General features: G+C 38.8%; 15 protein-coding genes and 1 non-coding gene across 16 annotated transcripts in view; 9 read left to right on the top strand and 7 right to left on the bottom strand.

The window, feature by feature from the left end:
• Positions 1 to 14,971: 14,971 nt before the first annotated feature.
• Aspvir_009294 (putative endoglycoceramidase) lies at positions 14,972 to 16,530 on the top strand (the record flags this gene model as incomplete). The annotated part of the gene is made up of 2 exons (XM_043272442.1): positions 14,972 to 15,448; positions 15,502 to 16,530. 2 exons carry the CDS (start codon positions 14,972 to 14,974, stop codon positions 16,528 to 16,530), a joined length of 1,506 nt encoding a protein of 501 aa, XP_043128377.1.
• A 557-nt stretch (positions 16,531 to 17,087) lies between these two features.
• Aspvir_009293 (ceramidase) lies at positions 17,088 to 19,509 on the bottom strand (the record flags this gene model as incomplete). The annotated part of the gene is made up of 6 exons (XM_043272441.1): positions 17,088 to 17,250; positions 17,332 to 17,449; positions 17,514 to 17,795; positions 17,863 to 18,006; positions 19,031 to 19,134; positions 19,205 to 19,509. 6 exons carry the CDS (start codon positions 19,507 to 19,509, stop codon positions 17,088 to 17,090), a joined length of 1,116 nt encoding a protein of 371 aa, XP_043128376.1.
• Positions 19,510 to 19,816: 307 nt separating this feature from the next.
• Positions 19,817 to 19,936, top strand: Aspvir_r0018. The gene has a single exon (XR_006253208.1). It is a non-coding gene; the product is annotated as a 5S ribosomal RNA (ribosomal RNA).
• Positions 19,937 to 20,510: 574 nt separating this feature from the next.
• On the bottom strand, positions 20,511 to 25,301 carry Aspvir_009292 (uncharacterized protein; the record flags this gene model as incomplete). Its single annotated transcript, XM_043272440.1, has 6 exons — positions 20,511 to 23,160; positions 23,216 to 23,821; positions 23,875 to 23,899; positions 23,960 to 24,133; positions 24,189 to 24,254; positions 24,314 to 25,301. 6 exons carry the CDS (start codon positions 25,299 to 25,301, stop codon positions 20,511 to 20,513), a joined length of 4,509 nt encoding a protein of 1,502 aa, XP_043128375.1.
• Positions 25,302 to 27,468: 2,167 nt separating this feature from the next.
• On the top strand, positions 27,469 to 28,701 carry Aspvir_009291 (uncharacterized protein; the record flags this gene model as incomplete). The annotated part of the gene is made up of 6 exons (XM_043272439.1): positions 27,469 to 27,541; positions 27,592 to 28,046; positions 28,099 to 28,225; positions 28,283 to 28,357; positions 28,415 to 28,519; positions 28,568 to 28,701. The coding sequence occupies 6 exons, from the start codon at positions 27,469 to 27,471 to the stop codon at positions 28,699 to 28,701; spliced, it is 969 nt and encodes a 322-aa protein (XP_043128374.1).
• A 60-nt stretch (positions 28,702 to 28,761) lies between these two features.
• On the bottom strand, positions 28,762 to 29,598 carry Aspvir_009290 (bZIP transcription factor; the record flags this gene model as incomplete). Its single annotated transcript, XM_043272438.1, has 2 exons — positions 28,762 to 29,483; positions 29,541 to 29,598. The coding sequence occupies 2 exons, from the start codon at positions 29,596 to 29,598 to the stop codon at positions 28,762 to 28,764; spliced, it is 780 nt and encodes a 259-aa protein (XP_043128373.1).
• A 1,572-nt stretch (positions 29,599 to 31,170) lies between these two features.
• Positions 31,171 to 33,059, top strand: Aspvir_009289 (GMC family oxidoreductase; the record flags this gene model as incomplete). The annotated part of the gene is made up of 2 exons (XM_043272437.1): positions 31,171 to 32,743; positions 32,803 to 33,059. 2 exons carry the CDS (start codon positions 31,171 to 31,173, stop codon positions 33,057 to 33,059), a joined length of 1,830 nt encoding a protein of 609 aa, XP_043128372.1.
• Positions 33,060 to 33,696: 637 nt separating this feature from the next.
• Positions 33,697 to 34,578, bottom strand: Aspvir_009288 (uncharacterized protein; the record flags this gene model as incomplete). Its single annotated transcript, XM_043272436.1, has 4 exons — positions 33,697 to 33,862; positions 33,912 to 33,989; positions 34,043 to 34,342; positions 34,403 to 34,578. The coding sequence occupies 4 exons, from the start codon at positions 34,576 to 34,578 to the stop codon at positions 33,697 to 33,699; spliced, it is 720 nt and encodes a 239-aa protein (XP_043128371.1).
• Positions 34,579 to 36,420: 1,842 nt separating this feature from the next.
• Aspvir_009287 (uncharacterized protein) lies at positions 36,421 to 36,766 on the top strand (the record flags this gene model as incomplete). The annotated part of the gene is made up of 3 exons (XM_043272435.1): positions 36,421 to 36,582; positions 36,638 to 36,692; positions 36,747 to 36,766. The coding sequence occupies 3 exons, from the start codon at positions 36,421 to 36,423 to the stop codon at positions 36,764 to 36,766; spliced, it is 237 nt and encodes a 78-aa protein (XP_043128370.1).
• Positions 36,767 to 37,114: 348 nt separating this feature from the next.
• Aspvir_009286 (tautomerase family protein) lies at positions 37,115 to 37,537 on the bottom strand (the record flags this gene model as incomplete). The annotated part of the gene is made up of 1 exon (XM_043272434.1): positions 37,115 to 37,537. One exon carries the CDS (start codon positions 37,535 to 37,537, stop codon positions 37,115 to 37,117), a length of 423 nt encoding a protein of 140 aa, XP_043128369.1.
• A 1,137-nt stretch (positions 37,538 to 38,674) lies between these two features.
• On the bottom strand, positions 38,675 to 40,261 carry Aspvir_009285 (bZIP transcription factor; the record flags this gene model as incomplete). Its single annotated transcript, XM_043272433.1, has 3 exons — positions 38,675 to 38,808; positions 38,867 to 39,935; positions 39,992 to 40,261. The coding sequence occupies 3 exons, from the start codon at positions 40,259 to 40,261 to the stop codon at positions 38,675 to 38,677; spliced, it is 1,473 nt and encodes a 490-aa protein (XP_043128368.1).
• Positions 40,262 to 41,275: 1,014 nt separating this feature from the next.
• On the bottom strand, positions 41,276 to 42,766 carry Aspvir_009284 (aldehyde dehydrogenase; the record flags this gene model as incomplete). The annotated part of the gene is made up of 1 exon (XM_043272432.1): positions 41,276 to 42,766. One exon carries the CDS (start codon positions 42,764 to 42,766, stop codon positions 41,276 to 41,278), a length of 1,491 nt encoding a protein of 496 aa, XP_043128367.1.
• A 1,467-nt stretch (positions 42,767 to 44,233) lies between these two features.
• Positions 44,234 to 45,069, top strand: Aspvir_009283 (putative isochorismatase family hydrolase; the record flags this gene model as incomplete). The annotated part of the gene is made up of 4 exons (XM_043272431.1): positions 44,234 to 44,323; positions 44,378 to 44,690; positions 44,749 to 44,969; positions 45,019 to 45,069. 4 exons carry the CDS (start codon positions 44,234 to 44,236, stop codon positions 45,067 to 45,069), a joined length of 675 nt encoding a protein of 224 aa, XP_043128366.1.
• Positions 45,070 to 45,867: 798 nt separating this feature from the next.
• Positions 45,868 to 47,196, top strand: Aspvir_009282 (uncharacterized protein; the record flags this gene model as incomplete). Its single annotated transcript, XM_043272430.1, has 1 exon — positions 45,868 to 47,196. The coding sequence occupies one exon, from the start codon at positions 45,868 to 45,870 to the stop codon at positions 47,194 to 47,196; it is 1,329 nt and encodes a 442-aa protein (XP_043128365.1).
• A 19,074-nt stretch (positions 47,197 to 66,270) lies between these two features.
• Positions 66,271 to 66,517, top strand: Aspvir_009281 (uncharacterized protein; the record flags this gene model as incomplete). The annotated part of the gene is made up of 1 exon (XM_043272429.1): positions 66,271 to 66,517. A coding segment is annotated over one exon (247 nt), but the record flags the coding sequence as incomplete, so codon positions are not given.
• A 427-nt stretch (positions 66,518 to 66,944) lies between these two features.
• The window catches only part of Aspvir_009280 (uncharacterized protein), a gene marked incomplete at both ends in the record, with an annotated part of 495 nt that continues 290 nt past the window's right edge, over positions 66,945 to 67,149 (top strand). Inside the window, one exon of the mRNA XM_043272428.1 lies at positions 66,945 to 67,149. This exon is cut by the window's right edge and continues 290 nt beyond it. Coding sequence (XP_043128363.1) covers positions 66,945 to 67,149 — 205 coding nt within the window.

The raw sequence follows: 67,149 nt of genomic DNA, 5'->3' as shown, positions 1-67,149 counted from the left end.
TAGTTTCTTATACTAAAAAGTACTTTATCTTATTAGCTTATTAATATAGCTCTTAAACTAAATATAGTCTTATATTAAGATATAAATTTACCTCTAAATATAGATAAGTTTTTAGAGGACTTTATAAATATAGTAATAATATCTATAATTAATCTCTTCTCTAGATATAATAGAATACTATTAGTACTATAATTATATAATCTTATAGACTTTATAATATTATTAGATTTACTTTAAATAACTACTCTACCCTAAGGGTAGATAAATTTAGTACTAATCTTTTAGTATATAATAGAAAAAGTACTAGAAGATAATACTCTAAAATATTATAGCCCTTTCTTAGATAATATAGGAGTAAAAGAACTAAAAATAAAATATAATAAGAAGAAGATACTTTCTAGAGTTTATTAATTTATTTTTAAATATTTACTTAATCTAGATTAAATACTCTATAATATTAAACTCTTAGGGTTTATTATTTCTAGAGTAAAGTCTTAATTTTTAGTATCTACTCTTAAGATTATAGATTTTATTTATAATTATAATAGAAGGTATCTAGAGAAAATAAAGATTATTAAGATTATAGATTAGCCACCCTATTAGAATATATATAAAGCTAGATTATTTATTAGTATTATAGTATATTATTAGATATAGATTAAAGATTTTATCCTTATTATAGAACCTATCTATACTCTCTTCTAAAAAGATATAATCTTTATCTAGAGAAGAACTAAGTAACTAACTATAAATTAGCTTAAGATAGCTCTTATATTAGCTCTAGCTCTTAAGTCTTTAGAATATCTAAAGAAGGTTAAGGATAGATTAATAATAGAGATAAAAGAAGTTATTCTTACCTATAATACTAGTAAAGAAGATTAGGAAGGGAATTTAATATAATATAAGACTAGAACTAATAAGAGATATCTAATCTATTTTAAAAGTAGTATCTAGATAGATATAAAGATAAATTATAATATTAGAAAAAAGAAGTACTATATAGTACTTAAGTCTCTTAAGAAGTTTTATACCTAGCTTTATAGATATTATTTTATATTAGAAGTAGATGCTATAACTCTAGTTATATAATTAAATTAGATAGTAACTAACCTTCTAGGAGCTATAATAGTATAGTAGATTATATAGATTTAATTCTTTAACTTTACTATTTATTATATTCTAGATTTAAAGAATACTATAGCTAATAGTTTATCTTAAAGACTGCCTATATATATAGATATTTAAGAAGTAGAAAATAATAATACTAAAGAGTTTTTAGATATATAGTTTAGTATAATATTCTATATTTTATTACTAGACTCTTAAGAAGAGGATATATTATTCTTAGTTAAATTAGAAATATAGATAAAGGAGTTATACTAAATTATAAAATAGTTATTAATCTTAGAAAGGCCTAATAGGATAGATACTAGTAAATTCTAAAGATTTAAGAAAAGAGCTATAAAGTTTCTTATCTAAGATTATATTCTATTTAGGAGATCTAGGAAGTCTAAATTAGTTTATAGAGTAGTAGATAATAAGTAATAATAGTAAAGAATTTTATCTATTATATATAATAAATTAGGGTATTAAGGTAGAGAAGATACTTACTATAAAATTATTATCTAATATTAGTAGTCTAGCTTATAGAAAGATATTTTAGATTAGTATAAATCTTATAATAAATACTAAAGAGTAGTAGGATTATAGCTTAAGAAGAAGATAACTCCTACTAAATCTAGTAGATTACTTTAAAAATAATATATAGATATTATTTATATTATCTATAGGAGTATAATCCTATATTACTTAGCTATAGCTAGGGAATCCTTATTAAGATAGATAGAAGCCTAAGTAATAATAGCTCTAATAGTAGTAGCTATAACTAAATTTATTTTTAAAGATATCTTTATAAGATAGGGTTATATTAAGATTCTAGTTTTAGATAATAGTCTAGAAATAAAAGATATTATTATAGTTCTCTATAAGAGATATAAAGCCTACTATATTTAGATATTATTATATAATTACTAAGCTAATAGGTTTATTAAAGTTAGGTATAAGCTAATTATTAAAGCCCTAAGGATGTTAACTACTAGAATTAATATCTAGTAATAGTAATACCTCCCTATAGTCCTCTAGGCTAATTATAATACTATAAAAGATATAATAGGAATAACACTCTTTAGGATGCTTATAGGATAGGAGGCTATTCTGCTAGTAGAATTAGAAGTTCTAATATAGTAGATACTACCCTAGAATAAGATTTAAGATACTAGAGATCTAGTTATAATAAGAGTAAGATAGATTAAATAGAGAGATAAGGATACTACTAAAGCTATTATAAGAGTCTAGTAAAAAAAAGAAGAAGGAGGTAAAGTATTTAATAATTAGAATTATCTCTAAAGAGAAGTATTATAAAAAGATAATCTTATTCTACTTTATAATAGTAAGCTAGAAACTTTATATTCTAATAAGATAGTATTTAGATAGTTAGGACTATATTATATTTATTAGATTYTTATAAATAGTTTATAYTTAYTAAAARAACTTAATAGTRCTATATTCTAGATAATARTTTATARTAATTAGTTAAAGYAGTTCTTTACCTTAAATTAACCTAGTAAGGTAAWCTTAAGGATAGCTAAAGTTTTARATAAGRTAGATTCTAYCTTTATACCTCTATATATAGATATAGCTTAAAGAGATTTAACTTAGCTAATAATCTATAATAAAGACCTTATCTCTAATAATTTATTATTTATAGTAATTATCCCTCTACTATAATTAAACTAACTTTATTAGTTATTTTATATTTCTTTACTATAATCTATAAGTATAGAATGCTTTATTTAAGGCATCTAAAGTTAGATAAAGAGGTTTTATTATATCTTTATTAATCTTTAATCTTTCTATTAGTTTATAAGTAGCTTATATAATCTTACTTTCCTTTTATTCTTTCTTATTTTTTACTTTCTATTTCTTTTACCTTTCTCTTATATTAAGTTTAATTAATTTATAATTTATACTTATAATAATAAGGGTATTAACTATAAATTAGAGGGGGAGAGGTATTTTAAACTTATATTTCTATCTTCCCTAACCTAGATCTAACTAATTAATATCTAGCTAATTATATTAATTTCTATAGACTAAAGGATTATATAATTCTCTATTATTTATCTATAAGTAATATAATAAAATAACTACTATCTTATAAATTTCTTATTTTCTAGTTTTATCTAAAGTTCTTAATTTTATTAATTCTTTTTCTTAAAATTATTCTATTCTTAATAAAGTTATTTAGCTACTATCTATTATAGATAAAATCTTAAAGAATCCCTATAAGCAGAGAGCAGCCCTAGCTATAAAGAAAGTAAAGAGAAATAAGTAGAATTTAGATAATAYTATAGATATAGATATAGAAGTATCTATTATCTCTATAAAGATAAAAGCTTAGTTAGCCCTAGGAGATATTATAATAGTAAGCTAGGTATATATTAAAACTTAGATAAGAGAAGCTAATAATATATTAGAAGAATTTAATTAAAAACTATAGCTATATAAGATAGATAAAGAGAAGTATATAATTTATAAAGAGATTAGAGAAGAGATACTATTATAATAAGAAGTCTAGAATATCTAGATATATATTATTTAGGAAGCTATTAGAAAGATTAATAGATTTAATAAATAGAAAAAGAAAGATAAAGTACTATAGAAAGAAGTAAAGGATATTATAAAAATAGTARTAGAAACTATAGAAAGAATAATAGGGTATTAGGCTTAAATCTAAAAAAAATAAGATAATAATATTATAGATTATCTATTAAGAATTAGCTATAGTTATTACTATATAAGGGACTTAGTAATAATAATAAAGATAATTAGTTTTAAAATAATAGCTAAGAGAGTAAATTATTATACTCTAAATTAGATAATAAATAAGAGAAGAGGGCTAAAAAGCTATATATATATAACTCTATAAGATATTTAATTTATAAAAATAAAATCTTAGAAAGAGAGTAAGCTTACTAAAAATAAACTTAATAAAATTAGAGAGAAGCTTAACTAGTTTAGTCTTTTAATATCTTTAGATAAGAATAAAGAGTTAAAGCTATAGCCTCTAACTAGATTAATAGTACTTAGATAGTTTAATAAAGTCCTTATATTAATTAAAGAAGCTCTACAGGTCCTAAATAATAAAGAGTTAATAGATATATTAATAGAATTAAAAGTAAAGAAAAAGATATACTTAGGAAAATTATATAGTAAAGCTATATCTAATATAGATAAAGATTTAATATCTAGTAGAGATAAGAACTTAGGAAGAGAAGCTTTATAATAATAATTAAAGGAAGCTAAAGACTAGATTACTAAAAAAACTTAAAAAAAGTAAGATAAATATACTTATAAAATCTCTTTAGATCTATTAATAATAATAATTCTTTATATATCTCCTTATAAATTAATATAGAATTTAGTAATTATATTCTTAGTAAAAATAAGAGCTATAAAAGAGCTTAAGATATATATAAAATATCTTTAAGTTATTAGAATAGATTTAAAGTTAAAGATAAACCTRCTACTAGATATACTTAARGAGTATATATAATAATATATTAAGCTTAGTAATAAGTATATAATACTATAAGATAAAGCTAGTTTATATACTTAGTTTATAGATATTAAAGCTCTAAAAATAATTAATTTAGGTGCTAATAAGTATAAAGAAGTCTTTTAGATATCTATAGTATAAAGTATTACTTTTAATTTAAGTATTATTACTTATAAATAAATTAAAGAGCTTCTATCTAACTTAAATATAGGTTTTCTAGAGAATTTTAATAAAAATAGTTATATTACTATAAATAATTTATTTTCTTACTAGAATACTAAAGATAGAGATCTTAAAAAGATTACTCTTAATAAGATTAGAGTATATAACTTTTATATATCTCTTAAGAGAGGATCTATAGATAGTTAGCTTAGAAATATATAGTTCTCTATAATATAATAAGCTCTCTAACTTAATCTTTATACCTATCTTATTATAATTATATTATATAATAATAGAGAGTAGAGACTCACCTCTTATCCTATACTAGTAAGATTTATAATAGAATAAATAAAGCTAAATTATTTAGAAATATATAGGTATCCTAATAAGTAGTATTACTATAGGATACTAATATACTTAGTAGTGATAACCTAGTATAATTAGAGTTAGTTCCTTAGTTAAGGCTTTATATCAGACTTTATAGCTATAAGAAAGTAGTAGAATAAAGGTATTAATAATAGAGTTATTAGATAGGCTTTACTAAATTCTAGCCCTTTTATAGAGATAGTTAATAGTATAGGAGTTATTCTAGATAATTTTAAAAGTATTAGATAATATCCTCTATAGCTTATTACTAAAATAGTAATAATACTAGAAATCTATATTAAGAAATTAGAACTTGCACTAGACTTTTCTATTATTTTTATAATAGTAAATAAAAGCTAAAGAGATCTAGAGGTCCTAAAGATAGGGACTATTATAAAGTTATAAAAGTATTTAAAAAATTTAATATTATCTAACATCTAGCTAGATAGATTAATACTATAGTTTTAATTTATTAGTCCTTAGGGACCCTCTATTTTTCTTATACCTTAAATATATATTAGAGTAGTACTTATTAGTTAACTTAGGTAGGATAATCTAGGGGTTATAAATAAATTAAATATCTTATTTTATAGGCCTATTAATATTATATAAGAATTTCTATAGAAGGCTGTAAATAATATTATTATTTTAGTAGAAGAAATAATAAAGAGATTTAAATCTACTAAGTAGGAGATTTATAGCTTTAACTCTACTTTTACTTATCTTAAAGAAGGAGTAATAAAGCAGGAATATAATAAAGAGATTTAATAGAGGGATATATCTTTAATAGCTACCCTAAGTAGGGTAAGGAGATTATTAATATAAATATTTATAATTATATCTAAGACTCTAGTAAATAAACTTATATCTACCTTAGATAAAAGAAATAATAATATTCCTTTACTAGATCTTACTAGGGGTACTAGTAATATAGATCTTAATAATAATAAGAAAGATAAAGATAATACTACTAGTATAGCTAATAATAGTAAGAAGAAGTCTAATAAAGGTAATAGTAGTAATAGAAAAGGAGATAATAATAAGAATAATAATAGAAAAGAAGATAATAATAAGGATAATAAAGATAATACTAAGTCTTATAATAAAGATAGAACTCCTTAATTTAGGAGATCTATTAAGGGTGACTAAATAGTAAGGGGGGGAGGTAATATAGTAGAGAAATATAGTATTAGTTCTAGCTAATTACTTATATCTATTTTAGGGCTTAACCCTTAAGGTAGATAACTAGGATAATAATAATATTATTACTAAAGATAGAGGGATCTCCTTCCTACTATATTATATTTTACTAAAGATAATAACTACTATTTAAGAAATAAATAAATTACTTTCTATTATAATATCTCTCCTATCTAGTTAAACTTATATCTAACCTAGACATGACCTAGCTTATGACTCCTAATTATAATAAAGCTTAACCTACTCTTCAGAGTGCTATGTGATATCCCTTGTACAGTAGATAAATCTATAGTTATTTAGATATTTATTAAAATTAAAATTATAAAGAAGGTAATAAATTAGCTAGATATTTTAAAATAAATATATAACTAGAGCTATAGTCTAATAGTGCTTAGAGGTGGACTACTATCTAAGAAGCTTTAAGTATAGTAGGAAAATAGAGAATATTAGATCTAAGAGTATTTAAATAAGTATTAATATTATTATAGTCTTCTAGTTCTAAATCTATTTCTATTATATTAGATAGTCCTTCTTATAGTAGCTAATTTTCCTTATTACTATCTTTATTAGAATTATTATAATCCTTTAATAGTTTAAGATTATTAAATACTTTATATTCCTTAACTTTAGAAGCCTATAATAGTTAACTAACTAGTACTTCTATATCTAGTAGTCTATTACTTTTCCTAACTACTTCTTATAATTAGATTATAGCTAGTTTAGTATAGTATAAGCTTAAATATTATAGCCTTTCTATCTATAGTTAAAATAAGCTTAATTAGTTTAATACTATACTTTCTATTTATATATTCCCTTCTTAGGTTGATTAGAGGACATAGTAATAGTATTTAGATTAATATCTATTAGATCTATTTAATAATTATTAATTTCTCTAAAGGATTAAAGCTAGACCTAAATATATAGGACTACTCCCTACTTATATTTAATAAAATAATAAACTATATTATTAAAAGTAGTTAGTTTATTATAATCTTCTACCTAGTAAGTATATAGAACTAGCTTTAAATTAATAATAAACTTCTAGATTAATATATTATTAGGAATTCTAGATTTAATATATTCTATAGCTTTAATTAGGGAAGTAGTATAAGATTATATAGTTTAATTTTCTTAGCTATATCTCTTATACTCTTCCTACTATTTATTCTCTCTCTTAATTTCTCTAAAATTATCTTAGATCCACTATTTAAAAATATTAAGGGTAATTATAGTAGCTATTAAATTATATTTAGTCTTCTATTTATAAGTATCCTATTACTCTTTAGCCTAGCCTATAAGATAATACTTAACTATTATAACTTTTTTAAGTTTAGTTACTTCCTTCTAAGTAAGAGTTTACTTATTATAAAAGTATTTATTAATCTACTATAGCTACTTTATTATAGCATCCTTACTATACTTACTATTATATATAGGGATTAGTTTAAGGTTAGAAATCTTCTAATATAACTTAAGTATATTAGGGATAATAGTAGGGAGAGGATTAGGATTAGAAATAGTAGTTATAGCTTCTATAGCTCTATCTAGATAGATATAACTTAGATAGTTATATTAATCTTAGAGAAGTTTAATTAACTACTTATATAGCTAGATTAGTTTAGCCTAGGTATCTTTATTTATACCCTAGATAGTAAGAATAAATTATTATTAGAGTTAAAGATATTCTATCTTAAAGCTATTATTATAATTAATAGCCTAGGTTTAAGGGGTCTCTATACTAGAAGATATAGATTTAATATTATCTATTTTATTAAGTAAAGAATAATATCTAATTAAAAGTAGAAGTTAGATTTAATAATTATTAATATTAGTTTAAACTTATTAAAATAACTTTAATAACTCCTAATTTATCTTTCTTTAAGGTTAAATTATTAATCCTATATCTATTACTATTTAAAAGACTCTAATAGCCTATAATATCTATAACTTATAATATTACTATAGGGAAGAGTTAATAAGGATATCTCTATAGTAAATTATTACTATTATAGATATCTAGATTAGTCTAAGAAGGTTGAAAATATATTAATCTAAGATATTTTCTATTAAGTTAGAGATAATTAATATAAGGGATTTTATTAAAGTTAAATTATTAATAGTATTCCTAAGGGTTAGTAGACTAAAGCTATTATAATTTAGATTAATCCTTTATAAGGGGTTTTAAACCTTCCTAGGAATTAAGTATTATATATTTATTTAATCTAGATATACTACTAGATAGGATATTTATAGTTATTAAGGATATAGAGTCTTTAAAGAGTATAAGGGTAGAGGGTAGGCTAGTAGCTACCCTATATATATCTCCTTCACTTTAAAGGATTCTAGCTATTTTTTATATTTAACCTAAGCTAAGAATAAATATAAGGTCTAACTAATTATATAAATAGTGATATTAGTTACTAGATATTATTGCACACCTGATATGGCTTCCTTGAAGCTATATGCCTGCTGTTGATATCACAATACTATATAAGTGGACCCTATGACCTAAATAGCCTAGCAGCTATAGGAGATTATAGATTAAATAACTTAAATTAAAGTATAAAGGGCTACTACTACCCCCCTAATAGATACTATTTCTATAGAAATAGTGCCCACCTCTTAGGTAATGCCTGCAGCACCTACCCCTGCTACCACCCCTATAGATAAATTAGTAAGAAGGCCTAAACTAACTTAATTCTGTGCTTTGATAAGTCATACTAAGCCTTATTAACTACCTGCTTTCCGTTACAACCTCGATCGGACGCCTAAACTTACTGGTATAATGGCCGAGATCTCTGGTAAACTTAAGGGGAAAAAGTCACTTCGACAGAAAAGAGACCGGCGCAAGATGAGCCTAGAGAGCAAGTCGCACGAGTTTAGCAAGATTTGTGGGGCAGATGTTTGTTTGGGCATACGAATTCGAGAATATGGGCAAGTCTTTATCTTCACCGCGGGTCCATCCGGGTTTTGGTCGTTCCTTAGCTCTCAGCTAGTATGTTATTGCAAAAGATCTCCTGCGTCCTCAACCTTCTGACCTTTCTAGGGCTCCTACTACCCAACGCCAGTCCAAAGAACTGAAGAAGATCTCTAGCGCGCAAAGCGTCCCTCTGTCCGTTTTATATAGATTTTCCACCCCGAGGTGCCGGTTGCCAGACCGAGGACACGCTGCCTAGAGCGCCATTTGTTGTGACGATCGAGTGGTGCAAGAGGTCGATGAGTCAACTGGTCGATGAGTCGATGGATGTTTGGTGGAAGGTTCCGTTGATCCTTAACAAAAGGACTTTGGCAAGGCAGATAGAACTTCTTCTCTTTCTCTCCCCTAGATTTAGTTCTTTTGCAAAACAGCACCAATTTGAATTCTTCATTTCTGACTGGCTGTAACATTTGTGATAATCAGAAACATCACCGCGGGCGGGGTCTGTGGGTCATTAAGTGAACAAAAACAGTGTTGCAGGTTTGCTACCACAGCCGTTACACAGTTCGCCCAAACTAAGGGCTATTGTGCTGTCGCCATGATACTTAGGGTTATTTTGCCTATTGGAATATGTAGTACATGTTCATCGTGAGGTAAAAGATTATTCAGGAGAACAGGCTATGTATATTTCTGGTCATGATACTCTATCGCCTGTAACCACTTCATGATGTGCCTGGCTTTCATCATAACGCGTAAACTACTCTATAAGTTTCTCTGCCATCTACACCTCTTCGGAACTGGCTGCCTTGCCTTTCTTGTGAGGATTCTCAACATCGGAAATTACTTGTATACCTGAGACCTCAGGGTGAGCTTGAGTATGGTCTTCAGGGACAAGTTCCGGTTCCATCTGCCATTTTCTTTTTCAATTCACGCAGTTAGACTGCATTTCTTCAATGGAATGTGCGTCAAAGAAGTAGAAATGAAGATTTATAATGTCTGCATAGTCCTTTATCTAATAATAAGGATGTGGACAGAAGAAAGCTATTAAGGTTTTCAAAACATAGAAATATTAGTTAATATAATTAAGAAGTGTAACCTTAGCTAGCCACTATTAAAATCTCTTATCCAGCTTCTTCTCTTCATCACCTAGGCAAAATAGACAAAATCCAGGGGTAATAAGTATATAACAGAATGTTAACATCTTATATTAAGGTTAAAGATTATTAATGTAACTTTAACAGTGGCTAACCCAGGCTTACTTATTATAGTATATTTTAGCACATAGATAGCAGAACTGCATAAAGTTCTACTAAATATATCTATAGGCATGCTTCTTATTCCTATATTATTATTAGTATTATAGGCCACCTATAGACTATCTTCAACACTATAAGATATATTTTACTCTTATTTAAAATAGAATCCTACTTTAGTCAGTCCTAACATCTATAACAAGAGATGGAGTATACTTACTCTGACATAGGCTTAGAATATATTAGATATTAACCTTCCTTAGGTGAAAGCTCTGGATAGTAAATACTAAATAATGTGTTCTACAGATATGTAAAGCAAAACCATATCCTCTAGGTATTATTAGCTAATAATACTATCCAGTAGCATCTCCATGAACAGGAATTCTCTCTAAGATGAGCTTGTTCCGGTAGATACTTCTTATATATATTAAATAAAGAGGTTCTATCGCGTTCTGTGAATTCATTCCTAGAGATATATTCATTATATACAGAATGCCACTAATTTTATATAAAGTCCTTCTTCTAAGCTTCTAGGTGTCTAGCTTTTCTATTATAGAGTTATGCGTGTTCAGTAGCTAGCTGCTTATAGAGCTAAGGCTTTCCAGTAATCTCTAAGGTCAGATAAGCAATTCTCTAATTCATAACCTTGATCTCATCTCTTTCTTTAAATACTGTGATAGCAGAAGCATCTAATTTCTAGAGAGTATTAGGATCCCTATAGTAAGCCATGCTCTGCTCTATATTCTAACATTCATAATCAGGTTCCAGGTCAAAGAATAAGGCCTGAATATCCAAAGACTTAAGCATAGATTAGTATTTAATGTATGTGTTATAACTTTGATGGTCAAGAGCCTGGCTATAAGTTACTTCCAATGCCTTAGCTAAATTAGGTTAGCATAGATTATCTAAAGAGAATCTAAATAACTTACCATTAATATAATTTATAACACTGCTATAAATTCCATGCATGCATAGTTAGTCCTTAAAGCACTTATACTAAGCTAGGCTTGTAAAGTTATAATATATAGAGGAGAAGGATAATACTTTAGTTTACTAGGGTCCTTCTAGACTCACTATCCTAAAGAAAGGAAGCTTCTTTTTATTCTTATTCTATTTAAGTATATATAATTCTCTCCCCTTTAGAGGTCTTATAGTAAGAATATTAGTTACTATATTAAGCCCCTTAAAAGCACTGTGTTAGGGGCATCCAGTAAGCCTTAAAGATATATATATGGAAGCCAGGCATGTTTGACCATAGGGGTCAAACATAGTAGGTCTTTTGCCTCAGTTAGGAACTCACGCAGCCTGGCGCGGCTTCTTACAGTATGTTTGACCCCTATGGGTGAGGCGGTGTCGGGGGTTCAATCCCTAGGGGGGTCACCCAATAGACTAACCCTTGCTCATAACCATCCCCTAGGGCCGATTCCCTATTGTGATTGGTTAGGGGCCCACATATATATATGAAAAAAGCATGGATTTGCCTAGGCTAAAGAGCCTGCGTCACCGGCTTCCCTTAGAACCTTAGCAGTGAGGCTGAGGGCCTGGGGCGTGCCCTAGAAAGGGGGAGATAACTGTTAGGGGCATCCAGTAAGCCTTAAAGATATATATATGGAAGCCAGGCATGTTTGACCATAGGGGTCAAATATAGTAGGTCTTTTGCCTCAGTTGGGAACTCACGCAGCCTGGCGCGGCTTCTCACACACTGTCAGCTATGCCATACACTATTACCTAAAAAATAAAGCTTATTCTAAGAATTAGATGTTCTCTAAACCAGTTCTTTAGTCTTTAATCCTCTGAGTTAGCATTTAAACTCTGTAGTAGCTAAACTATAGACTTATAAGTCTTTATCATTATAGTAGCACCATCCTTTCAAAAATTCAGGATTAATTATTACCTAATATTTCAGCTGACTATTAGTACTCTATTTTATATTAAAAGTAAGATGCTGTTAAACTCTAATTAGCTTAACAGACCCTAAGGCGCAGAAGAGGGGAGGCTTAAGATAAGAACTAACCCTATAATATAGATATTTATTAGATTTGCAGTAAGTATTTAACTCTACTATAGCACCTACCCTTGCACCCAAGCTAGAAAATAATATAAGGGCACTTCTAGTTTGTACTCATACTCTCTCATGCTTATAATCATGTGAATCATTGCTAAAAAGGCCATAAAGAAGGTAATTAATATCCTTTACTATAACTATAAGTCTATAAAGCATTCTTATAGCTTTATTAGCAGTTAGTAACTTAGTATTTTTTAGTTAACTCCTGCCTAATATACTTCAATATATTAGAAGAAATAATACTAAGGAGATCCAAGCAGTCTTATATTTAGAATATCTTTTTTAAGCTACTTTAGTAGAGATTAAGAAGTCTTACACTGCTATCTTAAAGTAAAGCTAATAAGATTCTAATACACAGACTTCTGCAAGGGTAGATTTTTTCTTATTATAATATAGAATTCTGTAAAAGATTTTAGAAGTTATAGGGTTAGATTAGGTTTATCTTTAAAAAAATTAGCACTGGGTGCTTTATTATAAGGAAAGTCTCTATCTACTAAGATAAGTATCTTAGTCTATATCTATTAATAATATAACTTATAACACCTAATTTAATGCTATGTCCTTATACTTCTTGAGCATCGCCAGGGCTAGCTCCTTGAGGCATATAGAGTTTTCTTCTTATTCCTGCTCATTCTGGTATTCAAGGATGAAACCACATGACGCAGCACATGCAATCCTTTTATCTAGTTTCCTTTAGAAGTCCTTTGGGAGCATCTTCTATTCAATGGCAAGGTAACAAAAGATTAAGAATAACAAACCAGAGAGGCGCCCTGGGGCTTATATTTATGGTCCAGGTTCAAGTGAAAGTGGGAGAGTGGGTGATCTGGGTAAGAATACCCACCCTATTCTCACCCACTCTCACCCTATTCTCACCTCTATCACCCCAGTCTCCAGACTTCTCACCCATATCACCCACACTCACCCTAAGATCAAATCCGACGCTGTTTTAAAGCTCAGGGCGCATTGAGAATTAGCCGTGCACTATATGTGGCTTAAGTACGGCTGAGCGGACGGGAAGCCCTGTTTTCCATACCCTATGGTCGTATGTGTTAGAACTAAGGGAAGAGCAGAATATATAGTCATTTGAGATCTAGTTCTCATACTGAGGTTGGCCCTGGTCTCTGCTATATGCTTTGCAGAGATCGTACGGCTTGAACTTCGAGCTCGGTGTCCATTCCACGGAGAAAGTCCTCTGCTTTCCCTCGTATTCAGGTGTGACGCTCATCAAGATTGGCTTCTGGTTTTGATGGCGTTGGTGCTGGTCTCGACTTCAATCCTAGTGATGGCCACCATCTCGTCCTTGACCACTTGGATGCCTTCATCGAATTCATTGCGGATTCTGTCCAGTGTGTCCTTCAGGGTGTCGACCGTGCTCTTCAACTTATTGTATTGCACCTTTTTGTTTTCATAGTCAAACCAGGCTACCCGCTTGTCACCTTTATCTTTCAGCCTGGAGATGTTATTTTATAGACTGTAATTCGTGATTCTGTTTTGAGCCGCAGACATCTCAGCAGCTCAGCGAAGCATAAAGTACCCCATCCTTCTTCCCTTTAGAATTAGTTTTTATAAGTATCCTCGTGTAGTAGTATCCTACTTGTGATTATAGATCTTTTCATCTGCAACCCAACCTACCAGGTCTGTATCTGCACAGCCCACCACTGCCAGTATGTAGTCTCTCTAAAGTCCAGTAATGTTGTCACTTGGTCGAGGCTAATACTACCTACCCCGCTGGAAATTGAAGATCTTGGTAGATGCCACCGCGGGGACACGAGCCTGTCTATTTGGGGTTGACACATGTTTCAGTTGCGTTATCCGGAACCCTTGCCGAGGTCTAGCTATTCGTCAGGCTACCTTCTTAATATAACCATAAGATCGATCGTAGGGCCCGACTGATAGTGAACCTAAGATACGAGACGACGATCAGTAAAAAGGCCTGATCTCCTAAACTACACATATTTTGCCAACCTATACTTTTGTAGAAGCTCGGTTGAGCTGCTGAATAATCGCCACACTGATCATTTCTGAATATGTCGAATATCACACATAATCTTCCGAATAGATGTAATTTACATCAACAGATGCTTTCATCTCTTCTTCCCTCAAGCGGCGTATCAATAAAATCATCAGTTAACTTGCCGAGCCCAGCCGCCTTGTCTCCAGCGCCTAATCCTGGTTCTGCGGTAGTTTTGCGGGGCATGTTACAATCAGTTATTCAGGGAATTAAGCGAGCATGGTGGAAGAGGTGTATTCCTACTTTATGTACAGAGGAGGACTGGGCATTTATATCTCTCTGTGGTCCCTTAATTCTTATATTATCTGAACACTTCATCCCTCCGTCTCCATTCCCACTTCTGTTTTCTTACTGAAATTGACTTGCCCCTTTTATTGAGATGCTGTTCACTCCCATTGCTGCTACATCACTACTAGCTGTGCTTGGCACACAGCCAGCGGGTGCGCTGGCCCAGGATGCCGAAGGCTGGTACAAGGCTCATCCAGGCATGGCGCGTATCAGCCAGGTGAACCAAGACACGCACCAGATTATCGATGAATTCGGCCGTACGCGGTTCTTCCACGGAACCAATGTCGTTATGAAGCAGCCGCCATGGCATCGGCCGTTGGAGTGGGTGCCTGGTGTCTCCTCGTTTGGCGAGCAAGATATCCAAAATCTGCACGACTTAGGTCTGAACATTGTGCGGTTAGGCCACAGCTGGGCCGGCGCAGAACCTGTGCGTGGGCAGTACAACCAGACATTTCTGGATATCATGAAGAAGCAGACCAAGATGGCTGAGGACCATGGCCTCTATGTTTTGGTGGACGTGCATCAGGACTGCCTGGCGCGGCAGCTTTGTGGCCACGGCGTACCTGACGTAAGTGGATGCAGGGCCATGTTGGCACAGCTGATACTGACACGGCTTCGTAGTGGTTTGTTAAGAAGGACTGGGTACCAAGCTGGAAGATGTATCCCTTTCCTCTCAAGCTGACGCCGTTCCCTGTGGATGAAAGCGGGTTCCCCTCGCCGCAGTCGCTTTGCGGCACCGTCGACTGGGCTCTGAGCTACACGTCGGTGGCGATATGCAATGCGTTTGGGCGGCTATACAACAACTACGACAGGCTGGGCGATGCGTTCGCGGCGTACTGGAAAAGGCTGGCGTCCGAGTATGTCGAGACGACCAATGTGGTCGGGTATAACCTGCTGAATGAGCCGTGGGTGGGCGACTCGGTGGCTGATCCGACCCTGCTAGTGCCAGGTGTTGCCGACCACAAGGTCCTAGAAGGGCTCTGGAACCGCGCCACGAAGCAGATCCGTACCGTCGACAATGACACGCTCATCTGGTTCGAAGGCGCCACCATCGACATCTTGTCGGGTTTCAACAACGTCCCTCTTGGGGACGGCTCGAAGTCGGTGCACTCATTCCACTACTACAACCCGCCGCAGCTGTCGTCTATTTCCACCACGCTCAGCAACCGCCGCAAGGACAACGAGCGCCTTAGGACCGCCGGTGTGCTGACTGAACTCACGTTCTGGATGGGCGATGATAAGCAGATGCAGGGCCTAGCAGATGCCATGTCGGCGACGGACGCAAATATGGTTTCCTGGATCGGCTGGGCGTACGAGAATCTGTACAACGGCACATCTGGCCAGCCTCACCCTGAACTGGCAAAGCACTACAGCCGTGCATACCCCGCGGCCGTCGCTGGCACTCCCAACAGCTTCAGCCTTGATGAGAGCTCGGCCACCTTCAAGCTGCAGTTCAGGTCTGATCCAAATATTAAAGCACCCACTGAAATTATCCTGCCCCCCTCCACGTTCCCCAACGGCTATAAAGTCCAGGTTTCGCCTGACGGCAGCTTGCTGCAGTACGTACTCGACAAGCGTACCCTGGCCTTGTTCACATCTACTAGCATCAAGAACGCCATCGACATCTCTGTCACAGTCTCTCGTAAATAATCTCATCTATAGTTTACATCTAAAATTACTACGTACTCATACTAGTTGAGTTATTCCGCTACACTTTATTCTAATCAAGTTGCTGATCATGAATCATATTGGCCCTATCAAATATGTCAACACCTCACGTCCTTTGTTCTCTCTATCCGTTTTCCTAGATGCACTTGATGATCGTATTATTCAAGCGGCCACTTCTTAGAAAGAGGTGTGAGGACTTGCGAAATAAATTGCAGTTGTCTAATTTCACCTTTTCTTGGGCTAAGCAGAGGACCTCTAAATGTATGAAGGCAGGCTATCGAACCTTTCATCCAGAAACCTGCCTCTCTGCTAAAGAAAAGATCTCCCAAGCAAGGGGCCATTGTATTTTTTCGTAACTGGCTGAACTTTGAGTATCATGTATCATATTTCCGATTCCTGTCATGAGGAAGTATGGATTCGAAGGTCGTGGCTTAGTCCTTGACGAAAATATGAGTAATGTTCGCTCTGGGAGCGAGTGCTATGGCATAGCACATGGAGCTTAAATCAGCAGCAACTACTCATCCATCAAACGTCTGTTGTCAACTCAATTTCTTGGTCCCTGGTGCTCCCCCTATAAATCTTGCCACATCGGCAATGGGCCAGGCAAACTGATCCGTGGGATCCTCGTGAACCTCACCCGATGTGATCATGTCCACAACCTCCACCGCGATATAGCCACCAATTGCGGTGAAGACATGCCACCTGGATTGATTTGTCACATCAGCGTCTCATGCTTCTAGATCTAGAATCCCACGGAGAAAGGATATTAGGGACGAAACCTACCATCCATGCAGTTCGAACACAAACGCCAAGGGCAAGCCGACCGAGTGTCTGATGCGAATCAGGGGATTGCAAGCCCACTCATCAATCAGCCAGACCATGTAACCGAAAACGAAGCTACCTGGATCATTGTCAGATTTGTTGATCGGGGGTTGCTTCCGATGCAGGAGGAAGTAAAAACATACAGACGCCAAAGAGGCCGATGTTCCGAAGCTTCTTCCGAGTGAAAGGATGCGGGACCCGCTGGGAGACCAGTTTGATTGTCTGTGTCGCGATCAAAAGGACCCCCAACCCGAAGGTCACGGCATGGAGAAGGAACTCATTCATGACCATGTGAACCACCATCACAACAGTGAACTCAGTGAGGAAGAGGATGCCTATGAGCCTGGTGTGCTGGAGGCTAGTCTGGAAAGTAAAGATCCGGTAGAGAAGAGGCGTGACAAGTAGATGCATTGATAGTTCATCCGCTGGAAACAGACGGAATTCTGCGTAAGCTCAACCGTGCCGGCAGCGATGTCAGGCAGGGGTGCATACACATTTGGGTGTGATATTTCAGGGTCATATGGTAGCCGGCCGAGCAGGCGCCCACGCCCATCAGACCAAAGTAGGGAACTGAGCGGCTAAGGGTGGCATGTCGCTTTTGGTAGAGCTTCACCAGACCGTAGACTCCGTAGATGACTTGGCGAGGTTATTAGTGGGACATGATACAATGTTTACGGATTCTCCGGATGCTTCTTGAACGTACTGTATATCAAGCTGCTGAATGTGTTTATAAATTCAGCAATGTATCGAGTTATTACATAGTCCTTTATTTGGGAACAGGTCAAGGGTTAGTGTTTGGATGTGGAGCTAAGCAAGGCAGACGCGGGATGCTCCGGGCGTACCTCTTCACAAAAGCTAAAGCATGTCAGTTCAGAGAATGCAGGAATTCAATACCGATAAAAACGTACTTGAGATAGGATGTCTGGGGCCCCCAAAATGGGCCATCTGCGGAGGAATCCATCGAAGTGAAGGATCTGACAGTTTTGAGGAATGAAGGAATCAAGGCAGGTTGTTTTGGGAAAACATCCTGCGGATGATAGATGCGGGAACACGTGCACGCCAGTGGTTCTGCAGCATGCAAGATCCCTTTCTGATAAGATATGCTCATTGCACACATCATCTATTTATCTTATTACAGGCTATGTTGCCAGATAACTGGGCGTTATTTATAGCTACTAATTACTTTTCAAGAAATTGCGTATATAGATACCCACTGGCTCATAGCGCCTCAATTCCCCAGATCGCTTTAGGTGCTACAGCAGACACATGAGCCGGAGATTAATGTCAACATCTTAGCAAGTCAAGGAGAGGAGGAGTGAAATATAATACAAGATCCTGTTATTGGGATTCTGGGGTTTAGCGAGTTCAAGGAGAGCTCCCAGTAATTTGTCGACTATAGACCACTCAACTAAACAGGTGTCTCTAGACTGCCATTTCTAGCGTAGTAGAATGATATGCAGTCTACCTTTCTAATTTTTTAATTCTTCAGCGCTCTTTAATCGTTCGCACCCATGAACCCTCTGGTCCACAAGTGCATTTACTCGCCAACGATCCTGAGTTCCCTTTCTCTTCTGGCAACACCTTGGCACTGCTAAGACTTTCTTCCCGATAAAATCTGCCGGATCGACTGCAAATAAAAGCCACGTAGTTGCATAAACACCATTGTCATCCTCAATCTCAATAATGTTAATCTGTAACACCTCGGGGTTGGTATCATCAGGTGGAACAAGATGGTCAAATGTTACACCGTAATAGTCAATCAACCTAGTCAGTGATTAGCCACAGGGGTATCGGAACCGGCTGCCTCCATGGGTGGAGATTAATATATACTTACTCCTGCGGACGCTTCTCTGGCATCCAGCCCAAGTACTCATCCCGCACCACCAGATCGCCTGGGACTTCTGGAGAAATATCGCGTCCGTATACTTTTTGATACGTCAACCGTGCTAGCTCTGGGCCTGCTGGTTGTGGGAATGTTCGGTCTAGAGGATCCAGACGCCATGGGATATGTGGCAGAAGCCTTTGTATGGCGATCAAGGGACCTTCAATTTGGATTCTGAGCGGCTTGTCAGGCGGTGGGAGGTGACACTGGCTGGCGGGAGTGTGAATGCAACGCGGAATATACAGTGGGAGCGCCATTGGTACAGATGAAGCGGCTGATTGTCTGCTGGAATTGATTGAGGAGTCACAGTGACTAGGCTCAATTGCCCGCATAGAGATTGAAGAGACTTTTCATATGCCCAGGGAAGAGAATTGCAAGGTCCAAGTTATACAAAGTTACCATCAGACAATGCTATGATTACCATTTACCAAATATGGTAAACCGTCAGCACAGAAGCCTGGACCAGAAAGATGACTATCTCCACTGTGCGGGGGACAGACAATTTATACACAAAAAATCCTTGTTTTTCACACCATATCTCCCATATTTTATCTACTGTCTAGCACATACGACCATAGGGTGTGGAAAACAGGGCTTCCCGTCCGCTCAGCCGTACTTAAGCCACACGCCGGCCGGTTAGTAGTTGGGTGGGTGACCACCAGCGAATCCCGGCTGTCGTATGTTTTTTTCCCTTTTCTTTTGTCTCTTATGTCTCTGATTGAGTGGTTGTTCACTCAGTTGCCCTGCTATGAGTCTGCCACGAAGACCGCCTCAATTACACGGCCTCAGTCATTTCTCAAAACCTGGATACATAACTCGCAAACCACGAGCTGCTTATTCTCGGATTCTGAGGACGCTGGTGAGAGTTATATTGCTTTCTTCAGAAATGACATGGTTTTTGTTTCCCTGGCCCATCCGGGACTTAGAGACATTCGCCTCTCGTAGGAGGATGTAACAGGGTAAGACTAGAATGGGACTGTGTGTAAGTAGTCTATCCACTGCGCTACTTGCGCTACTTATGGGTCTGGTTCGCGTGTTGCGGTAGCGATCGGCCTTTGGCCTGCGTTGTAGTTTGACAATGATCTGGTTGAGTCTGGTTAGCTTTCTCCCAGCGATCGCGACCTCCACGGATGCGACTAGCAGTCGATTTCCCTCACCTCGGTACTCCGTACTCCGTACATGCTGCACGGCTGCCCGTTAGGCGGCAGACACCTTGGGGTCATAATCTTTAGTAAAGTCTGGGAATGTCTTCCATCGTTCACTCGCGTTCACCTTCAAGTAGCAGAGCTCGCATTTTCGTGGCACCAGACCTTGAGTGTGGTGTCTGGCCAGACTTGTCGGAAGCCCAAATGTTTGCGCCCCTGTCAACCAATGCGCGGACCACCCGCCTGTGCCGGTTCTCAACCGCCCAAGCTAATGGTGTAAGGCCAAACTTATCCTTGGATTCGAAATCTGCACCTATGTTGAGCAAAAGTACCACGAGCGTGTCATGCCCGTTTCGTGCAGCCCACCATAGTGGTGTCTCCCCGTAAACAGTTCTCGCGTGGATATTAGCACCCTGGTCAACCAGCAGCTGGGCGATCTTGATATTCCCTTCCCGTGCGGCCCGCAGAAGTGCTGTATAACCAAGGGAATCGTTGGCATCGATATCTGCGCCATTTTCGAGTAGCAGCTTGGCCGCATACGCATGACCATGCTTTGCAGCCCATAGGAGGGACCGGTATGACTGATGCCTGGGTTGCGGGTCTTTGCTCGTTTCGGCCAGCAGGTCAAGTAGGGCGGCCGGGTCGGTGGATTGGACATCTTCACTCTTTCCAAGGAGCAGCTGCAGTAAGAGCTCTTGTCCATGCCCTGTGGACCACATGATAGCTCCCTGTCTGAAAAGGTCTTCCCGATCGACAGCGGTGTCGCGCTCTATGAAGAGCTGAGCTAGCCCCACGTAGCTTTTCTTGACAGCCCACAGTAACGACGTCGGTGTTGGTGGAGCCACATCCTTGGGGTCTCCATCTTTGCCTAGGAATAAATTGACCGTATTACCAGTCGGTGTTCGTGCGGCCCATGAGAGAATACTGTCGATGAACTTTTCCTTTCGCACATGGTCTCCACTCCAGTCTAGCAGTAACTTGACCATTTCTTCGTGGCTATTCTCCACGGCCCAGAAAAACGCTGTTCTTTCGTACTTATCTTTGGAATCAATAACCGCACCTTTCGCGACCAGTGATCTAGTCAGTTCCTCGTGCCTATTCCTTGCTGCCCACAGTAGAGGCGTCTGGCCCTCAGCATCTCGGACCTCCCGAATTGCCCCTCGCTGGAGAAGAATCTCCGCGGTCAAGAAGTGTTGATTCCGGACAGTCCACAATAACGGCGTTAGTCCCTCGGAGTCGGTAGCGTTGAGGTTCGTCAGGGGATTTGCAGCCAGCAAGCCTGTGATCACATCATGTCCAGCCTGCGCCGCCCATAACAACAATTTTTCCTTGCTTGTATCTTTACAATCAGGGTTAGCGCCTTTCTCAAGTAACAGCCCGACCGTGTGGAGATGGCCATTTGTGACGGCCCAGGATAACGGCGTTCGACCCTCAGCGTCCCTTGACTCTAGCTTCGCTCCCATGTTCACGAGAAGGTCGACTACATCATAATGGCCGTTACTAGCAGCCTGTGAGAGCGGCGTCTGTCGTGTTAAATTACCTCTGGCCTCGAGGTTCGCTTGCTTCTCTGCCAGGATGCGCAGGACGTGTCCATGGCCATGACTGGCAGCCAGCCAGAGTGGTGTAACCTGGAACTTGGAGGGAAGATCCACTTCCGTGCTGCCTGAGGTTAGAAGGACGGCAACAACATCTCCATGCCCCTTACCGGCTGCATGGTGTAAAGCAGTATACCCCTCTTCGTCCTGCAAGTTCAATTGGCATATGGGCAGTAGGAGCTTTACGACATCGGCGAGCCCAAATTTGGATGCGACATGAAGCGCAGGAAGGTGCTCATCGATCAATGGGAGGTTACAGACCTCCCGTATGTGTCGGTCGGAAGTGAGCGCCATCTCCAACAGCGGAATGTGTCCTTCCTTGACGGCCCAGCCGAAGAGGCCATGTAGGCGCGAGAATTGTGAGCGACCACCGACCACCCAAGGGTGGAAATTCCATGTTTCGTTGAAACATAACGGGAGGTGCTTGAATCTCTCCCAGACTGTAGATCGGGAAGTGATCTCCTTGGTTTGCAAGGTCCAGTGGGTGGCTGCATAGTCCAGGAATTTGTATTGTGAACGATCTGGAAGAGTGGCTGATCGGATCTGTCGAAATTGTAATTGTGTGCGACGTTTGGGATCTGCTCCCCATCCCAGGAATAATCTAGCCAACGGAGACGTCAATGCACCACCGGCGAGCAGCTTGGGATCCGGGACTTTTGCCACCACTGTCTCGTCGGCTGGCTTCGCCAGTTGGAGGTTGAAGTTGGAGAAGGCCAGATACGCAATACAGAATTCTCCGCACTGAAGCTCGCCTTGCCTATCCGATTTCGGGTACCCTGGGATAAAGCTTGCCAAATCCTTCTGCAGGTACGCCTTGACGGAAGAATGCGCAAAACGAACACAGTAATCAGAAGGATCGAAGGCTACGAGATTTGCACAGCACCCGATCACCACATCCGCTTGGGGGATCTTTCCGGCGTCCCATACCACGTCCTGCAGCTCAAAGGCCACGGCCTCTTTTAACTCGTCGATACAGAGTGGTCTCGCGGCAAAGCTCACCCACTGGAGGACTCGCAACGCATAGGGATTCGTAAAGTGGATTCTTCGAACGCAGCGACGGTATGTCTCCTCCAGATCTGTCGGAAGATCTCGCAACGCTGATAGGATATGATTGTCCGTGAAACAGTCTTGCCACAGAATCTCCAACTGCAGATAGACCCAAAGAAACCTGATCCATTAGCCTTCAGTTATATAGAGGAAGCAGAGGAAGGTTTGCTTCATACATTCCTGATGATTCTTCCAGGAGGACCCGCTTGACCTCATCCAACAAGGCCAAATTGTCCGTGAGCTTCCGGCTCATCAATTTATCGGTGACACTCGTATCGATGTAGGTGTGAAGATCCGGCATCACGTTAGATGTAGTCGAAATTTGATGAACGCCAGCCATGAACAGGGGGATGCCTGTGTAGCCAGGCAGTTGTTCTCGGCTGAAAACGAGTATTCGTGACTCCGGTGGGGATCCAGAACCGCAGAACAGGGACCTGAACAACTCAAACAGGCCTTTACTTTGGTCTGGGTTCAATGCATCGAGGCCGTCAATGATATACACCGTGTCTGGGATGAGGTGGAATAACCGGATGAAAACGTCCTTCAAATCATCGAAGTCCGGAACCACTCGCTTCTTCCCGAAAAAGCGGTTCAGTGCATCTGCCACATCGCCGGGGCAGCCTCTGTTCTTCGCACGGAGATACTCGCATAGTTGTTTTATCAGACTGGAGAGGATGTAGGACCCATTGAGCTCGTCCGGTCGGTCGCTCTCACAATAGAAAAATACCGTGGAAGCAGAGTGTTCCGACGATCGATATTTGGCTGCATCGATGGCCGCCGTCCTATGATACGATTAGTCTATTTATCACAAGAGAAAGAGCGAAGGGATGCTGACGCTATCATCGTTTTACCAGAGCCAACTAAACAAGAGTAATGATTAGTGTTGATCGCCGTCAAGGAGCTCCCAGGGGCACGCTCACTTTTCCCGGAGCACCACAGTCTCGAGAATTTCCTCTCCACCAGCCATGCCTTGAAATCTGTATGATCCAGGAACCACTGCGCTGTCCCCATGACTCGTTTGTGAGCAAGTCGCCGGTGGACCTTTTCATGTTCGTAGGCTGAAATGCGCCTGAATAACGTCTCGTCGAGGTCACCTGCAATGAATGAGTATCTGTGACATGCAGAAAGCACTGGATCCTGCCAACTCACCATTTCGCGAAGTCAACCAAGTTGATGAACCTCGCGGTTTGGCAAGGGCCTTGCTGCTATGAACGACTGGCATTCTTTTAGTCAGAACCGACAAGTTCACAATCTGTTGTGCATAGCTCACATACCGTCGGTGACCGACAGAGCCGAAGGTGTATCTGCAACGTGAACGGCATGGACCATGGAGAGAAGCTCCTTTGTGTATCCTGCTGCCGTCGCAGCTGCATACTCTTGCCATTGTTTATTCTTATGAGAATCGGCATAGTCACAGATGCCTCGAATAACTAGGCATGGGAACGTGTCCACCAGGCCGGCCGCCTCCATTTCAAAGCACAGGATCCCCAGTTCCTGGGCTAGTCGATCTCTGGTCCGAGAATTCTTGATGACCTGGTTGCCGGATGCGATCAGACCGTAGTGGATAACAGGATCGCTTCTATCTCTCGGCGCTCGGGTAACTAGCCGGTGTCTATCACAGCCATCGCAGGTTGTCTCAGAGTCGGTATGATCGTATTGGGCCTCAAACAACAAGTCTTCTCTGTGACTGTCATACGTGAACTTCTCCCTCATACGGGGATGCCGCTCCGCCAAGTCTGCAATTAGATCAGGAATACGACTTTTATTCGCGATGTGTGCTGACTGTAGCGCCGTCACGGCTGTCAGGAGCATTGTTGGAGGCTTGTTCAAAACACCCGTCCGTTCCAAGTGGCCGCCGCTCACGGCCTTGCCATAGTCGTATTGGATCACTCCCCCGGAATCCCGCGTTGGTTTGCTGACTACGACATCACCGAGCCGAATATCATGGTTTGCGCTAGGGACTCCCCCTGCAATTCCCACCATCAGTCCGAACCGAATGCCCTTGAATGTGAGCCGCATTTGAGACGCTACGTTGGCAGCAGAAGTCGTCCCGTAAACCCCAGCTGGAAGGCACGCGATAATGACATTATGGGAGCCCACCCTCCCTGCGACGTAAGTATTGTCGTCGCCGGGGACGGTGGGTAAGGCAGGATGTCTCTCATCCAGCATTGCCTCGGCGGCTGCCATTTCTATGGCAAGGGCGCAGATCCATGCCACTGTATAATCGTGCGGCCTGAGTAACGGTGTTGGTACGGCGGCCATTTGTGTCTGCACCATGCATTACTCAATCGTCTGTCTCGAATTCTGAGTATGATGGAACGATCCCAGACTAGGAAGTCTGTAGGACGTCGTTGGCCCGGCTGAACAGATGGAGCCTCCTCAGCCTCGCCCCGCTTGGTTCGAGCGCGTGTAGAGTTACCGCGTTGACGCCACATGCCTGCCGCGCGGTGGACAAGACCAATCATTCGCACTCGATGATGGATGACCTCCCTGTCAATGGAGTTCTTGCAGGAACATAGGATGTGGCAGACACAGCTTCCAACCTATTCTTCATCACTAAGCGCCAGTGTAACAAGCCACTCCACCCTGCGTGCCTGAAATTCGTCAGATCTAAACTCGCTAGAGGCAAGTTTTCGCACTTCTTCCATATCAATCGGCTCCCCTTTCTATGGTCGATCGGCAGCAGCAGAATCTGGCTTCCATCCACACTGCAGATAATCATCTCTTAGTGTTCTCTCCTTCTGATAGCTTTCCAGCGAGCTATGAAAGAATCTCTTTTATATCCTTCATCCGCATCATCCAAGGTTTGAATATCTTCAATCCTGCTCATATATGATCTTTCCATCCAGGGGGATATTCCTTAATGTTAAGAAAGCCTGTGTCCAAGCATAGAGAGCGTTCCCGAACACTGCCATCGGATAGGCAGGAACGTCCCGCCAATCTAACTCCTCGAAATGCTCCCATTCTCTGATATTCTCTATTTATATATCAGCTTTACTCCTGTTCTGATTCACTATCATCAAGGTAATACATACAGTTATCTATGTCATATAACAACTCAGTTCCGTACACCAAACCTCGGGTTAAAATCGGGATATTACTGCCTATTCATATATCATCGCATTCGCCGGATCACGCGCAAATTCCTATAGGACCGGCAAAAGAGTGCTATCAAACCAGAGAGGATACTCCTTCTCCCAGTCAATCGGGTTTGATAGCGAGAAGACCATCGAGCTTTGACGCGAGTGACGAGGTTTGTTGGCTTCAGAGGAACTGTTTTATGAGAAGAAAGAGCTTGCTTGAATTTATACACTGCTTTTGATGAAGCCATCGCGAAGCATCTTCAGGTGTAGATACATTTTCGGATCCCCTTGTTTCATGGCCCTATAGAACTGTCTATACCGCTCCCTCAACCATTTCTCTTGGAAGATATCCGTTTCATCGACGTATTCCAGCAAGTAGGTTAAGATTGCCATCCAATAGGGCTCACGGGGGCTGTCGTGGTCTCGACAAAGCAGAAGAATCATAGCTTCGCAATACCGGACGGCGCTTGGGATTCGGACGGCAGAAAGGTATGGGGGAAAGCGCCCATGGCCGCGCCCGAGCCTTGCTGGGGGAAGTCTAGTGTCAGATGCCGACATGATATCTGCACTGTTGGCATCAATATCAAATTCAGGAAAATCCCAAAGCATGTCGGACTTCCTATACAGCGATACCACAAGCTCGTCATTGATATGCAGGTGTGTAGCAGTCGACAAACATTGGGCCATGTTCAGGCATGGGCATTTTGGACCTTGTGTGCATGAGAGAAACCCCGCATGGGAGAGAGTAGAGAAGCCGGTTTCGATAAGTGCATCGGGTACAACAAAAGAGACGCCCTGGCCAGGATTAGAAGTCGCTCAATCGATAACACGTACAGGGAGACAACACTAACGTCAACAACGGTGGGGACTCCATAGACGGTCAGTAGATAGTTCCCCCAGAGTAAATTAGGGACGCCAGCAGCATTCAGAAGAGAGGATATCGATCCAACGAGATTATTATCTAGGCTTTGGTCACTGAAGCTGAAAGTAGACATTGTATCTTCATCAAGCTTCATTGAGCTGTTCAGCAGTACAAACAAACGCGGAACACGAGTGCCAGGAATAAGCTATTTCTAATCCAGCAGTGGATCCACCGGGTAACGGCTAATTTTATTTTGACGGTCGTCCAATAAGAGAGGAGAGAAAAAGTGGATCCTGCAATGATGACATGAAACTAACCACATCTGTCATAGCAGGCATTTGATACTTTGAGAACAAGGTGCATCACGTCAGAGTCGCTCGAAGATATAAAGCAGCAAAAGCTGGCTCTGGTTTTGCTTTCTTTCTTTCAAATTAACATCCTCTCAATACTTCTCAAGCATCAATAACTGTATCTCAAGGACAACATGTCTTCCCAGCAGATCCTGCCCTCGGAGACCATCATCCACCGATATGGTAGCTCCTTAGCCGGCAAGACAAGTATGCGCCCCCTCCTGTAGCTATCGATATCACCTTCTAACAATCCTCAGTCCTGATAACCGGCGTATCCGGCGACTCTATTGCCGGCGAACTGGCCATCCAACTAAGCGCTGCAGCCCCCCATCTCCTCATCCTCAGCGCTCGAGCCGAGGAAAGAGTCACCCCCGTCATCGAGAAAATCAAATCCATAGCCCCCAGTGTCAATACCAGATTCCTCAAAATGGATCTGGGAGACATGAGCAGTATTAGAAAGGCGGTTGAGACCCTTCACGATATCCCGAAGATCGACCATCTCGCTTGTGTTGCGGGTGTCATGGCTACTCCGTATGGAACTACCAAGGATGGATTCGAGACGCAGTTCGGGGTGAACTATTTGGCCAACTTTCTGTTGGTTAAGTTGCTTCTTCCGAAGGTAAGGGCTGCCGGAGCTGGATCGTCCATCATTATTGTTGCAAGTAGTGCAGCCAGGAGTGGGAAGGTTCATTTTGAGGATGTTGGCTTTAGTGTATGTTTCTCCACTCTTCCCTTTATGGTGCCAATCTAATTATTCCTGATAGGAAGGCAAAACGTATGATCCTCTGGTGGCATATAACCAATCCAACGCTGCCCGGGTGCTGTTTGTGAAGGCGCTGGCGGAGAAATTGGGAGATCAGGGAATTCGAGTCTTTAGCATTGATCCTGGTGGTACGTGGAGTTCCCTATCCATAGGAGGCGAATACCTAGGAACTGACCTGCAGCTAGCTGTCCAGTCCGGCCTGCAACGCCATTTCACGCCAGAATTCCAAGCAATGGTTGCGGGGGCTATGGCTTCTGGAGGTAGGTTTTCGGCCTGTGGCCTTCTGATATCTGAACAGCGCTGACACACTCAAACAGGCCTGGTCGACCTTGACGGTAGGCCGATCGAAATGCCCCCGTGGACCACAAAGTCTGAAGGCGCCGCGACTATTATCACGGGCATGATTGACCCTACCATCCAAGGTTCGCAGACTTTCCCATGTACCGCGTACTGAGTTCTTACATCGCTAGGACATAACGGGGCCTTCCTCCACAACAACGCCGTTGCCAACGACGAGTTGAATAGCCACACTCGCAATCACGACAATCAGGTGAAGCTGTGGGAACTTAGTGAGCAGATGCTTCACGAGCCATTTGCTGTTTAAGAATCACCGTGTGGGGAAGATGTGCTTCATTGATGAAGATGTCGCTCTCATCGTCGTAGGTTAATCAGAAATGACAAGGGTCTTCTCTCCACGCTGCAACCTCCAGTAATTCGTAGACCGAATCACCTCAGGACATTCCCTCCATAGCCACGCCCATTTCCGAAACATCTTTTCAGATATCTCATATCCAGACGGATCCCACGCCTCACCCCAGATTAAAAGTCCGGTCGGCTGGGTACAATCACTGGATTTACCAAAGAGATCATCGCAAAGTTCATCCTCCGAGTAGAGATGCAGATTGCGCAGAAGAGCGTCCCGGACTGAGGAAATGGCACATAGGTCGATCCAGGGATGATGGACGACGGATTTCTGTAGATACGTTGGTTGTAAACTGGGTGGTAGATTTGCTGTTACTGGTCCACGGGTATTGAACGGGGAGATGATATCTCCTGCTAAGAGTGCCATGGTTAGACCAATTGTAGTGGCGTTGGTGATCATGGCGCGGATGATGTTCCACTGCGTGACTGGGAGGAGTAATTCGGAGGAGAGTGTGTGGGTGATGATGCCTCTGTTGACGCGGTCATGTAATAGATTCAAAATGACCTGGCGTGTTTCTAAGCTGAGGTAGCAGAAATGAACTGTAGCTGCGTCGTTCTCTCCCTGGGTGGGATTGTGGTTCGGTCTTAGGGATGTCGCTGTTTCCTGCGCCCGGGCGACGTAAACCGTCCACTTTCGAGTTGAAGACCCGGGACCGTGGGAAGATAGTATAGCTTTCCTCCTTCCTACGGGGTTTTATGAGTCAGCTCGCCTCCTTGATTTCCATCCTTCGTGTTACGTACGGCTGGCACGCTGGTTGAGGCGGTTCTGGATTTTTCTCCGCTCTTTGGGGTCATCCATTTCGTGTGTATCACCACGGCGCTCAAGATGGTCGGTTGGGAATCTAATAGTTGGGTTGGGTTTCAGAGGAAGGAACGAGGTTGATCCAATGATTAATGGAAAAAGATCGAGCAAAAGATGGATTTAGTCGAAGAGAATTGGAGACCGTGGAGGACGGACTTAGGTGCTTAATCCCGAAACTCCGCCACCCTGCTGCAGTGAACTACAAGCCTCTGTTCGACTACATTGCGCATCCCACAAATTTCGGACATCGTATTTCTGGCCGTCACTCATATTTCCTGAATCTAGAACAAGTGAGAAGCATTGGCAAGACGCTGGTCTCTATCTGAAATCAGTCATGAAACCTTCAGCACGAAGCACAGGCGATAGTCTGCCGGAAAGTTGCATCCCAAACATATTTATCTGAGTAGATTATGCTGTCAATATTAGAATACATATTTGTTGCTCTTGATGATAGCTTCGATGATATGACCAATGCAGTGCGCCGGTTTGCAAGATTGCAGAGTCCTCACTTCCCCTCATTGTTGGACACGACGTGCACCGTGCAGATGCCAGAATGGTTGGCTTCAGGATATTCCGGATAGCGTTGGATTACGATCGTATTGGCAACTCTTCTGAATCGCTGCCAGGATGGTTTCAGCATTCTCGTCAAAGGCAGCGAAGTCCCTCTCGATCACCATCTCATTGATGGATTCTCGCGCAGGAAGCGTATCCAAGAATACCAAGTCGACACAAATCCGTCAGGCTGCCAGATATCCCCAATCAAATTCTTCCCTTGCGCCGTATCAGCAGCCATCTTCCCCCCAACATACGAATCACTATGGCCAGCGCGTGACTATAGCACAATTCTTTGTGTCTATCCGCCCCCAGCACGCGAGTACTTCGACTTTGGAAGACAATAGAGCTCAACGGGATAGCATAGTTACCAACGCTCAAGAAGGTTAGCAATGAGCCAAGCTCTATCGTTTCAGAAGAGACTCAACGTCGGCCGTCTTATGTACAGCTGCCTCAACGTCGTCAGGAAGGTATTTCGAGTCCTACTTGGTGTTCCGTATCTTGTCAGAGACATGATTATCTAAGTGAAGGCAGGAAGGGAGTTGGGATCCATCCAGAGGCAAGAATCAGAATGTGCACAGTGAATTCAATTAAACACATCACTGAATGTACATGGGTTCTTCCGGTTAACCATTCACTTTTGTCTCACAGCACAGAATCTACATGGGTTCTTCCGGTTAACCATTCACTTTTGTCTCACAGCACAGAATCTACATGGGTTCTTCCGGTTAATCATGAACTTTTGTCTCAGGGGAATCAGTTTGATTCACAAACACTATCCTAGAAGGTTCTTCTCAATTGGAATTATCCATTTACAGCGAATATCTATGCCGGCAGTCAAGTATATAAGATGGACATCTTTCATTCTCATCTCTCTCTCTACAYCTCTCTCTCTCTCTCTCTCTCTCWCACACACACACACACACACACACACACACACACACACACACTCACTCACTCACACTCTCTCTCTTTCTCTCTCTCTCAGTCAATTCAGTCTTATCTTCCATGCTCACTATGTCGGCGAAGATCTATTTCCTCTTAGCCATGTTGGCTAGAATTCATTTCTTCTCTCTTGTGTTGGCGGCCTCCGCCACCTCATACGACTACATCATCGTGGGAGGTGGTGCATGTGGGCTAGTGATGGCAAACAGATTATCGGAAGACATGCGACTCTCAGTTTTGATCATTGAAAGGGGTGGTTCCGTCCTCCAGAATCCCCTGGTCTATAATACAAGCGCGTATGGTGCGGCCTTCGGGTCAGCAATCGACTATGCCTACCAGTCTGCCCCGCAGACGTACATGGGCAACAAGGTCGAGACGCTGCGGGCAGGCAAGGCTTTAGGTGGGACTACCACCATCAACGGCATGTCGTATACCCGCGCCGAGGATATACAGATTGATGCCTGGCAGTGGATCGGTAATCAGGGCTGGACCTGGGAGAGCCTCGTCCCTTATTACAAGAAGGGCGAGGACTTTCAGGTCCCTACCCCGGCCCAGTACAGCGCTGGTGCTAATTACAACGCATTGTACCATGGAAAGTCTGGCCCACTGCGTGTGGGATGGACATGGGATATTCAAAACAGTACCGTGCACATGGAGCTGAAGAGCACATACGAGCACCTGGGCATCCCCTATCTTCCAGATGTCAACGGAGGCAAGATGCATGGCTACTCCATGTTTGCTCGGACTGTGAACCGTGCTGAAAACGTCCGAGAGGATGCAGCTCGCGCCTACTATTACCCCTTCGCATCCAGACCTAACCTCTCGGTCATGCTCAACACCACTGGAAACCGCATCCTTTGGGCCAATCAGACCGGCACTTTCGGACCCGCTGTTGCCAGCGGTGTTGAGGTCACTCTCAGCGACGGCACTATAGAGACCATTACGGCGAACAGGGAGGTAATCCCCTCTGCTGGTTCACTGATCTCCCCTGCCATTCTGGAGCGCTCCGGTGTTGGTAACCCAGAGGTCCTTGCTCAACATAGCATCCCTCTCGTCGTCAACCTGACCACAGTCGGCGAGAATCTTCAAGACCAGATCAACACCGAGTTCATCTACGCCAGCAACGTTTCCTACACCGGCCAGGGAACCTATCTCAGTCACCCAACCGCCTCTGACATCTTCGGCAGCAATACGACCAATGTCGCCAACGACGTCAAGAACAACCTTGCAAACTACGCTGCCCAGGTTTCCGCCGCCAGCAATGGCACCATGAGCGCTGCCAACTTGCTCTCCCTCTTCAAGATCCAGTACGACATCATTTTCGAGAACCCTACCCCTATCGCCGAGGTGCTCGTTACCCCCAAGGGCACCAGCTTCTACACCGAGTACTGGGGCTTGCTCCCCTTTGCGCGTGGTAACGTCCATATCGCCTCTATCGACCCCCTACAGCAGCCCACCATCAACCCCGACTACATGATGCTGGGATGGGACATGCAGCAGCAGATCGGCTCGGGCAAATTCATCCGCAAGCTCTTCAACACTGCTCCCATGAGCGAACACACCACTGGCGAATCGACACCGGGATACACCACTCTTCCCTCTGACGCCACCGACGCCCGGTGGGCTTCCTGGATCAACTCTGCATGTAAGTCATCCTTTCCTGCTATGAACTATGGACAATGCACATCCTAATTTCCGCTCTAGCTCGCGCCAACTTCCACCTCGTCGGTACCGCAGCCATGATGCCCCGGGACATGGGAGGTGTCGTGGATACTAATCTCATGGTCTACGGTACTGCGAACGTCCGTGTTGTCGACGCTTCTGTCCTCCCGTTTCAGGTTTGCGGTCACTTGATGAGTACCCTGTACGCTGTTGCGGAGCGGGCTGCAGATATCATCAAGGCTGAGAATTACGGTGGATTATTTGTACAAACCGGTCAAGGATATGCCTCAGGATGCTAGCTGGGATGTGCTTTAGATATGTAAATGAGGTTCAGATGGGAGATCTTGTTGTCCTATTTGCGATATTCACTAGATTACTGTTTTGATGTTTTCTTTTTTCACTATCGAGCTCACAAGGCTAATTGATATGCCGGTCCTCAATACTACACAACTCCTGGTGTCAACTTTGCTACGTAGAGACAAGCAGTTCAAGCAGAGTGACGCCTAATTTATCAACCTGATGATTAGATTTGCATGCTGATATGAAGCTGAATAGAAGCGGGAAATAACAAAGCAATCTCAAGGTCTATACACAACAACAAGAAAAGGAGAATGCATGAACAGTCTAAGAATCGAATACAGAAAACGGGGTATTGATAGCAAATCCTTTGCCTTCTGCACTATGGTCATCTAGTCAGGCCCACCGAATCCATACGTTCGCAATCTTCCTCGCAAAAAGCTTTTTTGACTTTGCGAAGTGCATAAAAGATTCGACGCAGCAGTGAATGAGCAATCTGTCGACCCCACAGCTCAGCGTGGGAGTGGAGGTCTGTTCTCCTCGCTCGTGTCCTAATACATGCGCTGCTGGGGATGCTTGGATGAGCCAGATCCCCTTGGATTGTATGTTTTACCAGACCTGAGGGAGGGCGCATTGCTGTCAAAGCCTCCCTCTACTACCGGAGAGACCGCCTCGTCTTCCAGGCTCAAATTCACCACGGTGCCAGATATCGAATCCGAGGACGTACATGTGGTCGACGGTGATTGGGTTTGAACCAGGAGCGTTGGGGTTCGTGAAGCTCATGTAGCTGAAATCAACAATGTACCTGAGTTCGTCAATATATGGGCGTGATAAGCGAAATGGATAGATCTTACAGCTGGTCATTCGCCCTGTCGTATCGAAGGAAATGTGGACTCTGATGAGCCAAAACGAACATTCTCTGGCGCATGTGCCTGGACTGGTCAGAACATGGCTTTCCTTTCGGATAGGCGGGTGATACACTTACTCAAGCGTGAGGGCGAGCTGCCTCCGAATGCTTTCAAGTTGCTCGTTCGAGAGAGTGAGGAAGATACGAGCCACATTCTCACCAGGCACCCGCGTCATGATGATAAAGTTCACGGTGCCGTTGGGATAAGGAAACATCTCTCCAGCGCGCTGAGTGACATGGGCGAGGTATGCAGGTCCGTGGCCAATCTCTTCCACGTCTTCGACCAGCTTCACCTCTTCGAGGTAGTCATCGTCAGCCCGCTCACACATTGTCTGCAAGTATGCCTCATCCCTGATACCGAAGCTCTCAGGGCGCAGTCTAAAAGAAAGCATGTAGTGTCAGTAGGAGAAATGGCTTGGTCAAGGTGTGCTAACTCACTCATAGCGGATCTTCAGCATGATTTCTTGGTTATCATCCATATACCGTGCCAGCGTTAGAACCTGCATTTCAGCAAATCTCGGATCGGGAACCTCTGCCAGTTGCTCCTCAATCAGGATGGGTCTCCCAAGGATGGTCCGAACTCGATTAGTGAGGTCAAAGTCCCAGTCAGTCATGATGGTGATAGAAGATATCAATGGATAATGTAAATGACGGGATAGAAAATAGAAGATACTCAGAGAGAAGGTACTCAAGAGAAGATGTTCAAGAGAAGATTCAAGAGAAGATATTCAAGAGAAGATATTCAAGAAAGGATGTCCAAGAGATGACGTCCAAAAGATGATGTCCAACAACAAGATGTCCCAGAGAGATTGTTCAAGCAAGATGTTCAAGACAGGGTTTAAGACAAGATGTTTAAGACAAGATATCCAAGACAAGAGATCCAGAGGAGAGTCAAAGAACAGAGGCTCTGAGACGGTAAATTTTCATTGAAAGGTGCAGCAAAGCAAACCGTGAATAAGGAGTGTAAGTATAAGACATACGTCATCTTTGTCTTTCTTTAAAGGGTAGTCCTGAGAATATAGCAACAACCCCCTTACCCAATCAGGCAGGTAGCAGTCATGTGAAACCCCCAAACCTAAGAATGAAAATAATTCAATTTGCCATACATTTCATATTGACCCGCCTACCAGCCTATGGTCATTATTCACAGTTTTTAAGCTATGGAGACAGATAGTATTCACACCAGCAGGACTCGGCCTCATAAGCCTATTCTAGAAGAATCAACAGTAGAGGCTACAAACAGCATTCACTTCCCATAGACTTAAATAGACCTTCTGTTGGCCACATGCGAACAAGTATCTTCTGTAGTTATCACCCTTACATCTAACACCTTCTGCTGCTATTCAGAGTGGCCCAACTACGACTCACCATTGACCAGAAACATATTCTCTGGTCGCCTCTGCCAACCTTGCGCGTGTTTCCTAACCGGCATACCACTCGGCCGAGCGGGTCCAAATACACGCTGCGACAGGACCAGGTCTCACAGTGGTTAGAATTCCCCCGCAACGTGTTAGAGAGGGTAAAGCATCTGGGGGAGCCTCCCGAGGGCTTTACGCCTCGAGTCCCTGCAGAATCCCACGTGACCGGAAACGAAAACGGTCTACAAGGGCGTTACGTCCAGCATGTGGAAAACATGCTGGGACTGATCTTCGACGAGTTAAGACTCGATCTCCTTATGGCCGACTACTAGGTCGGACTGCAAGTCGATACCCGGTCCTCTGATAGGTCGGAAGCGATGGAGCGGCGCAAGAGACAGCCCGACCTGTGCAGAGTGTTGGGTTCGACCCTAATACTATTACCCGCGAAAGGATTTGCGAGCTTGTGTCCGGACTGGATATGACTTCACTTGAAGGTTTCGACGGATCTGGTGTTGTCTCTGTGAATGGCTTGTTTAAACACTGGGGATCTCACGAGACTAGCGGGAAGACTCTTGAAGACATTGCTCTAAAAGAGGCGAGAGTGTACGATTTCCATGCTCCGCTTCATAGGGGAGCTGACGATGCGTGGCTCGGTGCCATGCAGTACTCCATAGCTCAGCAAGCTTTGGAAATGGCGGCGGTAACCCCTGTGGTGGCTCCCGTTGCCCTCACGGCCACCCGTTATTGGTGCATGTGTTGCTTGAGGACCAGTGTCAAAAACTGGAATCCTCTGGATCCGCGTCCGTTCGAGATCGATTGCCGCGTTCGACTTACACCCTTACTTGTTGGCGATAGCGATCATAGTGGGTGCCAGCGATCATGTCATTCGCCTGGTTGGTGAATTAAAGACGTATTGGACGTTCTAACTAAAGAAGGGCCAGAGTGACGATGACTACCTGGCGCAGAAACTGGGTTTGTACTCTCTAAGCCAACCGTACCCAGAGATGCTGACGGGATCTAGGCCAGCTCGCACGTTATATGGACGACCATCGATGTCGGTTTGGATTTTATTCCACGTACGAGAGAACGTGGTTCGTAATGAGGGCAACCTCGACGGCCTTCAAGGTGTCAGACCCGATCCAGCACAACCAGGCTGCAATGAGCACCAAGCCGTCTGTTCGACAGTGCTTCTTGTACTTCGCGGCTCTTATCAATGACCGCAAAGCGGCCTTCTGGCCCGAAACATTCGGGTTGCCCTTGGTATGCCGTTAGGTCCGAAGGCTCTTTCATGTTCGCATTGCTGACGTCTCACCAGACAGACCAACCCAGGAATGACCCTGCACGAGAACAACATTCACGCACTGGAAAAGGTAAGAGAAGAAAATTGACAGACACTGTGCAGGAGAGCTTTGACCCTGGCCTAGCTGGAAAATTCTGGAACTAGTCGGTTGGCGAGCAACTCGAAATGCTTGAGGGGAAACAGCCACAAGAGACGGGAGATACCGTGGGATGCCGTTCTCCAGAAAATAACTCAGTGCTGGTTTCGACCTTTTAAAGCGTTTTCAGAGTTTGTGATAGGCAGTATGGAGAGCAGTGTATAAAAGGTGTTAAGAAATTTGCTGCGTCACTTATGGACATGATCAGGAAGAGCAGCTGTCGATCAAGTTGAGTTAATTAATAATAATAGAAGGTGGCATCCAGATCAACTAGGACAAAGTCATCGGATGGCAAGGCTATCATGGCATCTGAAACTCCTGCACAAACTATGTACAACCCTTATCCATACAGTCACCTATAACCTCACAGGCCTATTCTCCCTAACCCAGATCTTCTCCTCCTCCGACCCAGCAGCCGGCGGCACAAGCCCATTAATCTTCCACAGATCCCTCGGCGCCTCCGTCACAAAGTACTCCCAGTCGATCCCCTTGGGCTCAAACACCGGCGTCAAAACCGCGTCAATGCGTTTCAGGAATCCCTGCCTCTGCTCGTCGGAGGTCATCGTTCGCGCCAGATGGTAGACGGTCAGCGCCACGAAGTTGGGGTGCTGCTCGCCGCCGATGAAGGAGGTGCCGGCGGGTTGCTCGATGAAGTGCACTTGGGCGTAGAAGGCGGGGAGGCCGAAGCGGAGGTAGACCTGGGTGATTTCTTGGGCGAGGTGGGATTTCTCCTCGGGGGTGAGGGTGTTGGGGCTGTGCTGGATGAGCCAGCGAGGCATTTTGATTATTTGTGCGATGGATGTTGTTTATGCGCAGATGAGTGGGTGTTGTTTGGATGATTGTTAATAATCGTGGTGGATGAGTACCATTATATAGTCAGTTACTGGAAGAGTTGTATCATACTGACAGACAACCGTCTGTGCAACCAAGGGAACTCGTCAGCCTAGAAAAGAGCTGCTGTATTGGTATGGATACTATTACTACTATATATAGACCGTTACTGGATAAACACGAACATGTGGAACGCAAGCTATGGAAATTGAGCGGGGTGGTGACATGCATCTTGTGAATACTAATCATCCCGTCCTCGACATGGTGCAGTTGTGCTCGGACACGAATATTACTAATCAGTGATATGAGAAAGTCGGGTCAGTCACTCGACCTTCTCCACCAACTGATCACTAAACATTGCACTCACCCCGAGCCAAGGTACTTAGTGTCTTTCAGCCTCCTCCTTGACCCAAGTGCGAAAAGAATCCTTCCTAGCATATTTAAAACCCCCACCGCATCCCATGACGACCCAGTGAACATGAAAAATAGAGCGTCAAAATGCCCTCCGGCCTCATCTTGATTCACCGGCGCCACCGAAATTATGGCCAGCGCCATCTCCCTTGAAGCCCTGGGATTGGGCCACGGCCTTCGAACACGCAAACGCAAGGAGGAACAGACACCATAACCCCAGAACGATCTCAAAATACGAAGGCACTTTGCTATCGTCCCAGAGACTACGCGAGACTTCGCGTTTGCCATGATGCTCGATGGAGTCAACTATGTCTTTCCGTTGCCTCGCCTATTCCGCATGAAACCGGAAAGCGCTTTTGCTTCTGGCTGTGAAAGGACACCACGGCTCCCTTGAAAAAAGCGGCCACAGTGCAGGGGGTCGGACAGGTTGTGATCACCTCGTTCCTCGCGGCCCGGCTTCACAATGACGGCTTCCGGATGGCAAGGTAATCAGAGACAACTCAGCATCCGCTCCGACGGCAGAACTCAGGCAGTCCTCGTCAGCTGATACAGCAGAAGTGGAGAGCGTGCTGAATATGAAGTAGAGACCACTGGAGTCGATGGTCACGGACGTTACGGGCCAGCAACCGGCTTTTCCACAAAAGGCAAAATCCTAATGCGCTGACATAATAGAGTTAGACTACTGCGATGGCCTGCATAGGCATTTGAAGCGTGCCCACGGGCCAGGCATTTTGCGATATGAACCTCTCGACGTCACTTTTGCGGAACGCTGGCGAACGGCCTAGGCAAATGCCGCGATAGGACAGCCCTGCCGGATCAGAATTAGCGCTCAATGTTACACTGGTATCCAGTTCAACGCTGCTTACAATCGATCAATTGATCTTCGTCGACAGCCAAGTTGGAAACCCGACCGTCCAGAAAGCTTGACTGCCATGTGCTCGCAACCACATCCTGACGATGGGTCCAATTGCTCTCCGATGAACCACTCTGTGGATTTTCTGGGTGCATATTTCGATTGGAAAGAATTATGCCCTGCTCCTCAAGGAATCCCTCCACATCCCCCGGGTCAAACCATGGTTCTTCAAGGTCTTGGACGCTCAACCCATTTGCATACATCGTCCCAATGTCTTCAGCCGAGGGAAGCCAATGAAGATTGGGGTCGCTGATAGGCGAATGCTTCCGTGGGTAGTGCAACCCGGCACCGCCCAAGTTCAGCATGGGAGGATTGAATTTCCTGGAAACTTCAACACCCCCGGAAGATTTCAGGAAAGAGGTCAAGTATGCGATAAGTTGAGGTCTGGTCCATCGAGACATCAGGAAACCAAAGCGCGGAAGTAACGCGGAGTCGGGAATAGTGGAATCTTTCAGGTATCGGTATGCGAGCTTATAGGCGGCCAGATGCAACCGCTGGGCGAAGAAGGGGCTATCCGGACCGTATAGATGCGACATGGGTGTGCGTAGGCTGATAAGGGGAGGGGATGGGACTCTGATATGTGTTGGAGGTGTAATAGGAAAAAGGGAGTCAATAGCCATGTCTGGTATCTCGAGGTCACCATTAATGGGGGCTGTTTTGACAGCGACCACGGAGTCTGACAACGGGCTTTTCTGCTCTGCCGAGTGCGAGGCTGACAAATCTGATGCAGTGATTTGGGACAATGGTTTATCTTGCGGAGTGGCGTCATCTCCGTCTTTTTCGGTGATCTGACTTGAAAGTGCAACATACTTGGCAGTCACCTGTTGAAGGGACTGAGCAATGACAGGGGATGTGTTTAATACGCCCGATTGCATTAAACTGTCGCTAAATGCAAGAAAGGCTTCCGTCATCGTGTCAATCACCGATTCCATTTCAGTGATACGATTCTTCAGCTGCGACAAAGTGGCTTCTTGACGGGAACGGTAGGCACGCTGTGCTAGACGGACCTGAGCCCGGCGTCTCTAATACTGCTTTGAGCAGGTGTTCTCAGAGTAAGAAAGCGATGGCTATAACTCACCTCCGCAGGGGTCTGAGCATCCTGCACTTTCTGAGGGCGACCTCTCTTCTTAGAAGCCTGTTCCCTGGTCATTGCTGGCTGTGAATTGACCTTGATTTTCTTTCGTGATCCCTCGTCCTCTCCCGACTGATGATCGTCAGAAGACGTTGAGAGAGTGGGGTTCGATTCAGATGATGATATAACTGGCGCCTGAGACACAGGGCTTAGACTCGAAACTGAAAGCGACCGAGCCCAAACGCTGTCACTGAATTGAAGCTGCGCGTCCGACATGGCTACTAGCTATCAATGAGCGAAGGTTGAGAACGTGAGGTTTATGATCTCTGATGTATCGCTTGAAGACGGAGCCAGTTGTTACGGAGTAGAATTCCCACGTTCCGCCGGGGGGCGAACTAAAGCTCCAAATAGTGGCCAAGCGAATCATGGCGGGCGGGGGACCGATTCTGGAGGAATCCACTGAGGATTATTAAGCCGTCTGCGAATTGTCATCAAACGAATCAAGGTCCGCTGATAAGGAGCAGCGGAGTTGTTCACTAATCAATAAATGTTAGCCAAAGTCTAAACACAATCATTGAACAAATCGGAGCAGCCCACAGTGATCTCCGAGCTGGAGATAGATCTGGCTTACGTGATATTGAGATGTTAACTATCAGCCATCAACTGGTGCAAATGTTTATACTTTATCTCCTTTCCGAACCCCCAGGACTAAACTGTATTCAGATCAACATCAGAACAGCCATAATGCGAGTAATACGCTACCTTAGTAAATATGAGACTGTAAATAGTATATTACCGTACGTGTAGTCGGAATCGAGCGAGCTTTGCCATGAAGATCATGTTACCAACCTAGTGTTTCTCATCTATCCACAAGTGGAAGTCAAGACCCCCGGTAAGAGTTACCCCAGTCAGCCCACTACGACTATACCGTCGTATCGATTAATCTCTCTACTGCGCCTTGGACAGGGATATGATAGCATGTCTCACCAAGAAATTGCACGAATGACGACTCTCTACATTAGAAAAAGTATCCACAAATTTTTGCTAGCATATCTCAGTATCTTGCAATAATAGTTATCTCTGTAATAAGTGCACAAAATGGGTATTACTTGGGCTCCAGCCGCATTTACCGAATCGGGCAATCCTCAGGGCCGAATGACCCATCTACTGTCAGTCGCTACACGTTACTGAATTTGAGTGTGGCAATCTCGATTACTTTTACTCAGCTACGTTGGAACTGAATGCAATAGAGGTACACCAACCGTTACACTCCACAAGCCGTCGTAGGAACTAGCCATACCGCGCGTTGGCCGGCTCGTCATCAAACCATACAGGCTGCACCCCATAGTTGATCACTGTACTCTTGACCTTGGTGTAGCTCTCATAAGCTTCGATACCATTCTCCTTTCCCATACCACTTTCCTTAAACCCACCCCAAGGTGAAGATGGATCATTCAGGTGGTGTCCGTTTACCCAGACAATGCCCGCTTCAATCTTTGCAGCAACGCGATGAGCCTGGCCGAAATCGTTGGTCCAGACCGATGCTCCCAGGGCATAGGACGTGCTGTTGGCGATGCGGATGATCTCCTCCTCGGATTCACATTTTACGAGCGCGATAACGGGCCCGAAGACCTCATTACAAGCGAGATCCGAATCAGCATGTGTCTCAATGATGGTTGGCTCAAAGAAGAAGCCTTTCCCATTCGGGATTAACGGGTTACCACCGCAGAGCACATGGCCTCCCTCCTGTACTGCCCTCGCCACAAAAGAAGAGCATCTCTCGACAGCTGCGCGAGAGATGACCGAGCCAATCTGCGTGCGCTCATCCATCGGGTCTCCCACCCGCAAGGCTCTCACCCTTTTTTCCAACAGGTCTTTGAACCGATCATAAAGATCAGCATGCACTAGGAGTCTACTCCCAGTCACACACGTCTGCCCACTGGCAATGAAACTGGCAAACAGCGCCGCCTTAACCGCCAGTTCCACGTCCAGGCTCGGAAACAAACACACCGGCGCCTTCCCCCCAAGCTCCGCCGTGATGGGGATCATGTTCGCCGCCGCAGCAGGCGCAATAGCCTTGTACGTCGCCAGTCCACCCGTCAAATCGATCTTCGCAAGCCGCGGACTCTCACACAGAAACTTGCCAGTCCCATAGCCATACCCGCTGATAATCTGCAACACACCGTCCGGCAAGCCCGCCTCCTTGAACAACGCACCAAGCCTCAGCACCGATAACGGCGCCAGCTCCGACGGCTTTACAATAACCACGTTTCCGCCCGCCAGCGCAGCGGCTATCTTCTTCGTCGCGATGAGAAGAGGGTGGTTGTACGGTGTTATCTGCGCCACGACGCCCAGCGGGAGCCGGGTGAGGGTGTTCACGACGGGGCCCTTGAAGGGCGTCACGCTGCCTTCGTGGACGCGAGCCAGCGAGGCGAAGTACTCCAGCCATTCCGGTACGCGGGCTAGCTGGGCGCGCATCTCGCGGATCGGTCGGCCGGTCTGTCTGGTTTCGAGGTCGACGAATTCGGACATGCGGGCGCGGAGAAGGGTAGCTGCCTTGGAGAGGACGGTGAAGCGGTCGGAGGCATCAGCGCGGGACCATGGTCCGGTATGGAATGTTTCCCATGATGTTGCGATGATGGCTTGGACGGTTGCTTGGGGTGTTGCGTCGATGGTTGCGAGGGGGGTTTCGGTTGCGGGGTTGAGCACGGTAATGCGCTTGGGGACTGGGGGCGTATGGGTGCCGTTGACCCAGTTTGATATGTGGGGTATGTCAGACATTGTGGTTGTTTTCCTGACTTGTTACAAAGTTATTGTCTTTGTGTGCTGCACGTTTCTAGTTATAACCTGTACAGTTTACCCCGCACGATAACGAGCCATGTGGCAATCTCATCATATCTGATAGCATCAACAGGTCTAGATAAGCATATCTGCTACCTTTCTCTCGTGTCTATCACGCTTTGGACTCGTCATATAAAATCAGAACTGGTCATACTTTTGATGCTGATGTCTGCTGGGCTCTATTGTCCTCGCCGGCACTGAGGACTCGCGAAGGAGTTGATTCCAAATACGTATATATATATATATTGTATGCTGGTGCCTAAAGGTCGTAGCTCATCATTCAGTTATGAGCACACAATTCAAATCAGAATCAAATTGTAATATATATTGTAGCAGTATAGCTCCTGCTTCAGTTTGTCATTTAGTACTCTGTACATGCTGAGCTTTCAATTTTCACGCATGAACTCTGCGGGATGTACAAGTGTCCAAGACCCTGAGCAAGCTGTCCATCTCCCATTATCATCCATGAATTGAATAGTCAGGCAGCGATTGGAACACTGGGAAAAACTATCTTATTATTAATCTTGTTATTCGGGCTCATTTAAAGGTTCGGCCCAGACTGACAGCATTCCCACACATGATTGGCCAAATACATTACTTAATGCTTATGGATGGCTTTGACAGCTTTACGGGTGCAGTACTCTTATAGTCTTACTCAGTCTTATGTATGATTTTGTCACCAACATAGACGAGTGAGATCCTGATTTCCGGGAATATCCAAACTTGGCTAGGAACATGGTGGCTGACATAGACTCGAATGACTTTCTCGGTAGATGAATTCAATGGAGAAATACTTTGATATGGCCCTTTACATATGTTCAGTAGTTGAGTCTCAAGCTTGGAGGAATCTCAATTGAATACTATTAGTCTATTGTTTAGTTGAGCATAGATCTCCCGTATAGTCGTCCATGGTTGTTGTGGCTAACCGGCATTGTAGAATAGATTGTGGATCTGCCATCTTAGCACATCATTACCATGACCTTACTCAGGGTCTCACTCCACTTTCGAATCTCATAGAAGGCAATCTCGAAAGCTTTGCCTTGAGGTTTATGCGAGATTATTCTGAGACATGGAGAGCATGTCGCGCTTGCAAGATCTTCCTTCTTGTTTATTAGAGGCCAACTACACATCCTTGCAACGCTTCCCTGCAGAGGGCTGCAGGCTAAGGGTGAATAATTTGAATGGGTACTCTAGAGTCAGCTTGGAATTTAGCAAACAATGTGTCATGCTTATTAACTGGATGGTAAGGAACCGGAGATGAGTCTCGTCTCGAAGTTGAAACCGATCAGCGAAGATCAAGTGTATAAAGGAGAGTGCTTCCCCCTTCCGTTCGTTGATATCCAGACCACAGAGCAACAGTCAGACAGAACAGTCCATCATCTCATCTAAATCATCAACACCGACAAGATGCGTTTCATCAGAGCCCTTCAGACTGTTGCCCTCCTGGCGGCCTCCGCGACCGCCAAGGGCTGGAACCGACTGGACAAGGAGAACGCGGTATTTCCATGTTGTTCCTGTCCCGGGTTGTCTGGCTACTAATTCCTCGATCAGGCCGTTCTCGTCATCGACTACCAAGTCGGTCTCGCTCAGCTTGTCCGCGACTTCAACACCAACGACTTCCGCAACAACATGCTTGCCCACGCCGCCTTGGGCAACCTGTTCGACCTGCCCGTCGTCATGACCACTTCCTCTGACGCGGGTCCCAACGGACTGATGATCAAGGAGGTCGTCGACTTGAATCCCAATGTGACCATTGTCCACCGCCAGGGAGAGGTCAACGCCTGGGACAATGCCGAGTTCCGCGCGGCCGTAAAGGCCACCGGCAAGAAGCAATTGATTATCGGTGGTATTGTCACCGAAGTTTGTAAGTTCCAGTTTCCTCTTTCCTCGATCCCGTTTCAGAGACGCGACTAACAAGATAGGCACCGCCTTCTTGGCCCTCTCGCTCATCGACGAGGGATACGAGGTCTTCGCCAACACCGAGGCCAGCGGCACCTTTGACGAGAAGCTGGCGGCCGATGCCAACCGTCGCATGGAGAAGGCCGGCGTCACCCTCATGGGCACACTTTGGCGTCGTCACCGACCTGATGCGCGACTGGAGAAACACCCCTGGCCTGGACCAGGTTCTGCCCTACCTGGACAAGTAAGTTGGCACCGTTCGGCACTTTTCAGATGGTTCTAACTGTGACTAGGTACCAATACGCTTATGGATTGGTTGCTCGTCACCATGCTGGTGCCATTGAGAACGGCACCCTGGCTGCTATTGAGAGCACGCTCATCTAAGCGTCATGGATGCACAATAACACAATTCGCTAATAATCATGGGTGCTCGGATAGAAAGCGGTTAGAGGCTGGTTCTATGTCCTTGTGGGGAGTTGTCGAAGATATAATCTGTTCCAACCAGTGTCAATCCTTTACTAGATTGCTTACAAGTCGGATCGATGTCCGAGACTTTAATCCTGTTATTCTTTCGTTGATTAGATCGTTCCCTGAAACTAGAAAAAGGAATGAGGTTCACATAACTCCATGATGACACACCCATATCGAGTAGAAAGCAGCAGGTTTCTCTCAGAGAAGAAATACATTTTCGCCGCCTGTATGTTGAGGATCAGTAACCCACTGAGATATTACTGGGAAGTGGACTGGTCGAATAGAAGTTGATATATGCTTAAGATCTTTGAAAGTTGCCTGTAGTCGGCGTTCAGGGGACTACATCTCCGGACTCTAGGGGACACGGGCATGAATCCTGTTGCCAGCCCGAGACCCACTTGGTCATTTGGCCTGCTGGGGGCCTTAAATCACTTGGAATTTGAACATAGAGAATAGATGCCTACTGGCAGCGTGCATGAGTCAGTCAAATTCGTTGAGTCTTGTGATGTACTCACAAGCTATCTCTGCATCAGCACACCCCGAATACTCCCGTTGATGACGCGCAGCGCTTACAACTTAGCGAATTCATATAAGAGCATGGTACGCCCGTATATTTGTCCATGATAGCACAAGCAATTGAGACCTTTTATCATCACGACTGATTCTGGACTATGATTCCACGTACCGAAGTCCTCATTATCGGGGCAGGTCCCACTGGCCTCGTCCTCGCCCTCTGGCTCACCCGCCAGAATGTCAAGGTGCGCATTATCGACAGAAAAGAAGCCAAACCATCTACGTCTCGGGCCTTGGTGATCCACGCTCGTACACTCGAGTTATATCGTCAGTTAGGCCTCGCCGACGACGTGGTCGCCAACGGCCACAAAATCGAAGCTACCAATCTCTGGGCTGAAGGTGCCCACCGGGCCCATATCCCCATCGGTAATATCGGCAAGGGATTGACCCCGTACCCGTTTATTCATATTTATCCTCAGGACTTCCACGAGAGATTACTGGAAGACCGCTTGAATGCGATGGGGGTAACTGTGCAACGGAACTGGGAACTGGTCAATTTTGAGGAGCATGACGAGTACCTCTTGGCCCAACTGAAGCACACAACCAAGCAACCAAACTCAACAAAAGACGAGAGAACAGAGTTCTGCGAAGCAACCTACATCGTGGGCTGCGACGGCGCCCACTCCGCCGTCCGTCACACCAGCAACATCGCCTTCGAAGGCGCAACGTACCCCCAGCTCTTCTACGTGACAGATATCGAGGGCAGCGGGCCGACGCTGAACGGTGAGGCACACGTCTCTCTCAACGGATCCGAGTTCATGTTATCTCTGGCATACGACCAAGACCGAAAGGCCCGTCTCTCGGGCGCAGTGGACGAAACACGCGTAACCAAAGAGCTTTCCGAACTCACGCTCGATGACGTCGCACCAGCCACCATCAAGAACATGGGGCTGCAGATTGACAAAGTCAACTGGTTCACCACTTACCGCGTACACCATCGCGTGGCAGCCAGCTTCCGCCGGGGCCGCGCGTTCCTCGCAGGCGACGCAGCGCATATCCATAGTCCTGTCGGCGGACAGGGTATGAACACGGGCATCGGTGACGCGATCAATCTCGCCTGGAAGATCGCCGCGGTGGTGCATGGTAAAGCTGACGCATCGCTGCTGGACAGCTACGATCCTGAACGCCGTGCGTTCGCGAGTATCCTCGTCAACACTACCGACCGGGCGTTCACCAACCTCGTTGCCAAGGGCTACGTAGGAAATTTTATCCGAAACTGGGTCCTCCCGAACGTCATGCCGATCTTGACCCGGTTCGACAGGTTCCAACACCGGATGTTTCGAGGCGTGTCGCAAATCATACTGAACTATCACGACAGCGCTTTGTCAACGGGTACAGCAGGTTATGTACAAGGCAGCGATTGGATCCTGTGGGCTCAAAAAACAACAACTTTAATGCAGAACAAATTTTTGAAATTTCTTACATAAATTAACCCCTCTTGATCCTGAAATTTGCCTAGTTTCTTATAACGTCAGCAGCTATCAAATGATCCTAATTTTATAGGACTTTAATTACTATATTATTATTAAAGCTAGGGTGGCCGCCCCTAATAGCCTCCTATAGTAGTAAAAAGGGGCTATAGAAAACTCTATATAATTATATTCTAGACCTTTACTATAATATAAGTATCTATTTAAACTATTTAAAGATTTATAATTAAGGAATTCTAAATCCTCTTATTAAGCTAATTACTAATATATATACTATTATTAAGGAGGTCCTGAAAAACTCTTTAGGTAATAACTAGAGGAAGGTAATTACTAACCTCTATAAGATTACTCTTAATATTAAAAAGAATACTATCTCTACCTAGTATATTCTAACTACTTAATCTATTCTTATATCTACTAAGATTTAATTATATATAGCTACTACTATAGAGGCACCCCCTCTAGGCTATATAATCTCTTTCTATAGCTTCTTAAGTAGCCCTAGGGCTACCCCCTTAGAACTAAGTAAGGACTATAAGGTTATTATTAAACTACTAGATACTAGTATAGTAAGCATGTTCTAGCACCTAAAGATAGTAAAGATAAAGAATAAGGCTAAGAAGGCCTATATAAAGATCTTAAAGAAAACTATAGTAACTATTCTTATATCTATTAAATTTATAGCTATCTACTAGCTTAAGTTAGATAATTTAAGCCTTAGCCTATAGACTACTTAGTAAGTAGAGATTATATACTACTACTCTAGCTAGGCTAAATTATTCTACTAGGGGGCTATTATCCACCTGCTAATTTAGGGTATAGTAGTTTATAATATCTAGGTTAAATTAATTAGTAATCTAGTAGACCCTAAGAAGGTAAAGTAGGTAACTAACTAATTACTAGCTATAAACTATTTTATATAGAGTAATTTAGTAAAGATTATCTATATTACCTAGCTTATAAACTAGCCTACTAATAAGAAGTCTTCTATTCTAGTAATTAAGTTTTCTACCCCCTAGGCCACTAATAAAGCTATTAATAAGAGAACTATCTAGAATTCTATTATCCTAACTATAATCTTATATAATTAGTTTACTTATATCTACTAGTGCTTTAACTATTAGTAATATAGCTATATAGGAAGTATCTATTCTAATAAAACTATCTATAGCCTCTATATAGATAGTTATAAGACCTATAACTACCTACTCTAGCAGGCCACTAGCTAGAAGTTAAGAAAGTATACTAACTATAGAGGTATATATACTACCTAGTCTAAAGGATATAAGAAGTATATAGAGAAGATAGATAAGATATAGATAGCTTTCTACTATTACTAGTAATATTATTATATTCTATCCTACTTATAAGACTTCTAAAAAGATCCTAAGAGTAGTAGCTTAGATTCTATTACTATACTAAGTACCTCCCCCCTAGTATCTATCCTAGATACCTTAGTAGAGGGCTCCCCTATATAAATAGAGAGATCTAAGGGAATAGAGGGATCTAAGAGCCCTAAAGGCTCTTCTAGAGGGTCTACTATAGTAAAAAAAACTACTAGACTATCTAAGAGATCTAAGAAAGTAAGATTAGAGCTATCTTATAAGTAGCTATCTTATAGTTAGGTATCTACCTTAATATTATCCCTAATATTATTATTAGACTAAAATATTAATAATATCTTATTTACCCCCTTAGTGCTATCCCCTAAAACCTTAATAGTATTTAGGAAGGCCCCTATAAATTAAACTAGCTTAATTAATTAAACTAGCTCTATCACCTCCCACTACTCTACTTAAATTATTAACTATTTAAATAATATTAATCTACTAAACCTAACTAATTGTTAAGGGGCTTGAGCCAGTAAGACTAAGATATATATATAGAAGCCAGGCATGTTTGACCATAGGGGTTAAACATAGTAGGTCTTTTACCTTAGTTAGGAACTCACGCAGCCTAGCGCGGGGTCTCACAGTATGTTTGACCCCTATAGGTGAGGTGGTGTTGGGGGTTTGATACCTGGGGGGGTCACCTAATAGACTAACCCTTGCTCATAACCATCCCCTAGGGCCAATTCCCTATTATGATTGGTTAGGGGCCCATATATATATATCCTTAGCATGCCTATAGTAGGGAATAGACTTGCCCTTAGGCTAAAGCACCTCCACATCACTGGCTACCCTAGACCTGTAGGGTGCCAGGATAGGGCCCAGGATGTGCCCTAAGAAAGAGGGAGATAGTTGTTAAGGGGCTTGAGCCAGTAAGACTAAGATATATATATAGAAGCCAGGCATGTTTGACCATAGGGGTTAAACATAGTAGGTCTTTTGCCTCAGTTAGGAACTCACGCAGCCTGGCGCGGGGTCTCACACTAATAAAGATAATAATCACCCTCTAAAGTAACTATAAAACTAATAGATAGCTACTATATTGTGATATCAAACAGCACATATATGACTTCGGGGAAGTCTATCAGATGTGCAATGATATCTAGTAATTATTATTACTATTTACATAGTTAGTTAGACCTTACATTCCTTCTTAGCATTAGGTTAAAATATAAAAGAAGACTGGAATCCCTTAAAGTTAATAAGGTAGATAGGGGGGTAGTCACTAGCCTACCCCCTACCCTTACACTCTTTAAAGACTCCACATCCTTAATAATAACAAATATCCTATCTAGTAGTATGTCTAGATCAAATAAATACATGATACTTAATTCCTAGAAAGGTTTAAAACCCCTTATAAAGGATTAATCTAAACTATAGTAGCTTTAATCTACTAACCCTTAGGAATACTATTAATAATTTAACTTTAATAAAATCTCTTATATTAATTATCCCTAACTTAATAGAAAATACCTTAGATTAATAAGTTTTCAACCTTCTTAGACTAATCTAGATACCTATAATAGTAATAATTTACTATAGAGATATCCTTATCAACTCTTCCCTGTAGTAATATTATAAGTTATAGATATTATAGGCTATTAGAGTCTTTTAAAATAGTAATAGATATAGGATTAATGATTTAACCTTAAAGAAAGATAAATTAGAAGTTATTAAAGTTATTTTAATAAGTTTAAATTAATATTAATAATTATTAATCTAACTTCTACTCTTAATTAGATATTATTCTTTACTTAATAAAATAGATAATATTAAATCTATATCTTCTAGTATGGAGACCCCTTAAACCTAGGCTACTAATTATAGTAATAGCTTTAAGATAGAATACCTTTAACTCTAATAGTAGTTTACTCTTACTGCCTAGGGCATAAATAAAGATACCTAGGCTAAACTAATCTAGCTATATAAATAGCTAGTTAAACTTCTCTAAGATTAGTATAACTATCTAGATTATACCTATCTAGATAGGGCTATAGAAGCTATAGCTACTACTCTTAATTCTAACTCTCTTCCTACTATTACCCCTAAAATACTTAAGCTATATTAAAAGGTTTCTAACCTTAAACTAATCCCTATATATAATAATAAGTATAGTAAGAATGCTATAGTAAAGTAGCTCTAGTAGATTAATAAATACTTTTATAATAAGTAAACTCTTACTTAGAAGGAAGCTACTAAACTTAAAAAGGTTATAGTAATTAAGTATTATCTTATAGGCTAGGCTAAAGAGTAGTAGGATACTTATAAATAGAAGGCTAAATATAATTTAATAGCTACTATAATCACCCTTAATACTTTTAAATAGTAGATCTAAGATAACTTTAGGGAAATTAGAGAAAAGAATAAAAGGTAGGAAGAGTATAAGAGGTATATCTAAGAAAATTAAACTATATAATCTTATATTACTTCCCTAATTAAAGCTACTAAATATATTAAATCTAGAATTCTAGATAATATATTAATCTAGAAGTTTATTACTAATTTAAAGCTAGTTCTATATACTTACTAGGCAGAAGATTATAATAAACTAACTACTTTTAATAATATAATTTATTATTTTACTAAGTATAAATAGGGAGTGGCCTTATATATTTAGGTATAGCTTTAATCCTTTAGTAAAGTTAATAATTACTAGATAGATCTAATAGATATTAATTTAAATGCTATTACTGCATCCCTAAATTAATTAAAGAAGGGAATATATAAATAGAAGGCATAGTACTAAATTAATTAAGCTTATTTTAATTATAGATAAAAAGGCTATAATATCTAAGCTTATACTATACTAAACTAGCTATAATTAAATTATAAAAAGTAGTTAGAAAAAGTAATAGACTACTAGATATAGAAGTACTAGTTAGTTAACTATTATAGGCTTCTAAAGTTAAGGAATATAAAGTATTTAATAATCTTAAATTACTAAAGAATTATAATAAGTCTAATAATAATAATAATAAGGAAAATTAGCCACTATAAGAAGGACTATCTAATATAATAGAAATAGATTTAGAGCTAGAAGACTATAATAGTATTAATACTTATTTAAATACTCTTAGATCTAATATTCTCTATTTCCCTACTATACTTAATACTTCTTAGATAGTAGTCCATCTCTAAGTACTATTAGACTATGGCTCTAGTTATATATTTATTTCTAAATATCTAGCTAATTTATTACCTTCTTTATAGTTTTAATTTTAATAAATATCTAAATAACTATAGGTTCATCTACTAAATAGTAGATTTATATATATATTATATTAAGTTTAAATTCTACTTAAGTTAGGTAATTAGTACTATATTATTACTCCCTAGGTCCTTAAAATAATAGAGTATAATATTATCTTAGGTTAAGATTAGCTAAAATATTTCAACCTTAATATTAATTAGATTACTAGATAGATAGTTATTAAAGAATATAGAATAAAGTATATAACTATCTACCCTATTAATCTAAGAACTTAAATTAAGATTAATAAAGAAATATCTCTTAATCTTATCTCTATAAAATAGCTTTAATATACTCTCTAGAAGGGTTAACAGGAAGCTTAGTTATATATTATTTAAGAATAGAAAGAGAGTAAAGAAGTATTAACTAATCTATAATAATTAAGTCCTCTTCTAGCCTAGTATAAAGATATATTTAGAGAAGAGTTAGTTATAGGAATATCTCTAGTTTAATTATTAGAATATTATATTAATATAGGAGATTTACTACTAATTAATATTAACTCTTACCCTTAGTTACTAGAGAAGTTTAATAAGATAAAAAGATAAGTTAAAGAGCTTTTAAAGAAAGTAGTTATTTATCTATTAGCTAGTGCTTAGGGCTTTCCTATTATAATTATCCTAAAGCTAGATAGAAAGTAGTAATTTTATATTAACTACTACTTACTTAATAAGGTAACTATAAAGAATACCTATTTATTATTAAGAATTTAAGAACTTCTAGATTAAGTAGGTTAAGCTAAGTATCTTTTAAAGCTTAATCTCCTCTCTAGTTATTAGTAGTTATAAATAGATAAATTATTAATTCTAAAGATAGCTTTTAATATATTATTTAGTAAGTTTAAGTAGTTAGTAATACTATTTAGACTTTATAATACTTCTATAATATTCTAGATAATAATAAATAGCATTATGCAAGACCTTAACTTTATAGTAGTATATCTTAATAATATYTTAATCTTCTTAGACTTAGAAGAGGAATATTAGAAGTATATTTAATAAGTACTTAACTAACTCTAAGAATATTAATTATATATAAAACTCTCTAAGTATGTATTTACTAAGAGAGAAATATAATTTTATAATTATATTATTAGTAATAGACTAGTTTAACTAATACCTGCAAAGATTAAGGTTATAAAGATATAGCTAAAACTAATAAATATTTATAAAGTTTAATAATTCTTAGGACTAGCTATATACTATTACTAATTTATATATAAGTTTATAAGAATTATAGCTCCTCTTTATAAACTCCTAAAGGAATTAGATACTTTACTTTATAAGAAGAAGTTTTAACCCATAGTCTAGAATACTTAATATTAGTAAGTATTTATAATACTAAAGAATATAATAATTTATATACCTATTCTTAAGATTACTAATCCCTTACTACTATATTAAATCAAGACTAATGCATCTAAATAGGCTCTTAGTATAGTACTATTATAATAAGATAAAAGAGGATAGTAGCATCCTATAGTATTTAATAAATAAAAGCTTAATAATACTAAAAAGAACTATCCTATATATAAGAAGGAACTTCTTATAATTAARGAAGTACTCTAATAATAGGACTACTATATTAATAATAGTTAGCCTATTATAATTATAATAGATTATAAAAGCCTTTAATATCTTACCTATATAAAGATATATTTGAAATGTCTTGCATGTTGGATTAAAGAGTTTTAAATATATAATCTAGTTATTAAATATTATAAAGGAACTAAGGCAGTTATCCCTGATATAATAAGTTATTAACTAGACTTTATTAAAGAAGGTCTAGTAAATTAAGTATAAATACCTACTTTTAGTCTATCTATAATATAGTTATAGTAGATAACTAGTAAAGAATACCTTTATATATTATTATATCTCTATAAACTAGAATAGCATCTGTTAATAATCTTATTCCTAAAGGGTGAGGATCTAAATATATCTAATAATATTAAAATAAAGATTAAGATATTAGTACTAAACTTTTAACTTAAAGTAGAATTTATTAACTAATAACTTACTAATTAACTATATTATATTAATAAAGGTATTAAAATACTATATCTTAAAATTCCCTTTTAAAAGAACTTTATATTATAGCTTTATAACTAGTTTAGCTATCTAGCCTATCTAGCCTTACTTAGAGTAATTTATACCTATGCCTAGTAGTCTATAATATAAAAAGATATCTAAGATATTACTAAGAGCTATCTAAATTATTAAATAGTAAAGCCTTTAAGATTAAATCTTAAATATAAAGCTGCACAGTACTTAGTGAAGAAGGGTATTTATCTATTTAAATATTAGGGAATTAATCTTATTAGATATTTACTTATAATACTAAATAGTAATTAATAGATTATTATAGCTATTAATTATATAACTAGTTAGGTCATAGCAAAAGCTATACCTAATATGAAAGAGGATATATTAGCCTAGTTTCTCTATAAAGATATCTTTATTAATTATAGAGTATTTAAGGAACTACTCTTAGATAATAGTTCTAACCTTCTATCCTAAGTTATAGTAACTTACCTTAAGATTCTTAAGGTAAAATATTATATAATAACCCTAAACCATCCTAGAACTAATAGTAAGAATGAAAATATGAATAGCTTACTAGGTAAGATATTAATAAAGTATCTTATAGGTAAACTAATATATCTATAGGATGAATACCTACCTCTAGCTATCTTTACTACTTAAGTATATATCTATACCTAAATAAAGCTATTACTATTCTACCTTCTCTATAGTATATATCTATCACTACCTAGTTATCTATAAACTAATTAACTAACTACCTAAGATATTAAAACTTAATTATAATATATTAACCACATGTGATCCCTAGCTAATAAGAAGCTATTAGTATATATAATTAAACAGAACTTAATTTAAGATAGTAATATAAAGGAATCTTATCTTATAAAAGATTAATAGGTTCTTATTTAGAATAAATCCCCTTAGAAGTTCTAATATAAATAGTTTAGTCTATATAAGATTAAATAATCACACCTACTTAGTATATACATTATTTCAGAACCTAATAGATATATAGTAGAGAACTTAATTAATAGCTAATAATTAGTAGAAGCTAATTTTAATAGTAAGTGTCACACCCTGGGATCTGTCTCTGCTGTTCTCTGCTAGTCAACTACTTTGGGAATAGGGTGATATAGTCCCTGGACTATATCTAATACTTACCTGAGGCCTACCCTCTGTGGTAGCCTACTATATACTAACCCAGGTATATGGCGACATGTGATGCAATGACCTAACTAGGATCTAATATAATCTAAAGGTATAATAATCTCTCTAAGATTAAGGATAATAAGAATAATAATAGTAGAGATAGAAGTAAGGCCTATTAAGGATATATCCTTAATAGTAAGAGAGTAACTAATAAATTAGACTAGTGAACTTATACTTAAGTAAATAATTATTATTAAATATAAGGAACTAAACTAAGATCTCTAGATATAATAGTAATAAGTGCCCTTATATATCTATAGTCCCTCTTAATAATAGTTATAGTAGGTGGTAGGGTGGTATATTAGTAGATATCTATAATATTAAGATACTAACTATGTTGCATATCCTTCTACTATATTATGTATTAGGTGTAATCCCCTTCCTAGTAGATCTAGCCTAGTGCCCTAGAGCACTATAGAGTAATTCTAGGTATTAATAGAAAGGCTATAGTTATATATAGTTTCTGCACTAGAAACTATAGTCTTTCTGTAGTTTAATAACTATAGTTTAGTTAGTTATTATTATTCTATAATTCTGCCTATCACATCCACCTAGTATTAGTATAGCTATATTAGTATTATAATATCACCTCCCTCTCTCTTAGTGTTTTATCCTTAAAACTTAATTTAAAAGGTGGTGTTTCCCCTAGGTAGGTAATTTCTTTTATTAACTATGTTTACTTATCATGCCTAAGTATTATACTAATACTGTCCCTAAAGGTGCTCCTACTCCTAAACTTCCCTGTGATTATAATTAAGTTACTAGTTATATTTATTAAGTAGAGTATATTACTAAGAATAGCTTTATTACTTCTTTTCCTTATAATTATTATGCTTTGTCTGGTGAAACTTATATGATGGACTAATCCTATAAATACTTAAAGTATATGTTGTATACTTGCTAAGGTTATTTATATAAAAAGGATTTTCATACTATAAAGGAATAGGATATTCTGAAAATAGCTAAAAGGAAGATTACCTCTAAGCTTTCCTTAATTAATAATAAGTTAGAACTCTTATATCCTAAGCTTTGTTAACTGCAGGACCATTTAGAGAAGATTTAAAAAGAATTAATAGAAAAATAGTAAAAGATTACTAAGTTATTAGCTTACTACTTATAGCTTTAAAAATAACAAAAGTTTCTTAAGGAGTGTGGTTTTAAGATGTCTAAATATAATATAGAGTTATTATAGATCTTAGATAAGAGGAAGTCTTCTAAGCAGCCTAATCCTATAGCTAAGGTTAAATAGCTAGCTGCAACTTCTGAGAATCCTAATTTTAGTTAGATAATAGTAGAGATTAATTAGATGCCTCCTACCTTCTAGGAGAACTTTAATTTCCCTTTAAATAGTACTATTAGATAAGTTAGTAATAGCCTATTAGGTTCTTAATAGATTCCTATATATTCTCTAAGGTATTATATCCTTTCTACTTTATAAGGTAGTATAGTTTTCTACTAACTTTCTTTTTACTTAGGATTTATTTAACTTTATACTCTTATTCTATATTATTATTAATTTCTATATTTTTAGTGATTTTTACACTCTCTAGTACTAGTTCTAATAATAAGATATAAAATACTAGATGAATTTTTAATATACTTTTTAGTAATTATAACTTATAGTTAACTAGCCCTTTTCTCTCTTCAATAATGAAAGGTCTGATTTTCTAATAGTCTAGTTTCTAACTTAGTTATTTTATTTTAATATTTCTATAGAGTAGGTAAACTTTCCCCTTTTTTTTAAGATCTAGAGTACTCCTATACTTCTTATTATAATAAATTACTATTTTAAGGTTTATAAATTTAATATCCCTTAAAAGCTAAGTCCTTAAGTATTTAATAGTATCTACTAATTCTATAGCTTTATCTACTATAGGTACTTTATTTTATAGTTCTCTAATTAATATAGGATTATACCTATAGTTAGTGAAGAATGGTGTTTCTCCTATTATTAAGTAAATAGTATTATTATATGTAAACTATGCTATTAGTAGGTAAACTACCTAATTATCCTATTAGTAATTTATATAGTATTATAGATATTACTTAACTATCTGGTTCATTTATTCTGTTTATCTATTAGCTTATAGATAATATATGGTCATAAGTCTTTACTTAATTCCTATTAAGTCTATTAATAATTACTAAAATTTTAATATAAATAGTTTATCTCTGTCTGATGTGATGTATTATGGTATTCTATAATTAATAATTATATATCCTATAAGTAAGCTTATAAGTTGCAATACTGTTATTATTATTATAGTTAGTATTAAATAGATGAATTTTATGAGTCTATTAGTAACTATTATTAGGTAATTATACCCTTTTAACTCTAGTAATAATCTAATAAAGTTAATAGTAATCTATTTCTATAGTTTCTTTAGTATCTCTAGTAATTACATCTTCCTATATAGCTAGTGTCTGGCTAGCTTATCTCTAATATAAGTTTTATATTAATAAATATAACCCTGTACTTTCCTTCTTATATTTAGAAAGTAGTAGTTTCTTAATATAGCTTTAGCTATTTTCTTAGTTCCTATATAACCATATATTAGGTTATTATAATGCCTAGTAATAATCTTGCTTCTCATATACTTAGGTATATAGATAAGTCCTTATAGGTATACTAGTCCTTATTTATTAGTGGTTATATACTTATTATCTACTAAGTTTTTAAGTATTTCTTAAATAATTTTATCTTTTTTTATTACTTTAATAATTTCTTAAATCAGTGGGTTCCCTTGCAGTTTAATTATAGCTATGAAGGTATGATAGTTATATATTAATAATCTATCTTCTTATTATTTTAGTATTACTAGCTTAACTATTTTCCCTTATAATTTATAATCTAGTTATTAACTAAGTATATTAGCTTGTCCATTCTCTATTCCTTTATAGTAAATAATCTTAAAGTTAAACTATAAGAGTGTCTTAGCCTATCTAGCTTATCTTCTTATTAGTTCCTTTATGGTTATGAAGAATATAAGGTTCTTATAATCTATTTTTATAATAACTATATATTATGCTCCTTCTAGGTAAACTCTCTAGACTTTAAATACTACTACTATAGCTAGTAGTTCTTTATTATAGATATTATAGTTAAGTTCTACTTAAATTAACTTTTATAAGTAAAATATAACTAGTTATAGTTTTCTATTACTTCCTAGTTAAGTCATCCTTATTCTAATTATATAATCTAATATATTAGTTTTAATTATTATCTCCTTCTCTAAATTACTTTATACTAATATTAGTGTGCTGATGATTTATTATTTAATTTAATAAAAAGCTTTATTATATTTTTTATCCTAGTTAAAGTCTTTTACTTTTTTAAGTAATTTAAAAAGTAAATATATAATTTTTATATATCCTTTAATAAATTATTAATAATAATTAATAAGTCTAATAAACTATTAAACTTCTTTAATATTCCTTAGCTATAGCTATTTAATAATTAATTTCACTTTATTAATTTCTATGTAGATTCCTTCTATGGATATCTAATGTCCTAAAAACTTAGTTTCTTAGATATAGAATTTATATTTTTTTAGTTTTAGTTTAATATTTACTTTCTAGAGTTCCTATAACACCTTAGTAATATATTTAACATATTATTCTTCTTCCTTAGAGAAGATCAGGATGTTATCTAAGTAGACTATTATAAAGAGGTGAAGATATTTATGTAATACCTCTTTAATAAATTATTTAAAAGATGCTAGTGCATTAGTTAGTCTAAATAGTATAATTATATATTTAAAATATCTAAATTTTATTCTAAATACTATTTTCCATTCATTGCCTTTTGCAATCTGAAGGTGATTATAAGTGTTAGTAATATCTAACTTTATGAACTATTTTACTCCTTAAATTTGATCTTAGATTTTATAAATTAGTAGAAGTAGATAATGATCCTTAATTATAATTATATTTAATAATTTATAATCTATATAGAGTTATAGACTTCTATCTTTCTTAGGTGTAAAGAGTACTCTATACCCTGCTAGTAAGGTTAATAGTTATATCTTCCTAAGTTATAGCTATTTATTAATATATTCCTTAAGTATCTATAGCTCTTTTTCTAATATTTAGTATATTTTCTTATATACTAGTAATTTCCCTTCCTATAGTGGAATCTTATAGTTATATTTTCTATACTCTGGTAGGATATACTATTTTAGTTACTTAAATAAGTCCTTATAGCTGTGGTATTCCTAAGGTAATATTTCTAAGTCTGAATTAGTCTTAGTTCCTAGGTTCTATATCTAGGTTATAGCTAGGTCTGTGCAGGGCCTAGGTCTATAGTCCTAGGTTTATTCTAACCCTGAACTTATATCCTTAAGGATTTCATCCTATAATATTTTACTTATATTATCTAGTATTATAATATCTATATAATTACTATCTTACTCTAGTGCCCATCCTGGTAGCTCTATTATTACTATTCTTTATAATAGCTTAGTTACTACTAGTACTACTATTATATCTTAGCTAATTACTATATCTTTTAGTTCACCTCCTAACCACTTAGTGCTATTATTATTTCTATTTAATTTAATATACTATAAGGCCCTAGCCTTCCCTTAGGTCTAGTCCTATTATAGGTATTTATAGTTAAACTATAGACTTCCTATCTTCTAGTTAATTACTAGATTATAATTCTTAAGCTATAGAATCCCTAATACTATATTATACTATCCTATTAGTACTATATTAAAGTTTAGTTATTTAAAATATCCTAATATAACTATGGGTATAGTTCCTAACTTAGTTATAATTAAGAGAGTTCCTAAATTCTCTCTATTTAGATCTATAATTAGTTTAGATACTACCTTTATAATTCCTAGAAGCCCTAGCTTCTTTATAAATCCTAGATTTATATAGTTCCCTATTATTCCTAAATTAATTATTACTTAGGTTAATTAGTTTAGGATATAAGCTTAGAGCTTTAAGTACCTTTCTTATTATACTTTAGTTACTATAAGATATAAGTACTTAGTATTCTATTAAGGTGGTTAGAGGTTTCTTAATAGTATAGGAAAATATCCTTCTTTTAGCTTTCCCTAATAGTACATTATATACTAGTCCTTAAAATATATAGTCTAATATATTATATTATATTTTTAGTATCTTCTATATCCTCTATAGAAGTATTTAAGTCTCTAATAAGGATAACTAATATTTTCTTCTATAACTATTAGCACTACTAGCTAAAACTTTACTATATACTTATTATTATAGTAATTAGTATAGTTATTACTATAATAAGTAATCTATAGTACTTTATAATATCTTAGGTGTCCTTAGAAATATTTATATAAGTACTAGGTATAATTATATACTCTATAGAATAGTCCTAGTAGTTATTTTTCTAATACCCTTCTAAGCTTATAAAAGTACTTATTTAGCTATTACTTATATTTATTATATCTTAGTAGATATTTAGTATATCTACTAGTATATAGGTCCTAGGACTTAGCTTAGATCTAATATTCTAGGTTCTAATATATATATTCCTTTACTTCTTATCTAACTTTCTTAAGGATTTATACACTTAGTTAGTATACTTCTAGTTCTATTAATTATTTCCTATCTAGCTATTATAGCTATGCTATATAATAATCTACTTTATTATTATTTTTTAGGGAATTTTTCTAAGATATCTTAGGAATCTTATAGGACTACTTCTTATTAGGATTAAGGCTCACCTACTAAGTTCTATACTTTTTATTAAGTAGATTAATAGGTTAATTAATTATAGTCTAATCTATTATAGAAAAGTCTACTTAATTTAGCTCTTTATAGTTAGTCTTTTCTTTATTAGTACTAATAGCCTAATATCTCTTATTTTTAGTAAGTATTATCTATTTATAAATAAGTTCTTTAGATATAATATTTTCCTACTTAATAGAACTATACTTATTATTAGTTAGTAAATCTTAATTAGTTACTATAAGTATACTAGATTCTTTAGTAGGCTAATTACTTTTTATACTTTTATACTCTATAGAGTCTTCCTCTTAAAGCTCTTTCTTAATTTCTTTATTATTAAGAGTTATATATTCTTTAAATAGTTTTCTTAGCTATTTATTACTCCTCTTCTTTAGAGTTATAGTACTAGTTATATTATAAGCTCCTCTTTTTATAATATAGAATTCTGCTATTACCCTAAGCTATTTCTTATTTCTATACTATTAACCCTTCTTAGGTTCCTACTTATAGTCTTTTAATATATATCCTAGTTTTCTATAATAGAAATATAACTTATTATATTATTACTATTCTCTTTCCTCTTTAAAAAGTGCTATTTATATTATATCTAATTCTATTAATTATAGCCTATAAGGATCTAAATATCCTTAGCTCCTTAGTTAAGCTAGCCTTCTATTATTTAATTAATAGTTTATAGTATATCTATTACTAAAACTTCCCTAGTTTCACTCCTTCCTGCACATAGTAAAGTTATAGAGTTTATTATTAATCTTAACTACTTACTTAATTATTTTACTTAATATTTTTAGTTAATCTATCTAGATTAATTTCTCCTAGATATCTATCTTTAACTCTTCTTTAAAACATGCTATATATACATCTATGTCCTAGTCTAAATAGGCTATAATCTATTAAAACCTTAAGGTATAATTATTTATAGACCCTATCTATTTAAGTTACTATAACTATTATTCTATATTTTATTCTTTATTAATATTACTAAATATTCCTTTAAGGTGTTTCTTAAACTTATTATAACTAGTAAATATTATAATAGTCTTATTATCCTATAAGTCTTTAGTATGTGTCTGGTAGTCTCTTATAAAGGGTTTAAACTAATTAAATATAGGTCTAGTAAGATATATAGCTATAAATAAGACCTTATCTAATTTATTAATAAGTACCTTATAATTTATTTATATATATATATCTATCTATATTAAGAATATATATAGTTTAGATCATATCCTATTAAATAATTCCAGAGGTTAGACCTTAATAGGTTTAACTATAAGTTAACCTTCTAATTATTAGATATACTCCTAGAGCTATTCTACCATTCCTATTAGATCTTTAACTATAATCTAAGATTATATAGTTATTTACTACTGCAGTGCCACCCTTCTAATATTTAAGCTAGTAGGGGTTAATGCATCTCCTACTATAATATTTAATATTAAGAGTTAATTAAACTTCCTAAAGTAATTTATACTATATAGTATTTAATTTATTATACCCTAGGATCTATCTCTGCTATTCTCTACTAGTTAACTACTTTAGGAATGAGGTGATATAGTCCCTAGACTATATCTAATACTTACCTAAGGCCTACTACCCTGGTAGCCTAATAATGTAATGGTATAATAACCTATTAAAGATTAAGGATAATCTAAAGATAATATAAGAATAATAATAGTAGAGATAGAAGTAAGGCCTATTAAGTATATATACTTAATAATAAGAGAGTAATTAATAAATTAGACTAGTAAACTTATACTTAAGTAAATAATTTATATTAAATATAAGGAACTAAACTAAGAGTACTAGGTATAATAAGTATCCTTATATAGTTTCTTCTATTAGTCCCTTTTATAAGGCTTCCTCATAGTCCTATTATAGACTATCTATCTATAGTCCCTAATAGTTATATCTATCCTCAGTCCCTAGGGGACTATTAATAATCCTTAGCACCTAGGACCTCCTATAGTATTATATAACTATTTATTAGTAATATAGAGTAATCCTTAGTAATAATAGAAAGGGCATAGTTTATATATAGTCTTCTTATTAGAAACTATAGCTCCCTCACATCTCATCCATAGGAAATGATTAGTTATTATCACTTCCCAATTCTGCCCATTGCCTCCGCCTTGCGTCAGCGCGGCTATGTCAGTGTTGTAACAATAGGCTTATAATTATACTAGAGACTAAGCAGGCCTTATTCCTACCCTCTACTATAGAAGCTATATTATAGAGATAGTAGAGTAGAAGGCTAACCTACTCTATAAGGCCTTCTTCCTATTATTCTTAGCTACTAACCTCTTAGATATTAAAGAAAGAAAATATAACTAATTATAGGATATTCTCTTCCTAGAAATTAATAAGTATAAGATTACTAATATTATTAAATAAGCACCTCCTAATAAAGCACCTAGGCCTAATACTATCCCTAATAAGGTCTAGCATACCCTAACCACTATCCTAATCTTTATCTAAGTATTAAAAACCCTTTTTAATGCCTATATCTATATTAGCTATAATCTCTAATACTTCTAGATATCTACTATAGTCATCCTCTGTAAGGCGGCCCCCTAAGACTTTTAACTTCTAAAGTCTTATCATCCTATTACCCTACTTAACACTCTAGGTAAGGTCCTAGAATTAATAATTATACTTTATATCTCCTAGATACTAGAGGAATATAGCTTACTTCTAAATAGCTACTTAGGTAGCTAGAAGGGTGTCTCTATTAACTATACTATCTAACTAATTATTAATATAATCTACTATACTTAGGGGCATAGCTAAAAAGTTAGTATACTTCTTCTAGATATCTCTAGTATATTTAATAATATCTCTCTCTAGTACCTACTATATAACCTCTAAACTATATAGTTAGGATAGATTACTAACTAGCTATAATCCTTCCTATTAAATTACTACACCTACCTATAGCTATCTAGATTCTTAAGTAAGCTATTTATAACTCTTACTAAAATTCTATAAGATAGCCCCCTATTACCTATCCTTTTCCTAATCTTTAATACCCTACTAATTTAAATACTAGTCTATAGGCTTAGCAGTATAAAGATAATATTAATTAGCTAAATAGATAACTCCTATATACTTACTATTAGCTAGACCTATACCTAGAATATTATAGTCCTAGAGAAGTGCCTAGAGAAGGTAGACTACTAGGCTAGTAGATATATTACTAAATTTACCCCTAATAAATTTAAACTAATCTATTTCACTAATCTAAAAGAACTAGAATTAGAACTAAAACTAGAATTAGAACTAGAACCCTCTCCTAAGCTAGCTCTAAGAAGCCCTACTAATATTTAGAAACTATATAAATATAAAGGCTATAACTAAATACCTATCTACTATAGGAAAATCACTATCTAATCTACTAAATTAGCTAGATACCTTAGTATCTAGCTTAATAAAACCCTTTTCTTTAATACCTACTATACTAAGGTAATTAACTATATAAATAGTAGCCTAGAGGCACTCTAAAGTATTACTAGATTAACCTAGGGTACCTCCCTAGAAGCTATATATATAATCTATTATAGTATAGTTATTCTATAGCTCCTATATAGGGTAGTAGTATGGTTTAGCCCTACTAGCAGGCTAATCCTAGCAGGGGAATAGACTAAGATTATTAATAAATTTACTAAGATCTAGAAGTATATAACCATCCTAATTAGTAATATCTTCTAAGGAACCACTATAGCTATACTAAATATAGAACTATATCTACTACTAATCTACCTACAGATGTAATAAATTACTAAGGAAACTACTATTTAAATCTAGATAGGGCTATAGTTTACCTACCCCTAAGGACTTATAGGGAAGCTATAACTAACTAAAGAAATATAGTAAAATAGCCTTACTCTACTAGAGGTACTTAGGAAGAAGGGTAGCCCACTAGCCCTTATCCTAAGATATATAAAGAAATAAGAGATATAGAAGATATATATACTCCCCCCCTAGAAGCTCCCCCTCTACTATATAATTAAAAATTATAAAGCTGCACTAAAGACCTATAATAAGATATATAAGGAAGATAACTAGCACTTAGTTATCTATATTAATAGTAGTAGCTACTAAGGCTATATAGGTGCCTTAGCTATCTATCTCTATAACTAATAGATCTACCAGAACCACCTAGGCATAGAGGCAGACTTAACTATATATATTATTAAGCTAGATAGAATCTATATAGTAATAGATATAGCTATAAAACTAAGCTCTTATTTACTCACCCTTTTTACTAATAGCTAGGCTACTATCTAGGTAGTCTAGAATCTATATTACCCCTCTAGCTAATATATTCTGTATACTATATATAGAAGTATATAGGCCCTAGGGGCATACAGGCTATCTCTAGAGAATATTAAGATATACTAGATCCCTGCCTATATAGGTGTAGTGGGGAATAAGGCTATAGATAAGGTAGTAAAGAAGGTAGCTATATAAGGTAGTAAGGTTTAATTAAGCTTAGTAGAACTAGAATAACTAATTATCTAGCTTACTATAGTAGCTAAGTAAGCTATCTACTAATAAATCTAGTAATACTAGAAGAAATAGTAAGAGATAGAGAAAGAGGCTAAGCTAATATAGTAGCTAATTAAGGCCCCTTATAAGAAGAATCTAGAACTTTATAAGGGCCTACTAAAGCTACATATATTAATTATTATCTAGATATAGACTATATAGATTAGTCTGTGATATTTTCTCTTTAAAATTAAGGCCTATAACTTAGACTAGTATAGCTATAGAGAGGGGTCCTAGACCCCTAAGTATATTCTCCTATAGTGTTTACTATATATAGAAGCCTATAGGAAGATAATAGATAAGCTATATAATATAAAGGGAATCTAGGGGAAACTATCTAATTATAATATACTTATATCTAATCTATAGGTAATCTACTATATTACTAAATTTATATATTAAATAGGTCTGCTTAGCTAGTTCTATCACACAGAACTAGGGGAGCTATTAGAGCAGGACTAGGAATATAGAAGCCTCCTATAAGGCTCTGGAATAGATATAGAAGATAATGATTAGATAGATTACTAAGTAGCTGCCTGGGAAGGGTCTTCCTAGGTGTAGAATTATAGTATGCTTAGAATAACTACATGGAATAAGATAGGATAGGTATTTAATATACTAAGATAGTGTAGGAAAGGTATATAGCCTAATAGTAGGCTACTTTAGTTATTTTCTGCTTTTAATATAGCTATATACTAATTTCTTATATCTCTTCTATATTTATGGGTTAATTATGGGCTTCAGGTGTTTAGATACTAGATTCCTACTTCATTAGTAAAGTGCCTGCATAGCTAATTACTTCAATAGATAGGCTATATCAGGTTAATAGAATCTTGATTGATTGATTGATTGATTGATTGATCCCGTGGGCTCCTGTGGGGGACGTTGATAACTTTGACAGTCTGAAGGAAATTACATGGCAAGTCCATGTCTATGGGGATTCGAAGCAGGAAATGGAGGATTGGTGTCGCGATAACCGTGTGCCTCTGCATGTCTTCCCCTGGGACGAGAAGTACCAAACGGTTGGATTTGCAAGAGACGCAGCCTACCTCATCAGACCTGACACGTACGTGGCTGTTGCAGAACCATCAGGACGACCAGAGCGATTTGAACAGTACTTGGAGGAGAACAGAATTCGTCTGGTCTGATTGACGGCTTTGGTCAGGGTTTTGTACTATATCCGGCAGCGCGGCGTTGGGCTTGACTTTGCATCTCCTCTCATAGAATACGCATATTTTCCTTTAATGAAATCTACATCCGCATCCCTTCAAAATCTTTTTGGCTTTGCCCTCATCCTCTGCTCGGCCACTGTCGGTCTACCTTAGTCTCGAAAAGTGCGAAAACAGCGGGGGAATACGAGGCGGGGTAACTGTATCCAGTATCTTCATGTTCCGAGGCCCTCTGTCTAGACAGCACTGTCCTCTGATACCTTTCTGCCCTCAGTCTGGGTGGCCTTTTTACTATCTTAGACTCAGCTGCCCTGCAATACACGTCACCTTCCCAGCTGCAACCATATCCAGCAAGGCTATGACCAGAGTCTGAGGAATAGTGTCCGAGGAACTGTCAAATAGCAAAATGGTGCTTTCTATACGCCCCGCAAGAGAGGCAGACTTAGAGACAGTTGGAAACATCGCAGCAGCAGCCGTCAATCCCACCACAGACGCAATATCCCGCCGCTTGTTTCCACCTGACCTCCAACCGACGAACATGCCAGCTGGCGAAGCATGCAGACAATGGCGATCTGCTCGCAAGACCTCGCGCTTCCACTCCAACGGCACTG

Source organism: Aspergillus viridinutans (assembly GCF_018404265.1).
Source record: "Aspergillus viridinutans IFM 47045 DNA, scaffold_8, whole genome shotgun sequence".
Lineage (NCBI taxonomy): Eukaryota > Fungi > Ascomycota > Eurotiomycetes > Eurotiales > Aspergillaceae > Aspergillus > Aspergillus viridinutans.
This window is presented reverse-complemented; position numbering and strand designations above follow the sequence as displayed.